This window comes from Nicotiana tomentosiformis, chromosome 5 (assembly GCF_000390325.3).
Source record: "Nicotiana tomentosiformis chromosome 5, ASM39032v3, whole genome shotgun sequence".
In the NCBI taxonomy this organism is placed as follows: Eukaryota; Viridiplantae; Streptophyta; class Magnoliopsida; order Solanales; family Solanaceae; genus Nicotiana; species Nicotiana tomentosiformis.
In genome coordinates this window covers 113,465,780-113,537,868 of record NC_090816.1, presented here as the reverse complement: position 1 = coordinate 113,537,868, position 72,089 = coordinate 113,465,780, and the positions used below count along the sequence as shown (strand labels likewise).

Sequence of the window (72,089 nt, the reverse complement as noted above, 5' to 3'; positions counted from 1 at the left end):
CTATAACTTTCCAATCTTAAGGTGTACATATAAGTCCCTTTGCACCTTAAGTTGGCCTCTTCGTGGGTTTTTCTTAAAAGGAAACTATAACTTTTCAATCTTAAGGTAGACATATAAGTCCCTTTGCACCTTAAGTTGGCCTCTTCGTGGGGTTGTCCTTCAAAGGAAACTATATTTTCCAATCTTACAGTGACATGTAAGTCTCTTGAGAGTAATCTCTCCGATAGTCGAGACACATTGAGAGTAATCTCTCCGATAGTCGAGGTGCATTGAGAGTAATCTCTTCGATAGTCGGGGTACACTGAGAGTAATCTCTCCGATAGTTGGGGCACATTGAGAGTAATCTCTCCGATAGTCGGGGTACACTGAGAGTAATCTCTCCGATAGCTGGGGCACATTGAGAGTAATCTCTCCGATAGTCGAGCTACATTGAGAGTAATCTCTCCGATAGTCGAGCCACATTGAGAGTAATCTCTCCAATAATTGGGCCATGAGAGTAATCTCTCCAATATTCGGGTCGTGATGAGTACCCTAAAATTATTTTCTTCATGCATGGATTATCTCGTTAAACAAGAACATATACTTCTTGTTTGACCTAAAAAAAATAGGAAAAAAAAAAAGGCAACAAAGGAAGAAAAGCACAAGAAAAGAACAAGAAATTACTTCCCGTCAATGCTTCCGAGTCTACAGAACTAGACTCAATATGGCTTGCAAATACTACGAATTGATGCTCAACAAATACGAGCATAGGGGTTTATATAGATTTTTGGGAGGAGACGTTAATAATACGTGATTCGGTGTGGGGAAGCTTTTGCCGCCGCCTAATTGTCACGATTAGTCTCCTACTAGGAGTTGGCTTATTGGTAGGCGGTGGAACTCTTTTCCAAAGGCAAAGAGTTTGCCTTAAGTGAAATGGAAATCCTACATGGCATATGGATGGGAGCTTCTTCATCAATTAAATAAGAGTAAATTTGTGGCAATGCTAGAACTAAAATCAAAATATGTGCAATAACAAGATGCATGACACATACTCAAATTTCATTATTGGAACTGGAAAGAAATAGTTTTCTAATAAAGCAAAAGGAAGAATTTTTGGCAAAGTTCAAATTCTCCTGCCAAGGGTGACGTCAATAATCCATATTTGTAATCAAATATGTTTTGATACAAAAGTATCGCAAACGAACATTTCAAGTACTAGCCATGCGTTAAAAATGGATTGCATGAGCTACGTCTTTCTGGAAGCTCAAACACAAAATTTGACGTATTTATGATACTTCAAGCATAGTCATAATGATTTTATATCCAGACGAGTCTTGAAGTAGGGGCATTTATAAGCATTTAAATTTTATTGGATTTAAATTCAATAAAAATATTTGGAATATATGTTAAATATATTAGTTCGAATAAATATTATGGGCTAATATAATTGAATTAATTATATAAATCCAATATGTATAGATTAAATAAATAGGTCTTAATCCATTGGGCTAGCCCATTTAATTGGGCTACGAATGATGAGCCAACTTCATTAGGCCCAAGAGGACAACTTCCTAGAGGCTCAGTGCCACGTGTCAAATGACGTGGCACGCCAAGTCAAACATAAGAGCCAATGGGATCATGACATGTGTCAAAATGACAAAGCATGCCAAATCACATTAAAAGGCTAATGAAATCGTGTCACGTGTGCAAGTGACATGTTCTGGCCAATCAAATGCGACCTTATCACACTTCGATTTGATTGGTCAGAAAGAGTTTGTCCTTATCATAACTTTTCTCTCCCACAACTATAAATAGGGGTCTTCATAACTCAAAAAAAAATACCAGAAGTTATAACAAGAAGCAAGAGAGAGCTCATGGATCAAACGCTGCAAATTTCTCTACAAGTTTTAAGCTTCAAGCAATCAAGTTCAAGTTCAAGAAACCAAATTCAAGCTCAAGAACGAAGAACAAGTCAAGATTCAAGGAGTACGAGCTCAAATCAAAGTCCGTGCTAGTTGAATTCAAGATCATCATTCGTGAAAACAAATATAGATTCAAGATCAAGCTCAAAGGCCCTTGAATTTATTTACTATTGGAAAGAAGAATCAGAGAATTCATAGAGATTGTACACTCAAATTATTTGAAATCAAATACTACGATTTTTGCGATATTTTTTTGTATCGATTTTATTTTCTTGACACAAATTTTATTGTCTACAATTAGCATAAGTAACGAAAAAATTTAAGTAGGATTTTTGCCATACATGCAAACATAATAAATAAGATCAAACAAGGCCTATCAATGGGCTAGCTCTGCATTGATCCCAGGGCTATGCTAATTTACTAGGCCCAAGCTCTGGCCTATGGACCATTATAAAATGAACAAAGCTGTGACCATGATAATCTTAATAGTATAAATTTTTCTTTTCATACCAGTAAATTAATAAACCATAGTAAAAATCTCAAGCTTAAACTGAATATCTAATAATAAAAGTTTCATATTTGAAAAAGCACCACAAATATAAAAATAATATATGTTATGCCTGCACTCTAAACTCAATCATATGATATGATTCAACAAATCAAACAAGAAAGAATTGTTATAAAATAAAAGTAACTTAGTAAAACATGAACAAGACATGATGTTATATGAAATAAAAGCAATTTAGTAAAATATGAACAAGAAATGGAGATAGAGAGAAGGAAGAGATTTTCTTCTTCAATTGTGTGTATTTTCTTATATATTACAAGGCCTTTATATAGGCATGAAAAGTGAAGAAAAACATGTCATTAAGTATAGAAATATGTCATTGAATATGTCATTAAGCATTTGAGAAGATCATGGAGGAAGAGTAGACATCCACCATAATTTGATTTTTATTAGAACACTTCCCCTTGGATGTCCATAGATAATGTGACTCGTTAAAACCTTATTAGGAAAAAACCCTATGGGAAAAACAATTCTAGTGAAGGAAAGAGAATACACATGTTTAGAAATCCGCCTTTTGGTTGCCTCGTTAAAAACCTTGCAAGAAAAATCAAGTGGGACAAAACCTTGTAAGGGAAAAAGAGTACAACGCGTATTAACTCCCCCTGATGAGAGCATCAATTCACATCCTTGAGTCTTCGCATCCCAATCTTGTACACTAGTTTCTTGAAGGTTGACGTCAGTAGAGATTTGGTGAACATATTAGCCATATTATCACTTGAACGGATCTGTTGCACATTAATATCACCATTCTTTTGAAGATCATGTGTGAAAAATAACTTTGGTGAAATTTGCTTTGTCCTATCCCCTTTATAAATCCTCCCTTCAATTGGGTTGTGCATGTTGCATTGTCTTCATATAAAATTGTGGGTAGTTTGTCACACTTCAAACCACATTTGTCTCGAATAAGGTGTATTATAGACCTCAACCATACACATTCTCGACTTGCTTCATAAATAGTAATTATCTCTGCATGATTAGATGAAGTAGCCACGATTGATTGCTTAGTCGATCACCAAGATATGGCAGTGCCTCCATATGTAAACGCATAGCATGTTTGAGATCGAGCCTTGTGTGGGTCATATAAATACCCAGCATCGGCATAACCAACAAGATCGGGACTACAATCATTGCCATAAAATAATCTCATATCGGTAGTCCCTTTTAGATACCGCAATATGTGTTTGATTCCATTCCAATGTCTCCTTGTAGGAGCAGAGCTATATCTTGTTAAGACATTAACTGAAAAAGTTATGTTAGACCTTGTAATGTTAGAAAGATATATTAATGCACCAATTGAACTAAGATATGGTACTTCGGTACCAATAAGCTCTTCATTATTTTCATGAGGTCGGAATGGATATGCTTTATCCATATATAATCGCTTTAAAATTATTTTAGTGTATGCTAATTGATGGACAAAAACTCCATCTTTCATATACTCAATTTGTAGACCAAGACAAAATTCTGTCTTTCCAAGATCTTTCATTTAAAATTCTTTCTTTGAATAGTCTACTACTTTAGGAAGCTCCCTAGGAGTTCCAATGATATTTAAATCATCAACATACATGGTGATTATAAAAAATTTAGATCCAGATCTTTTTATAAAGATACAAAGACAAATTGAATCCTTCTTGTACCCTTCTTTCAACCGGTACTCACTGAGGCGACTATACCACATGCGCCCTGGTTGTTTCAATCCGTATAAGGATTTTTGAAGCTTTATTTAATAAATTTCTTGGAAACCTTAATATGCTTCAGAACAATTTAAATCCTTCAATAATTTCTATTATACGCATATCACGTTTTTCTTGTATTGTCAGATTAAAACCTGAAATGACGACATCCACCACAGGAGAACATGTCTCTATATAATCAATGCCAGGATATTTATAAATTTTCTTGTGACACAAGTCGTCTTTATGTTTATCGACTTGTCTTTTTTTTTCCGCACAAGAACGCATTTATACCTCCACTGGCTTTATACTTTCAGATGTTGGAACTATCCGTCCAACTTCATATTTTTCAGGTAAAATCAATTTTTATTGCGTATTTTTCGTTTGGCCAATCATTTATCTGTCCAAATTTCATGATAGATTTGAGCTCAAGATCCCCGTCAATATTAATAATATTGAGCGCTACATTATATTAACAATATCGTCGACGATCATTTTATATCGGTTCTACTATTACCCAATAAAGACATAACTTATTGAGATCTCTTTATCTTATTATTTTTAGGTACCTGAGCCTTTTCCACGAGGTCTTATGAAGTGTTATATCATGGTGCTCTTCTAGAGTACTTGCCTCCTTATTATGACCATCTTGAACATTTGCTCCTCTCCTTTTTCAAGGAGTTTTATCTTTGGAACCGATTAGTCTATTATGCTTCATGCATGCCATAGACTCTATTCATTATGAACTTTATTTTATTTGGAGCATTAGCAGTTGAATATGATATTTAACTTTGGGTCAGCAAATACGTCTGGCAATATTTTACAAATGAATTATCCCTTGAACTTCAAGTTCACATTTTCTCATACGAGGATTTAGATGTACTCATAATAATTTACATGCATTACTTTTTCAGCTGCCTATTTTCTCCTCCTATTGTTGGGATCACCGACACATATCCCTAGCCTTATTTGGGGATCCATCTTTATACATTGTGGTGGAACAATTAAATCATATAGCACATTCATATTTCTAGATGAAAATTATTTGGTTCCTGACCTTGAACCGAGTGTGATAGGGAGAACTTATTTTAATTTAGCTAGATGCGTACAAGTGTTGTTGTATATTAAATAATACATCACATACCAAATTTTATTTTGGCAATTTTGTTCTCATAACTAATGGTTTAGCTATAATTGGAGGCATACAATTTCTGCTAAACCAACTTGGATTTAAATCAGTATTATCAAGAAAAATAATCATAATTTATATTTTGAAACTGTGCTCTAATAATTTGAGCAATCAATCTTGCAAAAGCCAAACTGCAAGTTGATAACAAATGCACATGTGACCAAAGAATATATGCATCTATTAAAATCATATAATAGTAAACGGTCGACATGGCAGGTGATTGGGCCCATATATTTATCACCTTTTATTAGTTCCAGAAATCAAAGGATTCAATCCCAACTTTAACTGATATATCATGAGAATAAGCAGCACAAGAGAATTCTTGAAGAATCTTATATTTCTTCAATATATGTCAATATAATTCTCAATTAATTTTTCGCATTGTAATTGAACCGAGATGGTCAACCGGTTATGCCAACTAATATTTGTTTTAGTAAACCTCTAGTTTACTTGTGACATATGATTCCATCATCATGCTTATATTTGTGTAGTACAAATAAAAAAAAATCGGGTAATCTTTCATATTTATCCGTTATGATTATAGAAATATAAAAATATTCAATATTCCTTTCATTTATAGTCTCAATATGCCAACCACTTTGACTTATACATTTGAAACTCAAAAAGTTTCTTTTGAGACTTTACAATATCAATGTCGTGAATATTTTTATTCATCCGGGTAGTAACAAATTAATTTTTCCGGAGCTCTTAACAACTTTTGTACTATAAGATCTTTTGTCACACCATTCATATAGTAAATGTCTCCTTCATGGAGAAGGCACAACAAAATAATTTTTGGCGTATCACATATACGCGACCAATGACATATTCATGTAACCACACAATAATATTTATTCTCTTTATTTCACTCAAACCTCCCTCAGAGGTGAGTTGTGTGGTGTTCATCCAATCATGCATTTCATGTCTTTATTCATTACTTTTATCACATATTACAACATTCACCTTTAGGAATGGGTCTGCATTCTCAATGCTTATCACAAGTCACATTCTCTTCAATGAATGTATCATAATCGGCGGTGTGCTTTATTATTTTGCATACCAATTTGATGGTAAACATTGCCTTCACATTTTGAATAACTATTATTATTATTGTGAAGGCAATGTTTACCTCTTGAGTTAAATTATTCATAATGTCATTTGGATATAATTCTCAATAATAGACTTTCATTTACTCAAATCAGCTAAGTAATTAGTGTCAAATAGATATATGAAAATATAAAATAATATTAAAAATTCACATGTGGTCTTTACTGCAATAAGCTTACTTCAATATGAAAGTGATATGACTAGAACATTAATGAAAAATAATGTATCAAATAGAATAATATAGTACTACTAGTTACCATGCACTTTTATGGAAACTAAGTATTATGCTCTCTAGAAAAACAAAGCGATATAGCAGAACCTTTAATTGAAAAAATTATTAACAATATTTTTAACATTAATAAAAAAGTCAATACTGGAATGACTCTACCATCTTGTTGCCTCCCACATCAGTTATAAAATAGGAGCAGTTATGTATTTTAAGTCACAAGAAACTAAACCATTTTTTTTATTTAATGGAGTGTACTAAGATTATCATGTACAAATAATGAAAAATTGGGTTGCAGAGATACAAACTCACTCAATTTTTCAATATACGAGAATTAAAAGTTTTGATCGGCCAATGCTAATTCAAAATATTTGTCCATTTGGATCGTATATTTATTTATCAATAACGTATGCTAGTTGTGCTATTAAGATTACCCGAGAGAAACTTACCTCACATTACCTTTTCAAAAGTCAGAATGGCGCATAATGGTCAATCATATATTTTATAGGAAAACGTTCAGTTAAGGGAAACTTTACATAAGGTTCTTGTTTTTTTTTTAACTAAGGAACCAAAGTTCCTCAAATGACTTTGCAAAAGCTGTAGTAGCTCTCCAATTTTTTGTACTTCTTTTGGTCTTTGGTTTAGTACGTAACTCTTGGCTGCATCATTATATACTTTCGATTCTTATAATAAGATCTATATAACTAGGATACGAGATGAAAAAGATCAGACCAAACTTACAACAAATATTAGAAACTCGTTCATTGAAATGGATATTGATAATGCAACAAAATAAAATAAGTAAAACATGGAGTAGTAATTAGTTTACATTTAAGTATTTTCGTTTATAAATTAAAACACTTAAGAATATGAATGAATTTGTAAGAAGAAAATACTTAGCATTGGAAACTTTCATAACAAATAAAGAACCTATGAGAAAAACGAATAAGAAAATGAATTAATTAAAAAGGATTAGAAAACGTATCTTAGCATTAGTATTATATGCCTTATCACAGTGTACTCGTCTCCTCAACCTTATTGTTACTTCAGTTATGTTTGATATCATTCTTTGAAATTACTAAATGATAAAGAAAAGCTTATCTCTTCAAGATGAATAGCAGGAACATGCTTTTTATGATGTAGGACAATTTTGTAGATGTAAGTAACTCAATTGATTAGGGCATCGTGTTGATAACGTGTTATAAAATAAAAGCAACTTAGTAAAACATGAACAAGACATGTTGTTATATGAAATAAAAGCAATTTAGTAAAAGATGAATAAGAAATGGAGATAGAGAGAAGGAATAGATTTTTTTCTTCAATTGTGTGTATTTTCTTATCTATTAAGAGACCTTTATATAGACATGAAAAGTGAAGAAAAATATGTCATTGAATATGTCATTAAGCAAAGAAATATGTCATTGAATATGTCATTAAGCATTTGAGAAGATCATGAAGGAAGAGTAGACATCCACCATAATTTGATTTTTCTTATAACAAGAATAACAAAACGATGAATATTCAAGAACCGCAATTAGATAAAGAAAATGAATGCCGTCACTATGCGAGAATTGACTTTGAACTAATGGTCTATAATCTATATCAAAATTTAAAATAGGAAAATGACTTTGAAAGTACTGTACTCATTACTTTCAATTTCCGATCAAACACTAACGGTAATTGATCTTAGACCCCGTATTGGCCATAAGAATGGGTGAAATTAAACGATAGCCACAGTTTCAAAAATAATCAAAATTTAGTTATTTTTCATGTTAAGATAAATTTGAACAAAAATACTATTCAAAATTCGGAGCATAATATGCTGAAGTTCTAATTTTTTATATGTGAACTTTTTCATAATGTGTGGAGTTCCAACATAATATGCTGGAAGTTCATGCACAAGTACTCCAATCTCCAGTATATTATGCTGGAACTTTTCGTGCGCTGGAGTTCCATCATAATATGCTAGAAGTTCATACATAGGTGCTCTAATCTCCGGTATATTATGCTGGAACTTTCCGTGTGCTGGAGTTCAAGCATAATATGCTAGATGTTCATACATAAGTGCTCCAATCTCCAGTATATTATGTTGTAACTTTCTGTGTGCTGGAGTTCCAGCATAATATGCTGGAAGTTCATACACAGGTGCTTCAATCTCCAATCTGTTATGCTGAAACTTTTCGTGTCGCAGCAAAATAGTGGCTATTTTTCAATGATTTTGAAAACGCTAACTATTTTACAATTACCAGTCCGAAAACTAGTTAGCCCGTGCTATTTTACCATAAGAATGTCTCAATACTGAAGTTTAGTATTATTAAATACGAAGCTTTAGTATTTGCAAATTTTAATTTAGCTTTTAGTATTTATAAATGCTGAATTTCAATATTAAAAATAGTGGCGAAATATTAAAATACTGATCTGAGGAGCATTTAAGTGCACATTAATTTTCACTCACAAATCTTAACTCTTTTTCCAAATGAAATTCCATTTCCAAATATAATTTCACTTTCAAATATTCTTTATCATCTTCAACATTTATAGTCTTAATTATAGTTTCAAGCAAATATTGTCTAATGTATACGAAGAGATAATAAGTAGTACTAGAAGATTTCAAATGAAGCTTGACTAGACTATCACATTCAAGAATTAATAGTGCGGTGCGAATTCAATAATTGGAAAGCCAATCATGTGGGCTGCTATGAGAATTAACAAGTTGAATTTCTATTATGAAACTTGTATTACTATGGTATACCATATAAAGTTTTTTGCTTTGAATTAGCTCTTTTGGGGAGAAAAAAGATCTAGAGACGGAAATGGGAGGAAGGGAAAGAATATGGTACCGTAGATGTGCTTTTTGTTAAATTTTCTTTTTAATAATAAAAATTCATGGCAACCAAAAAAATTAGAGTGAATGACATAGTTACCCACAAAAATAAAACTAATTACCCTTACCTATCAATTTATTTTTTTATCCATCAAACTAATTACATTTCCTACCCATAGTAGTTTTTTTGGGAATTTTTCTCTTTTTTCTCCAATTCTTTTTTATTTCTATGCTTCTTTTCTTTTTTCCTTTTTTTCTTTCTTTTCTCCTTTTCTTTTTTCTCGTTTACTTTTTTTTTCTTTCTTTTTTTTCTTTTTCTATTCATTTATTTTTGCCCAAATCGTATTATTGTTATTTTTACCATAACTTATTTCATACTCAATTTTGATTCCTTCTTTTTATTTTTTTCTTTATTTCTTGTTCCTTTTCTAATTCCATTTAACTCTTTTTTTCTTTTATTTTCTTTATTTTTTGTTCCTTTTCTAATTTCATTTAACTTCTTTTTTATATATTCTCTTTCTCTTCATAATCTAATTTCATCTAATGTTTTCACTATTTTCTATTATTATTGTTTTTATACAATAAGGAAAAATAAATAATATAGTAAATATTTATTCACTTTTTTTTTAAATATAACTAGTACAATATACCTTTTGTCTTTTTTCTTATTTTTTAAATTCAATTATTAAACTGAAATAATATCAGTTGTCACTTGATCTAATTCACTGAATATCACACTGACTGCTGTTGAGCACCATAAATTACATAATCAGATTCTAAGAATCACACGTGATTGTCATGCAAACCTTGATCTCCTTCCCTACAAATATCAGTACACACTCTACCATTAGCAGTAACACAACCAGTTATGGAGTAAAAAAACATAATTTGCGGCCACCAAATCTCTATATATACTAGTTAGAATAAAAATGATAATAAAATATTGAAAAATACAATAAAAGTATAAATAGCAGAAAAGACTTGTAGTACCATATGATACCAATATAGTATACATGTATACCAAAATAGTATATGATTGCTCTAGAATATTGCTACAACTATATGCGACTATACTACTGTACCAAATCATTAAAGGATGCAATAAAAGTATGAGAACATTACATGCTCGCATTGCAAGCTGAATATTCGCAAAGCAACTTGCTCATTCTGTATACTAATAGGGTATATAGTTATATGGGGTCGTTCCAACAATTACCTATAACTATAAAAACTATTACATAATACACATAATTTGTGTCCATCAACACAAAAAAATTCAGCACTGTAAATCATGTTCATATAAATAATTTCAGAATAGAATTCACTTAAAAATATAGCTAAAACAACCAAAACAATATTCAAACTACCATATGATACCAATATGGCATATAACTATACCAACATGGTATATAATTTTACTTGTTAATTCCCGACAATTATACGACTATACTACTATTACATAACACACATGCATAAAGAGAAAAATAAAAAAATAGTGTACCACATATTAATATAATAAAGTATTTCAAGATAATGTGCTATATTACAATTATTAAAAGAAAATTAAATAGTGTACCAATTAAATGTTACCAATACAACCCAAAAATGATTCAACTAGCATGTGATACCAATATAGTATATAGCTATACTAATAGGGTATATAGTCATACGGAGTCGCTCCAACAACTACATATAACTATAAAAACTCTTACATAATACACAAAATCTATGTCCATAGGTACAAGAAAATCCAACACAACAAAACATGATCATATAAATAATTTCAGAATAGAATTCACTTAAAATGCAGCTAAAACAATTAAAAACTATTCCAACTACCATATGATACCAATATGACATATAATTATACAAATAGGGTATACAGTTCTACTAATTAATTTCAGGCAATTATATATGACTATACTATAATTACATAATACACATGCATAAAGAGAAAATAAAAAAATAGTTTATCATATATTAACATAATAATACATTTCAAAATATTGTACTATAATACTATTATATAAAACAAACGCATAAATAAAAAATTAAAATGATTACATAATACACATGCATAAAGGAACATTAAAAACAATTCAAGATACTATACTATTCTACTATCACTAAAGAAAAATCAAATAGTATACCAATTAAATGTAGCTAATACATCCAAAAAATATTCCAACTAACATATGATACCAGTATAGTATATAGTTATACCAACATGGTATACAATTGTACGCAAAGAGTTTAAAAAAGATTTTTTTTAATTTAATTATTAAACTGAAATAATATCAGTTGTCAATAAAAATTTCAAAAAATTCCAAAAGAACCTAATTGTAAGAGTATACCGTTACATTATATAGTATACTATAATAGTATATCATTGGAATGAATTGTATACCAAAATGGTATATAGTATATCATTTTGGTATACAATATAAATTCTTCTTCGCTAGTTCAATGCAATAAATTATACACTATTGAATTAACCAAAATGGTTTATAATATGTTATTTTGGTATATAGAGGATTGGTTCATTCCTTCAAAAAAAAATTAGTAGTATACTATTGTAGTTAATTATATAATCTATAATTAATTATTGTTTACCAATATAGTATACAATATACCATTTTGGTATACAATACAAATATGTCTTCTTTGCTAGTTCAACTTAATTTCAACCCAAAGTTTAAAAATTTACTCTAAAATCTGCACCAAATTGACTCGGAATATAGCCACATCCTCTAATTAACATTTCGAACATACCCGGTCATAATCGGATCAAAATAACCACAAACTCAACAAACCCAATTTATGAGTTTCAAACTTCAAGGTCCTCCAATGGCAGATTAATGTTTTGCAGAAGTCAGAAGTCTTGGAATTCAAGTCATAGAATAAAACAGAACGAAAAAAAGATTTGCATTTTCAATTTGCCCCTCACGTTGGGTAAAGGCGTAAAGCAAATAAAATGGAAAAGGCAAGTAAATTTACGGGCAATAAGTTTAGATTGCCTAGGTAGGAGTTATAATTAATTTCCAAATGAAAAAATTCAGGTAAATATTTTGGGAGTGATAGGCATTTAGTGTTATTTCCTCAAAAAATTATTGGGATAAAAAATAACAAGGCGGCATGTGAAAGCAAACAAAGCAAACCTTGGTGACAATAAATCAGACGATACTAAAAGTGTATTAAAAGAGGCATAATATTATAATATGGTTTGGTCAATTGACATATATATGATTTACTAATATAAAAAGGAAAAAATAATTATGCGATAATAAATTCTCCCCATAAACAAAACTCTCGTAAGGACTACACTGTGGATGCTGTTTTTTGTTGTGTTTTTCTGTGAATGAGGAATCCTTAATTTATAGGGGTCCACAACCTTTTCCTACAAGAAAGGGATCCGTCAAATATGGAAGATAATATATATTTTACTTTTAGAAAAATAAAACAATTATGGTTAATATTCTACCATTCCTTCAAGTAAAAAAATCAATCCAAATAAGGTAAGAAACTAAGGACAAATTTCTAACAATTCTTCCATTTGGCTTGAATTTTCTTGACAAAGTTTGATCCTCCATCTTCACATAATCTTCATCACTGCTGCTTGCCATGATTAAAAATATGTATGGGTTGAAAATTGGAGTCCCATGCATTAAAAGTGAGCATGGGTTAAAAATATTGGAACCCCACATTAAAAGTGAGCAGGATTAAAAGTGGAGCCCTACGTTAAAAATGAGTAGGGTTAAAATTAGAAGCCCATGCATTAAAAAGAAACATGCGTTAAAAATTGGAGCTCATGCGTTAAAAGTAAGTAATGGTTGAAAGTTGAGCTCATGCATTAAAAGTAAGCATGAGGTAAAAATTGAAGCTCATAAGCATTGGTTAAAAATAGTTTTTGTTTTTGTACATGTAGAAGTAGGATTTTTAAAAATATGGTTGAACATTTTCTCCACATATAGTATTCCGAGTATTTTTTTTGGGATAAAAATCTCCAATATCCTCAAATCGGGCTGGTTAATCTGAATCCGCCTTGAACCTGTCTTCAACCGTGCTTTGAACTATAGCTTTGATGCCACTTGTTGGTATAAAAAATAACAAGACGTCACGAGAAAGCAAACAAAGCAAACCTTGGTGACAATAAATCAGACGATACAGAAAGTATATTAAAAGAGGCATAATTTTATAATATAGTTTGGTCAATTGGCCTACATATGATTTACTAATATAAAAGAGAAATAAAAAACTTATGCGAGAATAAATTCTCCCCCTAAACAAAACTCTCGTAAGGACTACAGTGTGGATGCTATTTTTTGTTTTGTTTTTCTCTGAATGAGGGATCCTCAATTTATAGAGGTCCACAACCTTTTCCTACAAGAAAGGGTTCTGTCAAATATGAAAGAGAATCTATACTTTTCTTTTAGGAAAAGTAAAACAATTATGGTTAATATTCTACTATTCCTTCAAGTAAAAGAATTAATCCACATAAGGTAAGAAAATCATGACAAATTTCTAACAAAAATAACTACTCAAAGTTATTTTCCCCAAAGAGAAGGGATTATTACAATTTGTGAACTTAAAAAGTTTTTCTCTATGATTTTTGTTAAGAAGAATTATCCCAAATAGCCGCACATCTAACCGCTTAAACTAAAAATAGCCGATGAAGGTATAATATATGCATAATTTATGTATTATATATATATAATTATGTATAATCAATATATAAATTATGTATATGACTAGAAAAGATAAATAATGAATATGTACTACTATTTGCGTAAAGATCCCCTTTTTAAACTATATTTCACTATAAAGGATTTGATTATAGGATATTTACATACGCTAGTAGTAACTTTTAAGCATAGATACTATATTTCAAAAGTGTTGAGAAAGCAAAATTGAAATGCACAGCAACAACAACCCCAACATATTCTTACAAACAAAATTGAAATACACATCAAAAGCGAAAAATATTAGTATTCTTGTACTGGACTAGCAAGCAGTGATAGAGACAATTTTCTAAATTAGTTTACTTTGTTATGGGTGCTCACTTAATACTTATTTAATTTTTTTGATAAATGTCCATAAAAATCTACTAAATTTGGTCAAAAGCAATGGGTGCTTAAGCACTCATAATGTTCCATGTAAATCCGCCAATTTGCTTGCGTGTGTGTATATATATAGGTTGACAGTTTTTTAAAACATAACTACCTCTACAATATTATATATCAACTAAGATAAGAAAAAAAGTTTTAAAATTAAAATAGTCCTAAATTCAAACTCATTAAAATAAGTATTTAGGTAAAATTTTGCATATGCAGTGGTGAGTCAAAAAGCTGCTGCCTTTGAATTTGGCTTATTCGATACAAGTCGTCTGTCCATTTAAGAGTTATTCAATGTGACGAATCGTACGAAGCCGTTCATCTCACAGTGGCAAAGACTAATCAGCACACTCATGAGTCTTAGTGGCGTTTGGAGGTAAAATTTCAAAATAGGGGAAATTTTTTTTCGTGAAAATAATATTTGAAATTTAAAGTTATGTTTGAACATGAATTTAATTTTGAAATTTAGAGTTATGTCAATAATGCAAATATTTGGAGCATCAACTTCAGCCACAACCTTAATGCTAAGAGTTTACAATGGGGACCTCACTTACTGTAGAACAACAATTGAACCAAACATTTACAACAGATGGTTTAGGCTAAATGTAATTCATGATGTTGGTGCAAGTAAATTGAAGGTTTATATGAATGGAAATCTCAAGTATGAAGCTTCTGGAAGAGGTGGAGACCATCATTATTTTAAGTTTGGAGTTTATGGACAAGGTAATGAGTCTGATCGTATGGAGTCTCGTTGGAGAGGGATGTATACGGTTGAAATAGATTTCAGCCCTGATATGTCTGGTATGATTCGAAGGGTGGTGTATCGAAGTAAGATCTCGAAGGGGGCACGAACTAACCTAGAATCCGGGGAGGCCGGTCCGTGATGAGATCAATATCATAATCAAACTCGAACAAGAATCGAACTATGACGCGAGTAAATCTATCGTGCTGATAATCCAAAAACCAACCTACACCGACCTGGAATCAATTCAAGGGCTCGAACCGGGGTCGGGCTCGAACCAAGATCACAAATTCGAGCCGAAATCAAGCTCGAACCAAAATTAAGGATTCTAAGCAAGATCGAGCTCGCAGACAAAAGACGTTGTAATCTAACTAGAGGGAATCTTGGCAGAAATTATGAAAAAGCTGATTTATCATGGGTCTCCCCCTAAATATTTATTTTATTATGTTTGGAGCCAATTCTATCAATTATAAAAGGGTTTGGTTATCATTTATGTAAAGACATCTTTTTTCCTGAGATTTACACTATAACAAAAGTATTATTTCCTCTACAAGAAAGAGTGATCATTACAGTTTCTTAGATTGATTCTATTTTTGTTAAATCCTAAGGTTCACTGTTCGTGATTGCTTTGTCTAGATTACTTTTTCTCCAATCTATATTCACATTTTTATTTATCCTTACATTTTGTGTTAAGTTGTACCATATATATTCGGAACTGCGTATAAATTCAACTCTATCCATTTTTCGGGTAAACAGTTTGGCGCCCACCGTGGGGCCGAGGATAACAGTGGTCACTTATTTCCGAAAACATCTTCAATTTAGGCTCGGCTACGAATAGCCACCGACCGAATGACTTCACCGACCGATTACGAAGCTGGCCTTCAAGATGAAACCAATAACTTTTTCGTCGAGTGCGGCACCGAAGCCAATCCCCAAAAAATTTTGTATGCCCAAAATTCCCAAATATAACGGTACGACCGATCCTAACGAACATGGCACCTCTTACACATGTGCCATAAAAGGCAACGATTTGGAAGACGATGAGATCGAGTCTGTGCTGTTGAAAAAGTTCGGGGAGACCTTCTCGAAAGGAGTTATGATTTGGTATCACAATTTACCACTAAATTCTATCGATTCTTTTGCCGTGTTGGCAGATTCGTTCGTAAAAGCGCATGCTGGTGCCATAAAGGTTGCAACGAAAAAATCAGACCTCTTCAAAGTAAAGCAAAGGCAGGGAGAAATGCTGAGGGAATTCGTATCCCGATTTCAAATGGAACGCATGAAATTACCCCCGGTCACCGACGACTAGGCCGTACAAGCTTTCACCCAAGGGTTGAACAAGCTAAGTTTGACAACATCACATCAGCTGAAACAAAGTTTGATTGAGTATCCAACGGTAACTTGGGCAGATGTGCACAACCAATATCAACCAAAAATTTGGGTCGAGGATGACCAGTCGGGGGGTTTGTACGGACCTGTTCACCAGAACAAGACAATTATTAATCAAATGCAGATCGACAGAGAGCAAAGGTCGAACAGATATCAACTGTATGTCGTCGATCGAGTGAATAATGGTTCAACACGCAACGCAGTTTGGAACAGTCAAAGAATTGATCGGGGACAAAATTCCCGGGGGCTTATGAGTAAAAGCGGCTTCGATAAATATGCCGAGCCTATAGAAGCACCTCGATCATCAGAATATAACTTCAGCGTTGGTGCATCCGCTCTCGTGTCGTCCATCGGACGCATCGAAGACACTAAATGGACTCGACCAATGCAGACCGATCCTGCTCGAAGAAATCCCAATCAAACGTGCGAATATCATGGTACCCATGGCCACATAACGGAAGATTGCAAGCAACTAAGAGAGGAAATAGCTCGCCTATTTAACAAAGGGCATCTTCAGGTTTCTGAGTGATAGGGCAAAGAGCCATTTTAGAAGTAGGGATTTAAGCAAGGAGAACGAGCAATAATAACCACAACACATTATCCACACGATCATCGGCGGCATCGATACCCCCGGGGACCGATGCTTAAACGCACTAAAACATCGATGGTGAGGGAAAAGCGATCTTGGACTCAAGATTACGCACCCATGGGGACTCTGTCCTTTGGTGATGAAGATGCATAGGGGGTCATCCAACCTCACAACGATGCGTTGGTAATATCCGTACTCGTAAATAAAACTAAATTTAAGCGTGTGTTGATTGATCCAGGTAGCTCGGCCAATATCATCCGATTGAAGGTAGTGGAGCAGCTCGGCCTGCAGGATCAGATCGTACCTGCAACTCTGGTCCTAAACGGGTTCAATATGGCATGCGAAACCACCAAAGGGGAGATAGTCTTACCAATAAACGTGGCCGAAACTGTCCAGGAAATAAAATTTCACATGATCGAAGGTGATATGAGGTATAACCCCCTTTTCGGAAGGCCATGGATCCACAACATGAGAGCCGTGCCTTCGACCCTATACCAGGTCCTCAAATTTCTGATGCCGGGAACGGTGTACGGAGAGCAACCAGTCGCGAAAGAAATGTTCGCCGCCGACGAAGCCAAACCAATGTCCTCACTTTCGCCGATAAAAGGATCGGGCCCGGAAGGAGAACGGGACACCAAATAGCAATCACAAACAGCGACTTCAACCCAGCCAAACAACCAGAAAATTGAAGAGGATGGAGACCAAAGGTCCCTCGATCTTTCGTAATTCCCGATGACTCCGATGCCACAAAATCGACGATCGAGGATCTAGAGAAAGTCATATTAATGGAGCGCCGGCTCGAGCAAAAGGTATACTTGGGAATGGGGTTGATCCCTGAACTTAGGAAGAAACTTGTTCAATTTCTTATCAATAACATCGATTGTTTTGCCTGGTCCCATTTAGATATAACAGGGATCTCGCCGGACATAACGACGCATCAGCTAAGTTTGGACCGTAGGTTCATACCGATGAAGCAAAAAAGAAGACCCCAGTCCGATAGAAAGAACACCTTCATAAAGGACGAGGTAACCAAACTTCTCAAAATAGGGTCCATTCAGGAGGTAAAATATCTCGAATGGTTAGCCAACGTAGTTGTAGTCCCTAAAAAAGGGGACAAACTTAGAATGTGCGTGGACTATAAGGATTGGAACAAAGCATGCCCCAAAGATTCTTTTCCGTTGCCCAACATCGATTGCATGATCGATGCCACGGCCGGCCACGAGATCCTCACTTTTCCCGATGCCTATTCTGGGTATAATCAAATACAGATGAACCCGGAGCACCAGGAAAAAACCTCATTTGTCACAAAATATGGAACGTATTGTTATAATGTGATGCCCCTCGGGCTAAAAAACGCAGGGGCTACTTACCAATGCCTAGTGAATAAAATGTTCGAAGAACAAATAGGAAAATCAATGGAGGTTTATATTAATGACATGTTAGTCAAATCCCTACGCGCAGAGGACCATTTAATTCATTTGCAGGAAACCTTCGAGATTCTGAGGAAATACAAAATGAAGCTCAACCCTGAAAAATGTGCCTTCGGGGTCGGTTCGGGCAAGTTCCTAGGCTTCATGGTATCACATTGGGGAATAGAGATTAACCCCGATAAAATCAAGGCTGTCGAAGACATCACCATCATAGACAGCATGAAGGGCGTACAAAGACTAACGGGTCGGATCGCCACCTTAAGCCGGTTCATATCGAGATCATCCGATCGAAGTCATAATTTTTTTTCTCTACTGAAAAAGAAGAACGATTTTTCTTGGGCCCCGGAGTGCCAACAAGCATTAGAGGGACTAAAGAGATATCTATCAAGCGCACAACTTCTTCACACTCCAAAAACGGATGAGAAACTTTGTTTGTACTTGGCAGTATCGGAAGTCGCCGTAAGCGGTGTTCTAGTTCGAGAAGAAAATCAAGGTACGCAATTCCCAGTTTATTATACGATTCGATCCTTAGGAGAGGCGGAAACTAGATATCCGCTCCTAGAAAGGTTGGCGTTGGCGCTGATAAACGCCTCAAGGAAGTTAAGGCTATACTTCCAATGTCATCCCATATGCATATTGTCCACTTACCCAGTTCGTAATATTTTGCACAAACCTGAGTTATCAGGCCGACTAGCCAAATGGGCCGTCGAACTCAGTGGGTACGATATCGAATATCAACCCCGCACGGCCATCAAGTCTCAAGTCCTAGCAGACTTCGTGGCCGATTTCACACCAGCCCTCGTACCCGAAGTCGAAAAAGACCTATTGAAATCAGGTACATCATCAGGGGTATAGATCCTTTTTACGGATGGGGCTTCGAATGTAAAGGGACCCGGGCTGGGCATAGTTTTGAAACCGCCCACGGGTGGCATTATTAGACAATCTATTAAAACTATTAGGTTGGCTAACAACGTGGCCGAGTATGAAGCCATGATTGCAGGTTTCGAGCTAGCTAGAAAATTGGGAGCAGAAATCATTGAAGCCAACTACGATTCCTTGCTGGTGGTGAGTCAAGTAAACAAAAACTTCGAAGTTCGAGAAGGTAGAGTGCAGAGGTATTTAGATAAACTGCTTATCACTTTGCGCCATTTCAAACAATGGACTTTACGACATGTGCCACGGGAACCGAATAATGAGGCCGACGCACTGGCGAATTTGGGGTCGTCGGTCGAGGTAGATGATACAGGCTCGGGAAATGTTGTTCAACTTTTGAGATCGGTAATCGAAGAAGGACACGCTGAAATAAATTCTACAATCTTAACCTAGGATTGGAGAAACAAGTATATCGAATATTTGAAAAAACGGAAAACTCCCAGTGGACCCTAAAGATTCCAGAACCCTACGGACCAAGGCTGCTCGATTCACTATGGCTTCAGATGGAACACTGTACCGAAGAACGATTGATGGACCATTGGCGGTATGCTTGGGTCCGGGGGATGTCGATTATGTCCTACGGTAAGTGCATGAGGGTACTTGCGGGAATCACTTTGGAGTCGACACATTAGTCCAAAAAATAATCAGAGCAGGGTATTATTGGATCGATATGGGCAAAGATACGAAGGAATTTGTTCGTAAATGTGATAAATGTCAAAGGTTCGCACCAATGATCCACCAGCCCAGAGAACAAATCCACTCGGTCCTATCCCCGTGGCTTTTTCATGAAATGGGGAATGGATATCGTCGGCCCTCTGCCATCGACCCCAGGTAAAGCCAAATTCATTTTGTTTATGACTGACTATTTTTCTAAATGGGTTAAAGCGCAAGCGTTCGAGAAAGTAAGAGAGAAAGAAGTTATAGACTTTATTTGGGATCATATCATATGCCGGTTCGGGATACCCGCCGAAATAGTATGTGACAATGGAAAGCAATTCATTGGCGGTAAAGTAACAAGATTCCTCGAAGACCACAAGATAAAAAGGATACTGTCGACGCCATACCACCCCAGTGGGAATGGACAGGCCGAATCAACAAATAAAACTGTCATTCAAAACTTAAAGAAGAGGTTGAACAATGCTAAAAGGAGATGGAGAGAAATCCTATCCGAAGTCCTTTGGTCATATCAGATAACATCAAAATCCAGTACGGGGGCGACCCCATTCTCCTTAGTATATGGATCCGAAGCATTGATACCATTCGAGGTTGGTGAACCTAGTGCCAGATTTCGATTCTCGATGGAAGAATCAAATAACGAGGCTATGAACACAAGCCTCGAACTATCGGACGAAAGACGAGAAGCTGCCCTCGTCCGAATAGCCGCCCAAAAGTAGCGAATCGAAAGGTATTATAATCGAAGAACCAAGCTCCGCGATTTTAAGCCTGGGGACTTAGTGTTGAGAAAAATTACCATCAATACCCGAAATCCAAATGAAGGGAAGCTAGGACCGAATTGGTAATGACCATATCAGGTCTCGAGGACATCGGAAAGTGGTCGTACAGGATTGGCGTTATTAACGGCAAACAATTATCAAGCAACTGGAATGTATCACATCTAAAACGGTACTACTGTTAAGGTACAACCTTTCCATATTCGTTTATATCTCGAAACTGACCCCTGCAGAAGTCCGAACAAGGGACAAATCTCTCACCAGAAAGCACGCGTTGCACTCTTTTTCCCTTAGACCGGTTTTATCCCAAATGGGTTTTTCGGTAAGGTTTTTAATGAGGCAACCACTGGTCGTGCAGCATTTATAATAATATCCGAGGCCCCATAAGAGAGCTACTTCACAGTAACAGGGTCCCGATAGGAAAACTGTAAAGAGCCAAATGGTCGAAGCGAGCCATGCTCGTATAGGTTGGCCCGAACCCAGGCGTGTAATAACATGCGAAGAATTAAGATATAATGCGACCATTAAGCATACAAGCTATTTTTTATTTCGAGTTCGAGCAAACATTCATTCGACCATTAAGCCTACGGGCTACATTAACTCAGGTTCGAATCATTCACTCGATCAAGCCTACGAGCTATTTTTTATTTCAAGTTCGAGCAAACATTCACTCGACCATTAAGCCTACGGGCTGCATTAACTCGAGTTCAAATCATTCACTCGATCAAGCCTACGGGCTATTTTTTATTTTGAGTTCGAGCAAACACTCACTCGACCAAATTCGAGTTCGAATCATTCACTCGATCAAGCCTACGAGCTATTTTTTATTTCGAGTTCGAGCAAACACTCACTCGACCAAATTCGAGTTCGAATCATTCACTCGATCAAGACTACGAGCTATTTTTTATTTCGAGTTCGAGCAAACACTCACTCGACCAAATAGCCTATGGGCTACATTAATTCGAGTTCGAATCATTCACTCGACCAAGCCTATAGGCTATTTTTTATTTTGAGTTCGAGCAAACACTCGCTCGGATATTAAACCTACGGGCTACATTAATTTTGAGTTCGAATCATTCACTCGACCAAGCCTACGGGCTACATTAATTCGAGTACAAGCAAACACTCGCTCAACCGTCATGCCCACGGGCTATATTTTCTTCAAGATCGAATCATTGGCAACTAATAAGTGTAAAGGGCTACATTGCCCCAAGTTTGAATAAACGCTCGCTCGGTTGTAGAGACTACGAGGTCCAAGTTTGATTAAGTGGTTTAAAACATTATGAAAATATTCATAAGGCAAATAAAATTCTCGCAACACAGGAAACAGAAACAAAAGCGAGTCGGCGAAAGAAGAGATATGCCAATACACAAAATTTATCTACATGGGTGGTTATAGCGTAAAAACTAAGAACTCGAAAAAAATTTCAAACGGGAGCGGTCTCTTCTTTATCAGGTTCCCCCATTCTCGGATCCGCTCTTGCTCCCATCGTCGTCGTCATCATTATCGGAAACCAGAGCTTCAGCATCAGCTTCGAGTTCTTTGGCCCTTTTTATCTCTTCCGTGAGATCGAAGCCGCGAGCATGAATCTCCTCGAGAGTTTCTCTTCTGGATCGGCACTTAGCAAGTTCGGCGACCCAATACGCCCGACCATCGGCGGGTTCGGCTGCCTCTCTTGCCTGGACTTGGGCAGCTTCAGCATCAGCCCGATAGATGGCCACGAGCGCATCCGCATAAGCCTTTGCCGTTTCAGCATCGGATTCGGCCTTGGCGAGTACTGAGGCCAACCGAGCCTCAAGCTCCTCAATTCTTCTTGCTTGAACCAGGCCTTTTTCCTTTATTTTTTGAAGTTGGGTTTCAGACGACGATAACTGGGCTCGAGCAGTCTCTTTTTCTGCAGCAAAGCGGTCCATACCTTCTTTCCACCGCAAGGATTCCATCCTTATCACATCGACCTCCTCACGAAGCCTCCCTATCATCTCGATTTTTTGCTGCAGCTGTGAGACCGAAATGTTAGCTATCGTTCTGGTATCGAACCCATAGGTTTTCAAAAGCATCATTACCTACTCAAACAAATCATTATGGTCTCGATAAGCCTTGGCCAGCTCGGCTCGGAGATCTTTTATTTCCTCCTCTCTCTGTCCTAAGGAAAGTTTGAGAGAGTTCCTCTCGTCGGTAGCGCGGTTTAGGTTGGCCGCGTATCGATGCAGCTCATTCTGGGAACGAGAACATTGTTCTCGATGGACTGCCGCAGCCTACGAAGAAACAAGAAGCGAAGTTAACAAAAAACGAACATAAAGGCAGTACCAACAAAAAGATTTTTAAAGACTCACCTGGTTCAAAGCCTGCCGCAAACCGTGAAAAAGATCTGATTCATCACCGGCACCGGCAACGTCCTCGATACCAGTAAACAGGTCATGAAACGGATCCTCTTCATCGTAAGGCCTGTCTAGATCAAGGTCCCCAGAGCTTGAGCTTCCCGAATCACCCCTGCAAAAAAAGCGGGAAAAGTAGGCGAATCCTCGATCGCTGCTACCCCAAGTGACTCGCTCGGAGCATTCCCCTCGGCTCGGAGGGGTTCGAGGGGATCTTCGATTGTGAACCCTGCCGGTTGACTCTGATGAGAGGCGTCTTCGACATCCGATAGTTCGGGGATTCTACCTGAACCTCTCTCCGGTATATTTTCAGTTCGAGACGGAGCCCCATAGGGCATCATCGATCCAACCGGCAATGAAGCATCGGTGGCTCTCTTCGTCCGGACCGCCAGCGTGGACTCATTGTCCTCTTCTTCTTCTTCTTCTTCTTCTTCTTCATCCCTTAGGCGCAAAACGGATTCAACGGTCAAAGGAATAACATTCTTGTTCGGCTTACGAGCCGTCCTCTTCTTCGGTTTTGGATATTCGGGCAATAAAGCTCTCTTCCTTTTATTTTCCTTCACCGGCTTTGGGACGGAGGTCGAAACATCCTCCTCATTAGACAGAGGTCTCAAGACCGCGTCTTTACCCAAACCTGCATATAGGAAAACCTTATAAAAAATATTTTGAGAAATGCCTCGTCGGAGTCCGAGAAATGAGCTTACCGTAATATTTGGCCTCCCACCGACCCTTAGACAAGTCACGCCATGAGCGCTCGACATATGTGAAGGTCGAAACAAGATCCCGTACCCAATTCTTGAGGTCGGGAACCGCTCCGGGCATCCAGGGAACCGCTACATCATGAAAAGAGGAGTGTCAATAAGAGAATAAAATGAAAGAACAAAATAGAAGCAACATCAAGATCACACTTACGTTTCATATTCCACTCCTCGGGAAAGGGCATCTTTTCAGTCAGGATCAGGTCCGAAGTCCTTACTCGAACGAACCTGCTCATCCAATCCCGGTCCATGTCCTCGTCAATACTCGAGAACAAAGCCTTGGTAGCACGACGCTGGAGTTTTATTAACCTTCCCCGAAAAAGTCGGGGACGGTACAACCTGATAAGATGATCGAGAGTGAACGACATTCCCTCGATTTTGCTCACGAAATATCGGATCAGGATAACAATCCGCCACAAAAGAAGGATGGACCTAGCCTAAGGTTACCTGATACTGTCGACAGAAGTCGATAACGACGGAATCGAGGGGACCCAAAGTGAAAGGGTAAGTATATACGTTCAAAAACCCTTTCACGTAAGAAGTGATATCTTTGTCAGGGGTAGGTATTATCACTTCTTTTTCGCCCCAATTGCAGTCCTTCTTTAACAGATCGAGGTGCTTCTCAGTAATCAAACACATGTACCTCGATACCGGATCACACCGGCCAAGGACCGATGAACCTTTATCAACTTTAAAATCTGAAGTAAGGATGCACGCCCCAGGGACACACTCCTCTGGCCGTGGTTCCGTCGGTGTCTAATCGGCGATACACTGTGAAGAGGAAGCTTTCTCTTTCTGAGGAACGGTTTGCGATGTTTTCGCCATTTTTGAATTCAAAAGTAAGGAGTAGAAGAAATTGATAGAGATTTGGTAGAATTGAGAGGTCCTTTCGGAAAGAAATCACAGCTTTTCTAGTAAGTTGGAGAGTATAAAGAAGAAATTGAGAGATTTTAGAAGATAGAAGGTGTAAAAATGGTAAAAGATAAAAGTGAGAGTTATTTATAGGTTCAAGCGACGACGGTTCATTATCAACAGTGGCCGACCACCGCCTAACATGCATTAAATGCCTTGAAAGACTAAACCGACGGGACAACTACCATATGCATCGTGGCCGAACCTGATAGAAACGACAAGATATAATCCGATCGAGCTGTTAAAAATTACATCATTTCTAGCCATATTTCTTTCTGAGAAACGAGGGGACTATGTGTATACGGTCGAAATAGATTTCAGCCTTGGCATGTCTGGTACGGTTCGAAAAGTGGTGTATCGAAGTAAGATCCCGAAGGGGGCACGAACTAACCTAGAACCCGGAGAGGCCGGTCCGCGATGAGATCGATATCATAATCAAACTCGAACAAGAATAGAACTATGACGCGGGTAGATCTATCGTGCTGATAATTCAAAAACCAACCTACATCGACCTGGAATCAATTCAAGGGCTCAAACCAAGATCACAAATTCGAGTCGAAATCAAGCTCGAACTAAAATCGAGGATTCTAAGCAAGATCGAGCTCCGTTGTAATCCCACTAGAGGGAATCTTGGCAGAAATTATGGAAAAACTGATTTATCATGTGTCTCACACTGAATGTTTATTTTATTATACTTGGAGCCAAATCTCTCCACTATAAAAGGGCTTGGTTATCATTTCTGTAAAGACATCTTTTTTCTGAGATTTACACTATAACAAAAGTATTATTTCCTCTAAAAGAAAGAGTGATCATTACAGTTTCTTAGATTGATTCTATTTTTGTTAAATCCTAAGGTTCACTGTTCGTGATTGCCTTGTCTAGATTACTTTTTCTCTAATCTATATTCACATTTTTATTTATCCTTGCATTTTGTGTTAAGTTGTACCACATATCTTCGAAACTACGTATAAATTCAACTCTATCCATTTTTTGGGTAAACAAGGGATTAAACTTTTCAGAAAATAGCACAAACTTGTTTCTTAAGCTTTTATGTTCAACTATAATATGATGTATTAAGCAAATAAATCATCTTCCTAGCTTTATGATGAGGTTGACTTGAATAAGTTAAAAAAGATATAGACTTTGATTTTGCATGTTTTCTTTCACCTTTAATTAATGCAGTAATAGAAAATGGATTTAAGCTAATTATATGTACAGAGGTTGTGTAAAGATATTTTACTTATATTGCCGGTATAGCTTAACATGTGATAACAAATTAATTATTTTATTAATTAATGTTTATAATAGAAATTAACTTGTAATACCTTATTTTAATTTGAAGTTAGAATAAATAACACTGACTCATGACGCACCACTTCGAAACTTTGAATTCTTATTGATTACATACGTACATATAGCATTAATCAACAGAGGGAGGATGTGGATATATAGTTCACAGCTTCATGTACCAATGGAACCTTCTCTTACATTGTTAAGAGTTCAGATCTCATTAATTTTTTGAGTACTACTGCTTAATTGAATTTTCATTATTCTTATGTTAACTATCTGAGATAAACAAAAGTACCTGCATACATTGCTGAAATCTGTTTAATTTGAGTATTTTTCATTTGTATTCTTTGAACTGTGAATCTAGTCAATGAATGAGGCACATGGAATTTGGGCTATGGACTTGAGAATTGAATTTCAGTACCAAATCCATTTCCAATTGGACCCCTCTAATATCAGGTGGCCAGTTGTGTAAACTATTTTATTTTTCTTCCTTTTTTACACTCAGTGGTATATAATCCTGATATGGCAGTAGATCTAATAGACTTTGCGATATAGTTTAGAAATATGAATGGTAGATTTTATGATATTAGCTTTTTTTACTATTAAATTGCGACAGATTTGAATGAAAAATATAAATAAAGAAGATTCATATAATTGAGTAATTGAGCTGTTGTTATTATAGTAGAGTTTCAATCTGCTTCATATTTTGCTTAGTTGGATAATTTATAACTTTGATTATAAATAATACGTTTTTCAAAAACTTCTATTTTATTTTCAACATAATTAAAATTTTGAATTTACGAAAGAAAAAGAAAATCAATACTTCCACACTGTTACACTGATCCAACGGCCACGATCCACCGAAGAAATTGTGTACATATATACGCTCCACACCTTACAATTCCCCTCATTCCAATTTCAACTCGAAAACAGAAAAAACCGCCAAACCAAAAACCGTTCTCTCATGGCTAACTCATCGCTCCTCATGACTCTGTTCCTCATCCTCTCCATCATCTCCACCACCAACGCCGCCGTCAACTTCACTAGCCCCACCACCAAAGTCACTGCCACTGCCACCGCCATTAACTCCACAATACCCGCCACTAACACTAACACTGCCGCCACCGCTACCGCCGCCAACTCCTCAATATCCACCACCAACGCTAACACCTCCACCACTGGCGTTAACTCCAAGATACCCACTACAAATACCACTGCCACCGCCGGTAACTCCAGAATACCCATCACCAACACCACTGCCACTGCCGTCAACTCTACAAAATCCACCACCAAAACCACCGTCACCGCCGTCAACTCCACAAGGACCACCTACAAAAACAATACCATTACCCCACAAGAACTAGACACCCTCCTCGCAGCCATAAGGTACCGCGGCTACCCTCTCTTCAGCAACGCCATAGACACCTCCGAAGTCCAATTCCAAATGCTCTCCACAGTCGCCGACACTTCATCGGCGTTCACTATCTTCGCTCCAAAAGACCATTTTCTCTACACCCTCGATATGGCCTCGGACGCCGATGCTTACGTCGCCGCACTCCTTTGCCACGTCATCCCTTCTCGTCGACTCACCATCACCCAACTCCGGAACCTTACTTCTCCGTACCTCGAGACCCTTTTGCCCCATTACAGTATCCTGGTCGGGAAGAGCAATAGCGACGATGTTTTCGTCACCGTTGATGGAGTTCGGGTATCGGACCCGGATCTTTATCTCGGGTCAAAATTTGTTGTTCATGGGTTAGATGGAATTCTTCTGACTGGGTTTAATATGTATGAAGACACTCTTAGCCATATGGGTAAAGGATTTTTTGCTCCGGAGATGGGAGAATTCGTTGGTTCTCAAAATGGACGGAATTCTGCGGTGGCGACGCCTAAGAAAGCGTCAGTGCCGGCGGCGAAAATTGGAGGGTTTTCGAGAATTATGAGAAAACAACGGAAATTGCAATATCGCCGGATTTGGAGGAGTAATTACAGTGCCCGGCGTAGCATTGACGGCGGTCGTGGAGATGATGATTTTTAAGGGCACTACTGTAAGTTTCGGCTTTCTTCTGGGGCAAATGTGTCTTCTCAAATTTTGTACAGAAGTGAAAATTAGTGAAATTGTAATTCTCGAATGTGAATTCCCGATTGAATATCAAAAAATCGAAGGTAATTGTTGGGTAAATTCTCATTTTTGTTTTCGGAGATATCAGAAATTACTCCATTCTTTCACTTTTTTTTTTTGTAATCTTCTAGTCGTTTGGGAATTCTGTACAAAATGAAAATGAAGAAAGATCCACTTAATCCTCTTTGCAGAAAGAAGAACGTCATTTTTCTTTAAACTAATTAATGGAAGTTTATATTCTTTTTTCAAATTAATCTTTTACTACATTTCTTTTCTTCTCATTATCGTCAAAAATAATGAAGAAAGCAAAACTTGTTAAGTATACGGTGAGCCACTTATTTTCCTTTCCTTAATCCCATTCTATTTTGGTTATATATTTATCAAATTTATTAATGAGCGATCTTACTGAAACTCACTGTAATTTCCACCATTTTGCTTGCTTCAATTATACAAGCAGGAAAAATCATATGTGCATGGAATATATATTTTACAACCTTTATTTTCTTTCATTCTCAATTGTTAATACTAAAATTATTACGAATAAATTATTCTAATTAATTTTTTTACTATACTCATTATTTTGTTATTCGAGCATTATATATGCTTAAATACTTTTTATTTTTTTAATTTATAAATAAAATTTATTTATTATACAGGTAAGTCCATAATATAAATTAAAAAGGGAAAATCGTAATATTAAAAAGTAAAAATAAAATAAAAAGAAGATAAATATTTATAATTTAGAGGGTAAAATAGCTATTTGACAATTCAAAATTTGGTAAATCTAGTTGAGTGACCTTCTGAGTGTTATATGCATAGTAAGTAATTTTGTTGTTACAAAAGAAAGAAAAGTGACTTTAGCCGATAATTTGGATAATTGAGTGACCATGTGAGTAATGGACTCTATCATTAGCTTTAGTAATTAAACAAAGTTACATGACAAAAACAAAAAAGAATATGTGGAATAAACTCAAGCATCAAGCATGTCAAAGCTTTATATATTCGTGCATAATACTCTTGATAGATAAAAACACTTCAAAAACCCTTAATTTTTTGTCATGATTAAAATTAATAGGCTATGGAGCCAAAGGAGATGGTATCTCTGGGGTTGAACAAGACTCACTAGCATCACAATATCCATGCAAAATATCCCCTTCTTCGGAAGTGAAACCAATTGAGCCAAGCATGGACGGCCAACAATGGCGTTCAATAGTTCGAATGGCACCACAACAATCTGGACCAAGGTAAGTTTCACCATTAATGAAGAAAAGCACGATCTCCCCGCTGCATGTTTGGAGCTCCAACAATGAATCCCAACACTGCGACGAACCTTCTTCATCTTCTAACTTTAGACGTGCCAAAAGCGTACTAGTACTAGATTTTGTGGTTAAAGGTCGAGCTTGAAGAATATTGATCCATGAAAATAGGGTAAGTAGTAGCACAACTTTAAAGATCGTGAGACTCTTCATGTAGTTGTTATAATACGTTACAGTATATAACTAAGGAGTGGGATATATATATTCGTGTGATGATCGATCGTAGAAGAAAGGAATTGTGGAGCTGTTATATATATACTGTATATGAAGAAGAGCTAGCGGAATATTTATGGGGGATAGGAAAGTGAAGAGTTATGAATTTAATGTGGAGAAGAAACAAATACATTACAGTTTTTTGTATAACTGATCTGATTAATGCTTATAATGAATGAAGTAAATAGAATAGATATGATGAATTGTCCAATTATTAAATAATGGCATCTGAAGGGTTTTTCGTTAGTTCTGAAAATAACTATTGAAGCTCTACTTATTCTTAGTTAATTAACCAATGACATTATATTAGGATGGTTTGCTTGATTTAATTACAAATTCTAGTAATTAATGGCTATTTCATCAAATAATAATATTTCGTGGTTCATGCATTATGGCGTACTGTTTAATCAAATTAGACTTTAATTTTCAGTATCAAATGTTTAAAACGTACTCCCAGTACAATGCATGAGCTAAGCTTACTTGGAGTCACCCATATAATTGAAGGTGAAATTGTGCATGTTTTTTCCTTTTTTCTTTTTTGTGAATATTATTTAAAAAGATGGATATATAAATGAAGTAAAGCATCCCTCCACCTCGTTGTTAAATTAAAAGAGTGCTCTCTTTATGCGTGGGATTTAGAGAAGGTCGGGCCGAATCCAAGGGCGGATAGAGTCTCATATGCCACCTCTGAGCCCAGTATTTTTAAGTGGAGCATAATTTTATGTTTGTAAGATATACTAATATTGTAATAAATAGTAGGCGGGATTCCATACTTTTAAAAATATAATACGTTCAATGCTAGAGTCTTAACTATTAAATTCATAGAGCTTAAATCCTATATTCGCTCTCGCCAGATTACATTGGATATGATGTACACAATTTTATCATGCATTTCTACAAGAAATCGTGGTCGCGCCTTAAACTCATGACCTTCTAATCGCAATAACTTTTAGCATAGCACCAAGATTCCCTTGTTAGTTCAAGATTCCCTTGTTAGTTCTCTTAAGCTGTATATGGTGAATGTTCTTAGATAAAAATCATGATAGGTTTTCTTAACTTTTCCTTTTGTTTTGTTTCTCCGCCTTAGTACGCCCAGATAGACTGATTGAGTGAACGAAAGATTAAACTGAAAAGCTCTTACCGGAAACTAAAAAGAGGAAAAGGATGCAGATCACAAGTTTTTATGCGTAAACTTCACACAATTTTCTTAATTTCGAGGTACCATATGGTAAAATTTCAATAATTGAACCTTACACTAACAACAATATATTCACCACCAATCTGAAATTTCTTAAATTTTTCTTTTAGTCCATATATTCACAAGGTGATTTCATCTCATTGATATGTTAAATAAGCTTTACGGCTTTCATAAGCCCCTACAAAGAAATTATCTACTTGGTTTTGAGGTCGGTGAAACTAGACAACGAGGAGGAGAAAATAAAAAGGCATCCTTATAAAAGCAGATTTTATAAGTCTGTCCTCCCCTTCTCTATTCACTTCAATCCCGACTTAATTGTATTACCACCTTAAGACTTTATATTCCAATTTATACAGTCATTTTTTGTTGTTCTTCAATTGTATTTCATCATCTTTTGTTTCCAATTGTTGGGGAAAATTGGTGCATATTGGAATTATGTTCACCTGCCGGCCTCAAATGATTTTGGACCGTGGTTGGTCTTGATTCCATTTTACTCTAAGAGGGTGTAATTAGCAGTAAAACTAACACTTGTTTTACCTGCTAAATATTGAGTGTGCAAAAAGTTATAACTCTTAAGTCATTCAAAAAGTAATTATAAGTAACTTTATATTCATAATAAATAAAATTACTAACCCGAAAAATTAAGACAAATAATATTTTATGTCTGGTTAGATTATGGTAATTTTTAATTACACCATCAGTGGGTGTAAATTAAATTCTAAGTAATATTGGACTATTTGAAGTGACAAATTCAAAGATTGATAAGAAAGCCACGAGGCCAGACATGCGTATCAAATTTTATCAGTTACTATCTTTATATCACCGAAATATTAAACCTAATTTATTGAGAAAAAAGAGACAAAACAATAATTTCACAAAATTAATTAACAGCCATAATAATATATTGGAGCTAGGGAAAAATACAATATTTTCCCAACGTACTAATCTTCTCAATAAAACTACAGAAAACTCAGTGGCACTCTAACCATGCATGGTAATTAAGAAACTTGGCCTATAATTTGAGACTCCCTAATCATTCTTTATGTCCAAAGGCAGCACCAATGGAGAAGGAGCAGGACTAGAACTAGATGAAACATTACTAGTTGCAGAATTAGAAGCATCACAATAACCCCTCAAAATATTAGTTTGTTCAGGAGTGAAGCCAAGGGTAGTTAGCATAGTAGGCCAACAATGATGTGTAATGACATAAATGGCTTGGCAACAAGGTAAGTCAATATCAATTGTGCCAATTGTGAAATAAGCAACTATCTCATTTGTGCAAGATTTTATCTCCCCAAGTGCATTCCAACAATCTAGTATACTTCCTTCATCTGCTTGGTCAAGTCTTGCTAGTATTGGTATTTCTCTAGCTGAATTAACAAGGCTTAAATCTGTGATTGAACAAACAAGAATGATTAAGAAGACAGTGCAATATTTCAAAGCCATGGTTGAAAAAGAGAAATATGGATGTGTAATTTTTCAGAAGGAAAAGGTGAGGAATATAATGTTGGATGTAAAATAGGGGATTTTATAGGGGTTTAGAGGGAGAGGAGAGGACTCTTTGAGTAAATGACATTTTGAAACTTATGTTTTTGGTGTAATTGCGTGGCATCCAAAAAGACATGGACGAAGATAATGGGATGCTATAGTTAAGTAAACATTGAATGAGAAGTCCTGTAATTATAATTTGGAAATACGATGAATATGTCAGCTCAGGTAGAGTTGGTTTTCACTATTTATTACACTCAATAAAGACAATGCGAGCAAAAAGCTTCTAGCCTCTTTTATGTTTTTTGAAAATCTACTATTGAGACCCTGAAATAAAAAAACTCGGTTAACGAATTTAAGATGTACGTACAAATTTAAAAGTATCACATTTACCAACAAATTTTATTTAGTGCAAGTAGAAAGAAATTAAAGCTATAACTAGCATAAGCAAAAAAGAAATGACCTAAGACATATCCTATTTTGCCTTAAGCGCTTGTGTTTTGTGTTAAACCATACAAGTGCCGTGTTAAAGGAGTTGTGGGACTAAATATGTTAGGAAGTATACAAAAAAAAAATACTTGATAAAATTTTGGAATCTTTACATAAAAAGCGGACCGTATGCAATACTAATTATTTTAGTCGGTATATATATATATATATATATATATATATATGAACTGGGACGGTCGTTCCATAAAGCAAGTAAAACAACTGTTTTAGGGCCCACATTTGTGTGTGTGTGTGTGGGGGGGGGGGGTGTCATTTTCTGTTACGCCTAATATGCTATGTATAAGTTTAAAAAATGGTTCTGTGAAGTGAAAAAAATTGATTTCTTTCTTTAACAGGTATAGAAAAGAAGGATTTGCAACTGCTATGATTTCTGCCACGAAAATTGCACTTGAAATGAATATTGAACCCGAATTTTGTAAGAAACGTATGATATAGGAAGTAACAATTTGATGAGAATATTGATAATAAAATCTCAAAATCTTTCGAAGAGTCCTTTGGAGTTGATTACCTTATACATATTAGACACAACTATTTTTTTAAATTTCAAAATAGATTTGAACAATTCGAAGCATATGAAATTATTTTTGGTTTTCTATTTAGCGATAAAAATTAAGATCACTAGATGATGGAAATTTGAAAAAATATTGCCTTAATCTTGAATGTTCGTTAAAATATAATAATCAATTCGATATTGGTGGTTTAGATTTATTTTCGAAAATAAAAATATTAAGAAAAATAGTACAATTAGAAGATAAAAGATCAATTGATACACTCGGTCAAATAAAAAGATTTGATTCTTTTTTCAATGCCTATATTACTTATGGAATAATGTTAAATACTCTTGTTACCGTCGCTTCAGCGGAAAGAAATTTTTAAAATTAAAATTGATAAAATTCTACCTAATATCAACAATGTCTCAAAAAAAGTTAAATAGATTAGGTATATTGTCAATTAAGAAAGACTTATTAGGAGTTATTGATTATAAGAAAATTATTAATAACTTTGTATCTAAGAAACGATAGAAAATAGACTTCAAATAAATAAATTATTTTAAAAAAAGTTAAGGCCCCTCATAAAATTTGGCTTTAGGCCACGGAACTGGTCGGGCCGCCCCTGTATATGAATTATATATTACTCCCTTTATCCACAATAAGTGACCAATTTGCTTTTTTATTTTGGTCCCAAAAAAGTGTCAATTTATATAATCAAGAAAAAAATTAATTTATTTTTCCAAAATTACCCTTATGTACGTATCCCTAAAAAGTCTTTTACTCCTCACATTAACTATGATGCAATATTTAATTAAGGATAGTTTAGTCACACTAACTATTTTTGTTTAGAATTTTGTATTTCCTTAATGGGTGTGCCCAAGTAAAATTGGTCACTTATTCTGGACCGTAGGGAGTAGTTATATACGATTACATATATTGTCCATCCACCGATTATTTTTAGTTTAAGCGATTGTGCGGACGACTATTTGAGTTAATTCTTCTAGAATTATTGTTGGATCTATATAATTATGTGGGCTTTCATCAAGCTAGCCCCAAAGTCTTATTGGGCTTATAGCCCATTATTGAACAACAGACAAATTTCTCAATATTTGGGTTCCTATAGAGCAAATTGAGCTCCTGCGCGAAACTGAAAAACTCCATTGTCGTTACCGGCAAAGATGACCGCTGTACAATTGCCGAAGCAAAAGGTACACGTACTGGAAGGGCACGCCGGAGCAGTATTAGCGGCAAGGTTCAACAGCAATGGTGAGTACATCTTGAGCTGCGGCAAGGACCGTACCATACGGCTATGGAATCCTCACCGTGGAATTCACATCAAAACTTACAAAGCTCACGGCCGTGAAGTCCGCGATGTCAACGTCACTCAGTAGCATTCTTCTCTTTTTCTATTTCTTCTTCTCTCTTAATTTTATTTCAATATCTGTATGTGGTGATTAAGCTGGGAATTACTATAATATATGAACTTTCTTTTGAATTGCTTATTTTGTTGAATATATACTTGATCAAGGTCAGTTTAACCGTTCAAAAAACCAAAAAAGAAGAAGAAATAATAGAGAGAAAAGGATCATACTTTGTTCAGCTGGAGAATGTGAATAATCACATTTTTGGGGTTCTGTAGTACAAAGTAGAGAAAAATAAATCTGGACGATTATTAAAGGGTTTTCCTTGGAAAACCTTTTAAGATTATATTACATGTGATTATGTGAATACTTTATTCTAGCAAAAGTGGACATAATTCTGACACGAACTAAAAGATGAAATGTTGACATTGAAATACTGTTTCCATCTTCCTGGGAAAAGAAATTGACATTGTATTTGGATCGAGGAAGTATATACTTCTTCCCTCACATCCACCTTTGGAGGTTTGAAAAAAGCTGAATATAGAAAGGTATCCAATCCATCACATGTTCACTTACCCTCCTCTTTTACCTATAGAAGCAATATACCAAAAAGAAAGAACCTACACCCAGTGGCGGAGCCACCTTACATGAATGACACCCCTTCGCGGGGAAAATACACTGTGTAGGTAGGTAAAAAAAATAAATATGTATATATACTATGTATCGACTCCCCTTAATTTCCCGATATGTTTACTTTTATATATTTTGATACCCCTTAACGAAAATTCTGGTTCCGCCACTGCCTACACCAATATATGGTTCTTACAAAAGCCACCCAATAATCTATACAAGTAGTCGGCGCACCAAAAAGAAATAGCTCTCCTTCCACCCTTCCTCATTTACTCCAATCAAGCTCAGTGTTAATGCATAAGAAGATCCATGGATGTTTTACAAGAGCTGGTGAGGAAAACCTGAGACTTAGTTTATTCCTGTTTAGATTAATATTTAGGTGAAACCTGTGAGTAAATATCTTAGACGGAGTGTGGCAGGTTCAGCACCTGAAGATAGAATATGAGTTGCTGTTTCATCTTGCTTCCAAACTTGGTGAAAAGATAAACTTTTTTGTATCAGTAACAAAAGTGAAGCACAGCACTAAGCTAGTGTGTCGAAACATAGTTACAAATTGTTAAAATCTCCATCTTTATCTTTTATGAAGATCAGATAGTACCAAAAAAACAAGCAAAGAAAAATTTCTCAACTTAAGGCTAAGTGTATTTGTTGATCTGCCTTCAAAAATTCTGTAGTTTCTTCTTTCACAAAAAAAAAAAAGTTCTGTAGTTTTGCCGTCCAAATCGTCCACTAAATAGCAATGGGAATCGTGTTCTAGTTTTTTTTTTTTATTGAATGCTTAGCCTCTATCTGTTCTAACTCTTCAAAAACTCCACAGTAGAGTTTTGCATAGGCCAAGCTACTCCCAAAATACCAAAGAACATGATCCACAGCATCTGAGTGACCTTACAATGCAAGAACAGATTACCGACATCTTCAGGATGTTCTTCGCAAAGGGGGGCATCTGCTTCAAAGTTGGAGACCACATAAGGTTTATTTGAGTGAGACAGGCTTCTCTAACCACTAACCAAGTGAAACAAGATACCTTCAGGGGCACTGTGTTGTGCCAAATCTTCTTCCATGGCCAAAATCTCTATTGTCAAAAGAGGGTAGCCACTTGTAGCATGATTTAATCGAATAAATACCTTTTTTTAACCCTCCAGGTAATGGAATCAGTCTTTGATTGGTTCAGAGAGGTGTTGGTGTTACCAAGCAAATGTAGAAGTTGACATGTACTTTGTACTTCCCAATCATTCAAGTTTCTTCTGAGAAGAGATCCCGCCCTTGAGCAGTAGATAACTCAGCTATCACAGAACTATGTAGAGAGGATATGCTGTAAGTCTCATGAAATAAGTCTTTTAAAGGGGAGTGCCCCAACCAAGCATCCTCCCAAATTCTAATTTTCCTAACATTTCCAGGTGAGAAACCAGAACTTCATTAAAGTTGCTCCGAATGAGTGCATGTGCTTCCAGATTCCTACTCCAAAAGAAGCACTTGAACCTTTTGTTACCCAGGACTTTCAACTTTTCAACTAGAACCTGGTATAAAGCTTAAATTTCTAAGTGCTATACGTTTCTGTCTTTGTCAACTGGTGATCTGATAATGAATAAAAGAGAAAAGACAATCTACTGATAAAAAAGGGAGAAGTCAAGGCAAAGAACAAAATTTTGAGTTAAGAGTAGTAAATAGTAATATATCATGCACACTTGTAGAGAAATAACAACAGATCATGAATGCATGTATATGTTTATGTTGGATATTATGTCCTTTTGTATAATCAAGTATTCAAGTCCCTAGATTTTAGCTTTTATGGTTTATTTTTATCATTCGTTTGGCCTGATTCCAAAGATGTTTTGGTGATGCAAATTTTTGATGGCTCGCATGCTTCTACTGTTTTAATATTGTAGGGATAATTCAAAACTTTGTTCATGTGGTGGCGATCGACAAGTATTTTATTGGGACGTATCAACAGGTCGTGTAATTCGCAAATTTCGTGGCCATGACAGTGAGGTTGATTCTTATTCCTAATTTAGAATGCAAAGAAAGCTTTGTTGGAAATTTTAATGAGTATAATACTCGAAGGTCTGTTCAAATCAGTATACTATATGGAGGCCGATCTTTTTCATAAACATTTTCTGAGAAAGTATCAGGTATGACCATTGAAACAATTTATAGGAAACTCCCTTAAGAAGGAATCTGTTAAAAAAGAAGGGGGTGCAGGGTGGGATTGTATTGCAGCGGTTTCAGGAAATATAGGTTGGCATTAAGCTATACTAGGCGGTGATGGAGTGGTGACGGTGAATTGATGATGATAGGATTAGCTGTCGAAGATTGTGTTAATTTGTAGCTGATAATTCTGATGGTCCATGGCAATGCTTAGTGGTGGTAGTGGTGTGTAGTGAAGACTAGTCTTAGTATGAATTCTATTAAGAGCAAGCACGCAATGACTACCACTGGAAATGTGAATCACTATCCTTGTCGTGGTGTAATAGTTTCTTCACTCAACTTATCGAAATGATAATTATAAAAATAATATTCATAAAAAAAAGTTTCTTCATTCAAAGAGATTGTCCAAATAAGGCAACTAAGTTGTAGAAAGTACTTGGAAGGGGTAAAACACATCTGAAAACATTTACGCCATCATAAATGAAGCCGATGTCAAATATAGGGTCAGTTCTTGATAATCTGTGTATTCTAAGTTATTCAATGTAAACAGGTGGTAAAATGTCAAAGGTTCATGGCCCAGGAGTATATTTATCTTACTGTTTTAAGATTCCACTCTTTTGTGTGTGCTTTGATATGTTTGTTATTATGTTTGTGATCAAATTTCAATTTCATTTCACTGTGGAGACTTCCGCAACTGGATCACATTTAATGTGGTCCTTTCTTGATTACTTTTAGTATTGAAGTCTTAATCATGCTTGGTCTTATTCAGAACTGCTTCTTGCTTTGCTTAGCATGAGCTTTAAATAAGAATCTGAAATCCGAATCTGGCCTAGTACATAGACAGCAAAAAATAGTCAAGAAGACAATGCATCTACAAATTTATGCTGCGCTTTTTGACGGTCTTAAGCTTCCTACATATCAATGTAGAATATGTACATGAATAGAAAGAAACCCAGCATTTTGTTAAAATGGCTGACTAGAAATTCTTTTAGGTGTTCAGGTATATATTTGGCTATTAATTTGAATGTGTTGAAGCTATAGCTGTTCTATCATCATGTATCTCACCAATAAAAGAATTTGATGATTACCTCTTTTGTTTGATTCGTGTTTGCTAACTTTATTAAAAAAACAGAAATTGTATATCTTGTTTGCCTTGAAGTGTCAAGTTGTTACTAGTATCCTCTATTTGGAATTCTTTTACTTTATAACTATTACTTTTTCGAGAGTTTGTAGTTCATATTTATGTTTTTGTAAAGCTCTATTTTACTTTTATGGATGCTTCAAAGCCTCAACTTTGGGTTAATCCTGGTGAATGGGTTCTTTGTGCTTTTCAAGTTCTAGGGTTAATCCCGGTGAATGGGTTCTTTTGTGCTTTTCAAGTTTTAGCAACAACAGCAAATCTGGCCCGTATTTGTTTCAATTATACTCATACCTTTTCCTATTGGCATTTCCTTCGTGATTGGGGCCTTGGAGGTCATTTTTCTGTAACCTTTTCTGAAACTTTCAGCGGCAGTTCTGATAAGTGTTTGTTTCACTATCTTAATGTATGATCTTATAATGCACAATTCTAAATCAAACTAATGTGATTGTGTATCAGCACCTTAATTTAGCTCAGAGTACTTGTAAGAAAAAGAGCCGTTCAGGTTTTTAAGGAGAGGCTATTTTTGGTAGGTTTTGCTAGAAGCCAGTATCTTGATTTTAAAGCATAATCCCTAATTGTTCTACCTTGCATCTAAATGATTCAGCAGTGCATCCACTGGTTGGGTAACAGTTTTGTCTTCTTCCATCTCTGCCAGGTGAATGCTGTGAAGTTTAATGAGTATGCTTCTGTTGTAGTATCAGCAGGATATGATAAATCATTGCGTGTTTGGGATTGCAGATCTCATAGCACTGAACCAATCCAGGTGAATAAATTCCTCTTTGATTTGCAAGATCTATCTAGGTAAACATTCTCAGTAGAACTAGAAAGTTAGGATTAAACTTCAGCTAAACCAAATAAGATTAGATCTGAGGAAATAAATTGAGTGGACAATGAAGTGTAAAATCTTTTCTTGTTAAATACCATGTCTAGGCCGATGTGATTTGAGGATGGTTGTTGAGTTGTAAACGGTGCTTTGATCTCTTACAGTGTTTCAGATGGAAGGAAGGACTTGTTCCACAATTGAACCTCAAAAACATCCATCCATTGCTGCCCTTGGAAGATTATTGTCTCTTCTACTTCAGTTCCCTGTAACACTGCAGGGACCAGCACAGGAAGTCGGAAAAAAAAGAACACATCTTCAAATTGGATTATGTTAATACTCTGTTCCTTATCTAATCTACTTTTTAACTTGATTTAGAAGTAAAACATACAGGAAGAAACAAAAACTACTTGATCTTTAACTGGTAGGACGGTACACGGAAAAAAACTCAATGCAGAATGTAGTATAAGATACAGTCCATGGACTATTTTCAGTTTCAACACTCCACACTCAATGCAGAATGTAGTATAGGATCCAGTCCATGGACTATTTTCAGTTTCAATACTCCACAGGTAATCAAATGGGAACAAGGAAAACTGAGCGAGTGAGGGAGGAATGGAGGCAGGGGCGTATCTAGCTTAAGAGATGTGGGTTCACGTGAACTCATGCTCCTCTTCTAAACTATGTATAACAATGTTATATCTATTTAAACTTACTTAGATATATGTGTGCGCACCCAAGCTCAAAGACTCCTATGGTACAATAATTATTGGGTGAACATCTACATGTGAAATTGGCGGTTCAAATCTCGCTCCAGACGATCTTGTTTTCAACTCGGATTATAGATATATATGGGAAAATCCTTATCAATTTAAAAAGAATATAATTTTGATACTATATTTTCAAAAGTGTAATGGGTTCATGCTAAGAACCTAAAGTTAAACCGGTCAAATGTAAATTCTATATCCACCTCTTTACAATAGTGCACTCATCCTCTTGAAATCTTGGATCCGCCTCTGGATGGATGGATTTGGCCAAGATATGTCAGATTCCACGAAATGTACAAAAGGAACATAGTGACGAAAATTTGTCGCCATGAGAAGTTGAACAAAGGACCGTTGAATTAGCCTACTTTTTGGGTGTCGAACAAATATTCCTCCTTTATTACAAGGCTCTTGGTGGCCATCTTCTATTTGCTGGATAAGATTTGAGCTTTTTTTCTTTGGTCTTTTAACGAAACACATATTTGAGCTTCTGTTTTGTTAAATTCGCAGATCATTGATACCTTTCTAGATAGTGTCATGTCTATTTGTCTCACCAAAACTGAGATAATTGCTGGAAGTGTTGACGGAACTGTTCGAACATTTGACATCAGAGTTGGTAGGTATGTACTGCCTGTATGTTAAAATCGCAAATTTCCTTTCACATTTCTGCTCCGGGATGTTATATTCAAAAAGGATTGTTAGTTAATGTAATGTATATTTTTACTGTAGAGGGATATCTGATAATTTTGGGCAGCCTGTCAACTGTATCTCTCTTTCAAATGATGGCAACTGTATATTAGCAAGTTGCTTAGATTCAACCCTTCGACTTCTGGATAGGTAATTTCTTTTGCAAGTCTGTCATCTTGTTCCTTTGCCTTTTGGTAACCCTTGTTATTCATACCATCTTGTTTTTAATTGCTTTCAACAGGTCTAGTGGCGAACTATTGCAAGAATATAAGGGTCATATTTGCAAGGTTAGGACGGAAACCTGGTTCTGAGTGGTGGTCTATTGTTCTTATAGCAATCATTTCTTCTATCTGTTACAAAAAGTAAAATAAATAAATAAATAAATAAATAGGAACTGTTTTCTTAAAGATCCATTCCCGGCTTTGGCACTTTGGTGGTTCTCCTTTTGCTTTTCTTGATTTTGTCTACTTTCCAGGTAAAGTGGTGTAATAGCCCCTAGCTTATTCTGTTGTACTGTTTTCTCCTTGCAGTCTTTTAAAACAGATTGCTGCCTCACAAACAGTGATGCACATGTGGCTGGCGGCTCGGAAGATGGCTATATTTACTTCTGGGATCTGGTCGACGCGTCAGTTGTGTCCAGCTTCCGAGCTCATGATTTAGTGGTAAAGTATTATTGTAGATGCATCTAGCTACGCAACATATTCTATTTCCTGTAGGATCCCGCACCTGATTAATTAGGAAATAGCAATTTAATCCTAAACGTGACTAGTTAGGAAAAATCAATTTAATCTCCTCATTGGGCCTTATTCTATTCTTTGCGCTATTTACTTCTGTTACACCAGATAGAGGGTCTACCAGAAACAGCCTTTCTACTTTCTCAAGGTAGGGGAAAGGTCTGCGTACACACTACCCTCACCAGACCCCACCTGTTGAATTACATTGAGTTTTTTGTTGTTGTTGTTGTTGTAGTACACCAGATAGCCTTGTATGCCTTCATCTTAATCATTCACTTCTAGTAAAATTTGTTAGAGCCCTTTAGAAGAATAATTTTTCTCTTTGATAATTCATATCACAGTATAAAATTGGCCTGATATGAGCTTAAATGGAAAGACATGATAAGTAAGGATTCATATAGCCGACCCAAACTTGAGTTTGGGGTTGAGGCTTGGTTGTTTGTTGCTGTAATTGTTTAAATCACAAAAGCACCTTCCAACAACATCCCAGCTATTCCAAAAATATATACTTTGTTTATAGCAAAGGAGAAAAGGAAGTCATTTGTAGCTTTTTTTTCTTTCTCTTTTGTTAATGGATTTAGGAATTCAAAAGCTTAAAACATTAATTGAGTAGGCAATTGTTAAATTTTTTGAAAAGAGCCTATTTGGTCTACTTCATTAAGGATATGTTGACGTTTTAGATATTCTTACTCAAGCTATTCTTATCAAAAGAGGTGAAAGAGTTGGTCCAGCATCGTAAGGTAGACCACCCACTACAAAAGAATAGAGAGGGGTAAAATACTATGGCAGCATGCTGTGTATTATGTACTGTATTTGGCCCTCAGTTAGCTCCATCCATTTCAATGGCAGCATGCTGTGTATTATGTACTGTATTTGGCATAAAATACTATATACTTGGTTATCCTTCGATCTTCATAAATTCTTGGTCACCTTCTTACTTTTCGTTGAAGTTGTTTTCTGGTCGACAAGTAAATAAGTTTTTAAATGGGACAGGCCCACATACTGAAAGTAGAAAGAAAGTCCCTTCTGGCTAATATATGAAATATAATCATGCATTACTGCTTTCTTAACCTTCTTCCTGATCAGTATATTCAAAGCTCAGTCTGATGATTTCTCGATCCCATGGTAGAAGCTTTCTGACCTGAAGAAACATGATTAAATGGTTACATTGTGCATAAGATTTTCAGGTGTTACATGTTCACACTCATCTCAAGTGGTCCAACGTGCTATAGGAATGATAGAAAAGCTTAAATAATTTGGAGTAATTCTAATGCATGAAGAGATCAAATAGTTGCTTCTCTCTTGCAGGTAACTAGCGTAAGTTATCACCCAAAAGAAAGCTGCATGATAACTTCTTCTGTTGATAGCACAGTCCGAGTTTGGAAAGCATGAGATATGGAACCAGATCTTTTCCTGATAACCGTACATGAAGAAAGTTGTGTACTCGAATCAAACCAACAGTCTATGAATGAATACCACTCACATAGTCGGACATGAGAATCGTGGCAAAGCTTACACCTCAATGCAATCTCAAAGGTGCCAATCTGGACTTTGAACTTACAAGTTGGTGAGCTTGATTCTTTCCAGTTCAAGTCTGTAATTACTATTTATGTGGTTGTAATGTGATTCTTCATGATATAGTTTGTTGTTTGTGATATAGAACTTACTGCAGAATTTTTTTGAACCTGTCATTTCACCCCTTTTCTTCTCCGACATGTGATCGGGGAGGGTGGTGGTTTGGGTAGGATATGTAGCTTTTCTATGATTGTGAAACATAGAAAGTGGCTCTCTGACCAATGACAAATATAAAGGAAAACAAAGATTTATTAGACTACCTAAATATTTCATGCTATTGTGTATTAGTTCTGCTATTTTTGGGTCTATTCATTACCTCATTTTCGATTATACCTCTAGGATTAACAAGTTATGACCCTATTAGAAAGCATAGCTGTTGAATTGTCCAAGAAATTGTGGTCTTATAGTGATGGTAATACCGTAATAAGCTGGAAAACTATTGCTTCATCCATACCATCCTTTTGGGCCTTTGGGTTCCTTTTCTGGGCCTTTTTGTAGAACAAAGGTAAATTAAAAATGAAATGAATAAAGAAAAGAAAGTTCTAGTAGCATTCGTTTTAACCTTTTAAACTGTGTCTTACTAGCTAATAAATTATTGAGGTACCAGTTTCTTGTTTGTTATAGAATTTTCTCACGTGCCCTCAACTATTATAGAGTGAATCACCTGGTGTGTTTATTCTTCGTTGGGATTTGAACATGAGTTTTTATAACTCACTACTGATTTACCTCACTCTTTGTTTTTTCTAATTATAATTTTTAAACCTCGTACTCCTGACGTATTGCTTTGTAGAAATGACATCAGGTAGCCACTTTGAAAGGTCGCTATTTAGGACTTAGCGAGTGTGTCCTGAATTTTAGATTTTCAGTTTAATTTTTTTAGGCAAAACTATCATGAATTGTCTTGAAGTTAAGATTTTTAGTTTAAATTTCAGACAAACTAAGTACTCGGCTAATTCAGTATTGATGATATTTTTGCTCTTTCTGCCTGACACATGTAAGTCAGGTACTTTTGTAGAACCCATATTAATATTGTGTGCCAATTTAAATACTCCTAAAAATGGTCTATTTTGAGTTCGACTCCAAGGGAAATCTCACTCAGAATTTGGTCAAGTTAGTGTAGTTGCCTAGTGACTTCTCCAAGTCTATGGCATCAAAGTCTCAGATTTTTGCTTCTATGAAAACTATATAAGGGAATGGAAATAGAAAAAGTTATAAAGATGAAGAAAGATAGCGAAATAAAATACAGCTCCTTTCCCTTGTTTTGTTCTATGAGAAAAATCACAAAGAACGCAAGTATTTAAAACTAATCAAGAAAGGAGAAAGTTTACTGCCACACCAGGTAAAAAGGATTTTATCATATAAAGAACTCCTAAAATATATTGTGACCAACATTTTTTTAAGTAATATCTATATTTTAAGTATTTGTGACCAAATATCAACACTATATCTAATTTCAAATGTCTAATGTAGTAATATGTATCTTAAAGCATCTAAATTGAAGTGGCAAAATAATTAATTTAGAAGATTATAATATTAAATTCTAAATCCCGAAAAAGACAACTTCTTTGTGACATAAATGTGATATATATATCACTTACAAACGTCATATAAGTTTTAAAAGATACTCTTATTAAATCGAACAGGTGGGGTTTGGAATTTAGGATTGTTTAAGATATTACTTAACGGTCTGAAAGACTTAAATTGGGGACTTTTGTCAACAACATTCTCCTGTTTGTTTTTGTCTTTTTTAATCTTTGACAAATAGAAGCAAAAGACTTTTAAAAAAATCATTGACTAATGTAACGTACTTTGCAATAATTGGCGGAAATCATTCAGCTTAGCACATGGAAAACGATCGGTCAATTTGTTACATTCCCACTTATCAAAATTGGCTGGAAATTGGACCGTTACAGCTGTTTTCTTTTTTGGCAAATTGAATGGTGGCTGAATTAGCTGACCTTACACTTTCTTTTCTTTTGGCTTTATAACATTCCTGTTAGTCAATTACAAGAAGGAACTTTTAACCAAAAAAGAATATTATCATAATTCTCTCTGCATTAAATTATAGTGCAAATGTGTAATATTCCAGGCAAATTCTTCATCGAAAAATACGAAAGAGACGTTGAATACACTGGGAAGTATACCTTAAATTCTAGTGATGCATTTTAAATACGTGTAGACTTAGACCCAAAGCGAACAATAACATTACCGGGTTGAGTTGTTATAAATGGTACCATCGCCACTTCACGTACAACTTTGGACGTTGGTGGGACAAACCTCGACGTTCAACTAAGTTTAGGCAAATCCATGAAGGTGAGACAAATCTCCGCGAGGACGTTGCGTTCTTACGGAGGTGTATATAATACACAAGTGAATCCCACATCTACAAAACACGGGAGATACTGAATATATAAGGAAGCATGTTTTAGACCTTAGTAACGTATTTTAAACTCGTGCAGGCCTGCACCCAAAGCAGACAATATCACTAGTAGACTGAGATATTACAAAATGGACCATCAAGCAGTACGGTGGTGGGTGGAAGGAGTTAGAATATAAAGTTTATGGGTTCTAAATTTGCTATCAAACATATAGCTTGTCTTAGTTAGCATATGAAATGAAAGAGTTAGGATATGAAGTTTATAGGTTCTAAATTTGCTATCGAACCTATAACTTGTTTTAGTTATTGAGTTTACAATTAAAAATTTATATATATTTAGTAGATTTGCTAATATTTATACGATCTAAGCAAAACTTCTAAATACATCCAAAACCATACCAATATTGTAGCCTTGCCCCTAATAAAGTCTCTCCACTGTTAACCAATGGTCTCATATTCGAACATATGAAATGGAAAAACTCCTTTAATAAGCTCTATGCTACGTGAATTTGAGTTAATCGCGTGGATCAGTGGCGGAGCCACCTTATAGATTCCTTCGCGGAAAAAATACATTGTGTAGGTAGGTAAAAAAAGATTATAGGTATATATACTATATATTGATTCTCCTTAATTTCCTAATTTGTTTACTTTTATATATTTTGACAACCCTTAACCAAAATTTTGGCTCCGCTACTTACGTGGGTCATTGAGTTTCAGATGGCAAATGCATTAATTTAAAAAGGAACTATTTATGGTTACGCCTGTTTGGACTGGAATTGAAAATGCCAAATTAGCTTTCATATGCAGTGGCGGACCCAAGTGGTGGCTAGCGGGTTCAACTGAACCCGCTTCACAAAAAAATAATACTGTGTATATATATAAATTAGGATTAAATCTGTTTAAATTTTGCATAAATATTTTATTTGAACCCACTTGACAACTACTATTTTACGACTAAATTTATATACTTCTAAGATTGAACCCCCTTACACAAAATCTTGGGTCCGCCACTGTTCATATGATCGGTGTAGACTATTAGCAAGTCACACGTTATTTCAGTCATGTCAAACTAAAAATTTATTATGTAGAAAGTATTTACTCAATCAGCTTAATTAAAAGATTATTATAAGAAAGCGTCTTCACTAAATACGGATTGCTAATCAAATTAAACCGAGCATATAAATTTAAACAGCTTGAGTTAATAGAACTATACTTCTACCGAAATTGGTGTAGCAATATCAATGCCTATTTGAATCTTCCCTTCGTTGACGTTTTTTAATCCGAGAAACACTTGAGACCCCTATTTTTTATTTTTAGATTATATTTTTAAGGTACTCTATTGACGTATTTGTAGAAGGATTTAAGTGCAAGTGACGTATTTGTAGAAGGATTTGAGTTATGTGCATTGATAATATAAAGATCGTTTTTACATTATTAGTGAATTTTTTACAAATAGTAACATGTTAGTCATCATTTTTAAAAAAAATTATGATTAATGGTTATCAAAGGATTTACTTGAAATTATTTATATTTCTACATCGTGCAATTAAATAAGCTCTTTATAGAATGCTAAGTTGTAGTTGTGACCGGAATTATGGTGTTAAATTTCCATAAACTTCATGTGTTTTCTTTATTTCAATTTTCAACTAATGCTTTTACAAATTAATCATAGCTCCTCATATAAAATATTTCTTAAGAGGGAAAAGGTATTGTTGACATGTTGTTTCTTCTTACACTAATTAAGTTGATGTTGACATAGAGAAAAAACAACTAATTAAGGAAAGTATTATTTTTAAATTTCGAACCGACAATAACAGTATATATCTTAGTGAATTTATACTTTAAAATATGAACTATCAACCACCAAAGGATGTGGTTCAGTGGATCTAACTATTCTTTCTTTAACCAGAGATCTGAGTTCGAGTCTTGGGTATGGAAAAATCCTTTGTAGGGAGCGCTTCCCTCGAATGGAGCCTTACGTAACGCGAATCCGGATATAGTCGGGCTCTAATACGGATACCGAACATCGGGTGGGAAACCAAAAAAAGAACCATCTCGTTGTAAAGTATTTATTTTACTATATTTAGCGGAGAGCACAAATTTACTTTTTATTTTTATTTTAACGCAAGATTAATGCAAGAAAATTAAAGTGTACTTTTCTTTTTCTTTTTCTTAGTAATCTAATAATTCAAATGCTTATTATATGCATTTAAGTAAGCTGTGCGGCAACAAATTAATCAGAAGCAGGCCCTTCTTCAGACGGATTCCTCAATTGCTCCTCCGCTTAGTAGCCGTTTTCAGCTTTATTCTCCTCTCAAAAATAAGTTCTTGCGCATTACTCACTCGTCCCACCACTGAAAACACTACTTCCATGTCTAACTTTATTTAAATCTCAACTTCAATTCAAGACATACTGGCCTTTCCAATTATGGACGTACTCTAATCTTGTTTATCCGTAAAACGGTACAGTTGAATTTATATGTGATTTATAGACAAACGAATTGATTTGATCCCAAAATAATAAATAATACAAGACTTAGCATTGAAACCGAGATAAGATATCGGATAACTTGATTCCGGGAGCAGAGCTTCCGAAGGCAATAATAAGAATATCAATAGACAAGAAATAAAGTGTTGAGCTTAGGATAATATGTAGCATAAGTTTGTCAGAAAATTTGTGTCGTTACAATGGTTGTTGAAATCACTATTTATAGTTGCACATAGGGAGCAAGGTCCTAGGATCAAGTTCCTCTTAAATGACGATTATGGGGTTCATTAAAGAATGTGTAACGGCAGGCTATGAATGCCAAAATTCTCTATAACGGGATGTGTATTTAATACTGCAGAATATTCTTCATTAAATATTATCGGGTGGCAGACATTCGTTTGTCTTCATTAGCAATATTACTTTCGGGGGCTTAACCGAAGCTGGTGCTCCCCCGATCTTGGTTTCCACCTATCTCACTTTCCGTTTGTCTCCAATTCCACGTGTCACTCTATTATACGAGTATTTAATATGAGACGATTTTACTCTATACACATAGTCCCCCTGCTTTCCGGTGGCATATCTTTGTGTCATCGGAAAGTTGGTGAAGATACCTTTCTTAGCGGAAATTTTTTTGACCTCCTCTGAAAAGTTTCTAACGCTTGATTAGGCGCACGTCTCTCCGCATTTAATGCCCAGAACATGCGTCACTCCACGATTTAGCAATACTTTCATCAGTTTTTAAGGTAATCATGGCCACGATTTTAGTCGCCTATTCCTTTACTTCTACGCCTCATTTTTCTTCTTTTACACTTCACAGTTTTTCGAACCCTCTCAACTTTTCTTACTCAACTCTCTTTTCCTTTCACTTTTCCTTAACCTTTTTCTTCATAGAATTCTTACGTCCTTCTGATAACCATGGCCTCCTCCTCCAAGAACTCCAGCTATTCAAAAAATAAAGAATGTTCTGATGATGTTGCTCCTCCTATGGTGAGCAGTATTATTCTCGGAAGGCTCAATACAACTAAGGATTTTGAAGAGAGTTTCCTTCTACTAACTCCCGCACATGGGTTGTTGGTGAGTACCCTTCTTCCATCTGTCCTTATGGCATCCCTATTGTGAATGAGAGGACTGTGGTTGCCATGATTTGAATATCATCGCTCCTGATCTGGCGAAGCGAGTAACCTTCCCTAAGAGGAGTTTTATGTACGTTTACACGTACCCCTTCACTTTGGACCCATTCTCGTTGAGCAGGGGAATTGACCACGTAATCTTGAAGTTATGCTTTCGTTATCAAGTCTGTTTGGCGCAAGTGAGTCCTTCTGTGTGGCGGACGGTAGCATATCTTCGGCGGTGATGCCATGAGACGGGGGAAGATCTCTCCCTAGCTCTAATGATGAACCTTTACTCCTCCAAGATTTTTCGTGGGGGAGTGATAAACTTTAGCAAACGTGGGCACCATGTTTTGCTCACCAGCATGGATGATGACAACGGTCGTGGATGGATGCAGTGGTTTGTTGTAGTTGCCACTAGTGATCTCATTCCGGCCACAACTCCATCCTTCCCTGAGTCATGTACTCGTACTCATAAGTTCAATATCTGTCTTTTCTCTGATTAAGGTTGTTTCATGTTGTTACTGATCCTTCTTTTTTCATTATTTCAGCAACTCAGTGGACACCGCCAAGGGTTGAAGGCTTGAACCAGTGGGTCCAAAAGATTTTGGATATTACCACACTTGAGACCCGCTGGTGGAAAGAACAAGCCCTCAATTCGGGTGGAAGGCCAAAAATCACGGTAAGTTGATTCTCTAACTAATCTTGTTTTTACCTCACGTATAAGAAAATTGGCTAACTTCTCTTTTTGTTGAACTCATGTCTTTCGCAGGATCTGTTACCGCCCCTGAGGAGGATGTTTTGGCTGATCCCACAGATATGGCGAGGTTACCGTATGAGGCTTTTACCTGAACGGGTGCCATCGGACATGCTTCAGGTGCAAGTGCTTCTTGTTGGAGTCCCTCACCGGAGAACAAGCAACAAAATGCGAAGTTCCTTTATGGCCAAGGGTAAAAATAAAAGGGTGAAGAATGTCGCACCCGAGCCAACCGCAACCATTGTGGTGATTGATGATGATGGGGGGAGCCAATGATTAAGGGGCTTCCCTATAGAGGAGACGACGACCTTCATCAGCTCAACAGAATGCTCATTCTGAAGAGCTAATAACACCAACCGATGATGACGTCTAAGTGATATGGGGAGAGTGTGATATAGTGGAAGATGCCAATTCTCGCTTTCGAACCCCAATCGCTGCTCCCGGTACTGTGAGGTTGGGTACCGGGCCTCTTCCGTCTTCGGTTGATGAGCAACCAATAACTAGCACTACTTTTACCGCACTTGCTTCTCAACCCACAACACTATAAACTTCATATGCCAGCCATGCCTTTACCACTAACAACTGCTACATCATCCCCACCAGCTACAGACACCCGAAAGAAGGATGTCCCCCTCCCCAGTCCCCAGACCATGGGAATTTGGGGTATAACTATTCGCCCCCCTCTGTAGATCCCAAAAAGAATGAGCGTCTCCATCTCGGTCTCTACTAAGTGCCATATGATGTCCCGGCCGGTGGAACTTGCTAATTACCTGAAGCCATTGGCTTTAGAGAAAGATAAGAAGAAAATACACTCTCTTTCGGGGGGTGTATCGTAAACAATGTCGTGCACAAAGCAGCAACGATATGATATTTGTTCCTTTTATTGATTTTTCTTGTCTATTTATGACAATATTTGTGATTTAAGATTTTGTTTAGGAGGCTAACTTCCTTGCTTCCGAGGTCCTTTAGAAGTTCATCCTCTATAAAGAAAAACTCACTCCCGAGCAGGATCAAATGTTGGCCGAGCGGGATCAAATTGTTGCTCGCCTCCTAGCACTGGAAGCACAAGCTGCCAAAGCCATTGAGTTGGAGGCTCGGTTGCAGCAGAGTAAGCAGGAGGTGGTGACCCTCAGCAAGAGGCCGCCTTGTTAAAGGAACAATTTCAAGAGGCCAAGGTCAAATGGTCTAAGGTGCAAAATGTTGTTCTTGCTGTTGCCGAGCGCGAGCCTGCCTCTACTAAGAGGTTGAATAGTTTGGAGGCAGCCTTGAACTCCAAAGCTAAAGAAGTTGTTTCTACAGAGGAGAAGTGTTCCCAGATGGGAGAGAAGTATAAGAGGGTCATAGAGCAAAATAAAGTTTATAACTCCACTATCTATGACCTTGATCTTAGCCTTCCGGCCACAAGATCCGAGCAGAATAGACTTTCGACCTAGGTTGATCAGCTAAAGACAGAACTTCAGCACCGAGCGGATTCCCTCATTGTTGAAAAAACATATTCTATGTATAGCATGAGGAGAAAAATATTGGAAGAGGCCAAAACGAGCGTCATTGATTTTGATGCCGAGATCGCCAAGGCCCGTGAGCTGGAGTCAACTGCCTGAAGGGGTTTCTTAGTTCAACCTGATGCAACTGACTCTTCTTGTTCAGGTTCCGAGTTCTCGTGAATTGAGGAATAACTTGAAGGGGATGATGATGAAGGTCAAGATCCCGAGCCGACGACACATCCACCTACTTTTCCTTGGGGGCGCAGATTGCTTATCTTCCCCCGGGGTCTAGGGACGTAGTAGTTTAGTTTTTTACTTTCTTTCCCCTTTGTTTTTCATTTCATACTTTTGTACCTGTGCTTTTTGTCACGTTTGTTATATAAAAATGCTATTTCATTTAAGCATTGCACAATTTTTTCTTTTTGCGTCGAGTTATGCAAGGCTACCGGTGTGTGTTTTCTCGATAGTACTTAGATTCCAGGCATAAATTCTTCTGTAACCAACCCTTTACTGTGAGGGTTTCATAAGAGGGTCATCTTATGTTTACGGTACTCTTAAAGAGGACGTCTCTTATTTTTTCCGGCACTAGCATTTGAAGTACTTGATTAACTTTCAAATTATAAAATTAATTCATCATTTGGACAAGTAACAAGATAAAAATAAAAGGACTTTACTTTATTCCTTCTATTTTCAAAAGTACATAAGTACTCGTTGTGCTGAAAAGAATTTGCCATTACTTGTGGCTAATTTGTACAACTTGTTTCTAGGGGGTTGGCCGCGCAGTCCCCGGTCCCGATGATACATCTTCTTCCCCATTTTTTGCAGTCCCAGTTTATGTGGCAGTCATGTGGCCGTATTTTCATATCATTCTCCCCAGTGTTCGAATGCGAAGAATGCGAATTGGAACACTAGAAGCCTCGCTCCTTTGAATATCCCACTAGTAAATGGTTGGATAATCTTTGGTCTGATAGCAAGCTTCACTTCCCGTTAGGAACTTTGCTATAGAGCCAAATATTATCTAACCCCCTACACTCGTGAACGGTCGGGTAACTTTTGGCCCGATAGCAAGCTTTATTTCCCGGTAGAAACTTTGCTACCGAGGAAAATATTATCTAACCGTCTCGTAGTGGTTTATTATTTCCATGCCTTGTCCTTTAAAGGTATTATTTATGCTGACAGTGCTTCCTTCGTAGTTTGCTTTCCGTTGCTGCTTCATTAAAAACCTTGCGAGAAAAATTCAATGGGACAAAAACTAGACGAAGAAAAAAAGAGTACACTACATACTTTCAATATAGGCGGTACTTATTAGCAATAGTATCTTTTGAGGTGTGCTACATTCTAGTTCTAAGAAATTTTACTTTGTCTTGATTTTCCAGTTCATATGATCATTTCCCGATGATATCTGAAATCTGGTAGAGGCCTTCCCACATTGGACCCATCTTTCCTGCGTTGAGCTCTCATGTATTTTGAGTCACTTTCCTTAAAACCAAGTCTCCCACTTTGAAATAATGGAGATTGGCTCTTAGATTATAATATCTTTCCATTCTTTGTTTCTAGGTCGCCATCCTTATATGCGCCAAGTCCCTACATTCGTCGAGCAGCTCCAATGTGACCAACAATGCTTTATTGTTTGTTTCTTCGTCCGCCCGGAAGTATCTCATGGTAGGTTCTCCCACTTCCACCAAGATCAGGGCTTCTGCTCCATATACAAGAGAAAAGGCATCTCTCCCGTGCTTGATTTGACCATTGTTCGGTACGCCCATAACACTCCCGGTAACTCTTTGGACATATGCCTTTGGCTGCTTCCAATCTCTTTTTTAGATTTTGAATAATTACTTTGTTTGTCGATTCCTCTTGGCCGTTTGCGCTCGGATGGTATGGTGAGGATGTGATTCTTTTGATTTTCAGGTCTTCAAGGAATTTGGTAACATTTGCGCCTATAAATTGTGGCCCGTTGTCACATGCTATTTTCTTTAGTATTCCGAACCTGCAAATTATATTCTCCCACAGGAAATCAACCACTTCTCTCTCGCCGATTTTCTGGTAAGGACCCTACTTCAACCCATTTTCTAGGGCCCGATGGCAGCGGACCGACTATGTCCATCCCCCATTTCATAAATGGCCAAGGTAACAATACCGAATACAATAGTTCTACTAGTTGATGCACCAACGACACGTGGCATTGACATGTGTCACATTTCTAAACAAATTCCTTAGCGTCTTGTTCCATCCGGGGCCACTAGTATCTTGCCCTAACTAACTTTAATACTAACGAGTCTGCACCAGAGTGATTGCCATAGATTCCTTCGTGGACTTCCCTCATGATGTAATTAGCCTCGGAAGCTCCTAAACATCGGGCCAACGGGCCTTGGAAAAACTTTCTATATAATTGGCCTCCCCTAAAGTAGCAACGAGCTGCTTTAGTGCGTAGCGCCCCAGATGCCTTGGGATCTTCGGGTAGTTTGTTGTGCTCAAGATAGTCGATGATCTTATTTATCCAGTCCTAGACCAAATTGGTCGCTTGTACTTCATAATAATCGTCCACATCTAATACCGAATGTATAAGCTGCACGACCGTACCAGAGTCTAACCCCTTCATTTCCGTGGACAAGCCTAGATTGGCCAGTGCGTCTACTTCTTTGTTTTCTTCTCTCGGGATGTGGGTGATTGACCATTCACTGAACCATACGAGCAGAGCATGGACTTTCACTATATATTGTTGCATGCGTTCCTCTTTGGTGTCGAAGATCCCGTATACCTGATTTACTACCAATTGGGAATCATATTTGATTTATATGACCTCGGTGACCAGTCCTTGGGCCAACTCAAGTTCTGCAATCAAAGCCTCATACTCGGCTTTATTGTTAGTCAAGGGAACAGTTCTTATGGCATACCTTAGAGTTTCTCCCAAGGGCGTGACTAGTACTACCCTGAGCTCGGACCCTTTGGTGGCCAAAGGCAGCTGTCCAGGACTGAAATAAGCCACAAAGTCTGCCAAAACTTGTGACTTGATCGCTATCCTAGTTTATACTCTATGTCAAATTCACTTATTTCGACTGCCCATTTAGCCAGGCATCCTGAAAGTTTAGGTTTGTGAAGGATATTCTGGAGGGAAAAGGGTATCACCACGGCTATCGAGTGGCATTGAAAATAAGGCCTAAGTTTTCGAGCGACGACTACAAGAGCTAAGGCCAATTTTTCTAGGCGTGGGTAGCGAGTTTTCGCTCTTAAAATTTTACTAACATAATAGATAGGAGATTGCATACCTTCGTCTTCATGGACTAAAATGACACTTACCTCTACCTCCGAGACTGCTAAGTAAATAAACAATTGTTCGCCTTCTCCGGTTTTGATAGTAACAGAGGGTTCGATAAATACCTTTTCAAATTTTTCAATGATTGCTGGCATTCCGTAGTCCATTCAAAATTGTTCTTATTTTTTAGAAGTAAGAAGAAGTGATGACATTTTTATAAAGACTCGGAAATGAACCTGCTTAAAGCAGTCAGTCTTCCTGTTAACCTTTGAACCTCTTTCACATTTGATAGCGGATCGGGAATATCCTCGATGGCTTTAATCTTATCAGGATTGGCTTCAATCCCTCTTTGTGACACCAGGAGACCCAAGAACTTACCGAAGCTGACTTTGAATGTAGATTATTTGGGGTTAAGCTTCATCTGTGCTTCCTCAGGATGTCAAAGGTTTCTTGGAGGTGTTTAATATGATTACCTGCGTTCAAAGACTTAACCAGCATATCATCTATGTAAGCTTCCGGTGTTTCCCTATTTTTTTTCGAACATTTTGTTCACAAGCATCTGGTAAGTGGATCCGCCATTCTTATGCCCAAAAGGCATCACATTATAGTAATATATGCCACAGTTCGTTATGAACTAAGTTTTTTCCTAATCATCCGGATTCATTTTGATTTGGTTGTACCCGGAATAGGCATCGACGAAACTCATCAGCACGTGCATGGTCTTCGCATCAATCATTCGATTAATGTTTGGCAATGGAAACGAGTCTTTTGGGCACACCTTATTCAGATCCTTATAATCTACGCACACATTATTATTGTTCGGAACTACTACTACGTTAGTTTACCAGTCGAGATACTTTACCTTCCGGATTGAACCGATATCAAGCAATCGAGTTACCTCTTCTTTGACAAACCCGTTTCTGACCTAGGGAATAGGGAGTTTCTTCTGCTTTACCGGAGGGATGTTAGGATCCAAGTTTAACTTGTGCACGGCCACCTCTAGCGGAATACATGTCATATCCGCATTCAACTACACAAAATAGTCAACGTTAAATTTAAGAAAGTCCATAAATGCTGACCCCGAGCTCGAGATTTAATCCTGTCCCCAAGTGGAACTTCCTCTCAAAGATATTTTCGAACAACACGACTTGTTCGAGATGCTCTGTTTTGGATTTGGTTGCATCCGTTTCCTATGGTACCTGGAAATATCTTGGCACCTAATAGGACTCCGATGACTCATCTCCCTTATCGACTTCGTTCGGCTGAGGAGCAGGCGACAACATCTATAATTGTTATGTTGCATGTTCCTTCTCTTTAGTACTAGAAACCGAGATTGCGTTCAGCTCCCTTGCTGCCAGTTGATCTCCCCTTATTTGTTTAATTCCCTCGGGAGTTGGGAATTTCAAAAGATGATGGTATGTTGATGGCACAACCTTCATCTCGTGCATCCATGGCCTTTCAGGAATGATGTTATAGCCCATGTCGCCGTCTAATACTTCAAACGGGGTCGTCTTCATGACCCCTTTGTCGTTCGTGTGCAGCAAGATCTCTCTTCGAGTTGTCACGCTTGCTAAGTTAAACCCGACGAGGAGCTTAGTGGCCAGAATGATGCTTCTGGTTAGCTTGGCTTGTTCCAGCACTCTCCCTTGAATAATATTGCTTGAACTCCCTAGGTCCACCAAAACACGTTTAATTTTAAATTCTAATACATTAAGAGAAATTACCAGGACATCGTTGTGCGTTGGTAGGAGTCCATCGACGTCCTCTTCCGTGAAGGTGATATCGTCCTCGAAGACTTCGCAGAGTCTTTTGTTATGGGTCACTGATACCTTTGTCTTTTTCGTTGCCGAAAAGTTTACACCATTAATTTTGTTCCACCCGAAAATTATGTTGATCGTCATACGAGGAGGATCTTCTCCTGCTTTCGAGGGTTCCGTGTTATCTCGGTTGCGGATGTAGTTATTCTTAGCCAGGTCCCTTAAGAACTCTATGAGATGGTCATTTTTCAATAATGTCGCCACTTTCTCACGCAGATGTCGGCAGTCCCCAGTCCGGCGGCCGTTTGTCCCATGATACTCACACCATAGATTAGGATCCATCTCATCGGCCTTGGTAGCCGTGCTTCCTTAATGTTCCTCATCGGCGGTACTAGTTCCACTATGCTGACATTGATGTTATACTCGAACAATCTGGGGTAGGTGGAATCCTGGGAGCCCGATACCTCTTTGTTTTGCAACGATATGTTATTCCGTCCACGATCCGCTCTCCTATTAGTAGTGAACCTAACCGCTGACTCGAAACTTGGGTAGGGTCATTTGTCCCTTTTGTAGGGTAAAAACCGACCTCTAAAAGACCGCATATCTGCGTCGAAATCATCCTTTAACCTTTTCTTATTCTTCTCTCGGTCCCGACCCTTGATTGATGCCGGGAAACTGAGTTGGTCATCCTCTAATCTTATCTTTGATTCGTAGCAGTTATGGATATCTGCCCCATGTTGTCGCTTGAAACTCGTACAGACTTTCTTTCAGTTTCCGAAAAGCATCAGAGCTCAGTGGATTCAGCCATTTAGTAAATTCCTCAGCTGCCCAATCGTCTGGCACGACCGGTAGCATCATCATTTCCTTCTAAAATATGGTCACGAACTCTCGTAGCAATTCAGCCTCTCATTGCACAATTCTGAATATGCCGGTCTTTTGGGTGTGTACCTTCCTCGACCCGGCATGGTCCTTGATAAAAGAATCCATGAGCATCTCGAAGGAAACTATTGGGTGCTCGAGTAGAAGTGAATACCATGTCGGGGCCGCCTTCGTGAGGGTCTCCTCGAACTTCTTCAGCAAGACTAACTCAATCTCGTGCGGAGCCAAATCATTTCCTTTCACTGCCATTGTGTAGGTGGTAATGTGCTCATGAGGATCCGAAGTCCCATCATATTCTGGAACGTCTGGAATTTGGAACCACTTCGGGATTAACTCTGGTGTCGCGCTCGGTTTGAACGACAACTGTTATACTTCTTTAAGTCCGATCATTTCCGCACTGGCGGTGCGTCCGAGATTTGATCCATTCGGGCATTTATTTCCCTCATAAACCGCATGAGTTCGGTTTTCAAAGAATTGTTCCCGTTATTGTTAACAGATCCTCCGTCATCCCCCTATCTCCCCCGTCCCCGTCGAAATCGACCTCACCCCTCGGGGTGCTGTTGTCAACCCTTTTGTGTTGTTTGGTTTGCGAGAGCACCGAGAGGAACTGGACCTCTTCCATCCGCGTTGTTGGAAGAACCCGACAACACTTGTTTCAACTCTATCATAACATGATCTTGCCGTGAGAGATGGCCCATAATAGCCTTTGTTGCTCCCTTAGGATTCTTATTGTTTCCACTGTGTGCTCGTCTTCAGCATCATCGGGAGTTACTTATCGAATGTATCGTGGATATTGCCCGCCATGGACCGGCGTAGCTACGTCTTTCTCGTTGTAGGTATCACCGATCGAATCTTCGCGTCGAGGCATATTTCCTTATGCCCCAACATTGTGTGTAATATTGACATCGTTATCTCCCATTTTATTACTATTTTTTGCTAAAAACAAAGAATTAAACAAGTTAGTAATAGATGCAAGGATCAACTCAATTACACATTTGTCTAAACCCCAAGGTGGGTGCCAAAATATTTACTCGTAAACCGTATAGTTGAATTTGTGTGTGGTTTATAGACAAACGAATTGATTTGATTCCAAAATGATAAATAATATAAATAAAAATACAAGACTAAGCATTGAAATCTAAATAAGACATCACATAGCTTGGTTCCGGGAGAAGAGCTTCCGAAGACAATAATAAGAATATCAATAGACAAGAAATAAAGTATTATTGAGCTTAGAATAAAATGTAGCATAAGCTTGTTAGAAAATTCGTGTCCTTACAATGGTCGTTGAAATCATTATTTATAGTTGCACCTAGGAAACAAAGCCTTTGGTTCAAGCCCATCTTAAATGACAATTATGGAGGCCATTAAAGAATGTGCAACGGTAGGCTATGAATACCAAAATTCTCTATAATGGGTTGTGTATTTAATATTGTAGAATATTGTTCATTGAATGCTATCGGGTGGCATGCATTCGGTTGTCCTCATTAGTAATATTCCTTTCGGGGGCTTCCCGGTGCCAACGGAAATCGCTGCCCCCAGTCTTGGTTTTGTCACGATCTAATTTTTTCCTCCGTGGGTATCGTGATGGCACTTAATCTTAGGGACTAGGTAAGTCTAACATTTACTAAATAACAACAATCTTACAATTTTTGAAATGGAAATCTTTATAAAATTTTCAATTTTCAAAACCGGTAGTACAAGTCATAAGCTTTATCGAGTTAATAGAAAGCCTATAAATACAAATGTTTTGAAATAGAGGTAAAACAGTGCAAGTACAATATCAGAAGGTGACTTCGAAGCATGCGAACGTAGCAACAAGTTTACCTTGAATCTCCACAGCAAGATCCGTATTATTAGCGATAGTTCAACTGAATCCACATTCACCTAGCTCTGCACAAAAATGTGCAGAAGTGTATTATGAGTACACCACAGTTGGTACCCAGTAAGTATCAAGACTAACCTCAGTGGAGTAGTGACGAGGTACAATCAAGACACTCACTAGTCAAATAATTTGTGCCATACTAAAATAATCGAAAATAAATAGAAGTGATAGCAAGAATAATCCACTAGTGCAATAAACAGTAAGGCAGTAAGAACACCATAACTAATACTCAGACGAATAAGAAATACAAGAACAATCAATTAAACAAGTCTTTCACATATAATCTCTTCAAATAAATACCTTCCAAATATATTTCTTCAAATAAGTATCCTTCGAATATAAAACTCTTCCAAATAAATAGCTCATACCATAATCATAAAATACGGTTCTCGACCCCCTTTCATATTCTCACGACACCTCGTGCCCATATCTCTAATCACAACCGCACGAACAACTCTTGTGCCAAATATTTCAATACATAAGATCTGCACGATTAATTTATTTTCAATAAAGTAATGTTACAATTTTTTTTAAACCAAGTAAGAATTCAACAAAGAAATCTGCTTATTTTAGAAATAGTTTGAGTAAAGAAAAATGACATTTCAATTTAAATAAAATATCATTTAATCTATTGCTTCGGATGTAAAACGTATTAGTTTAAAACATAATAGTAACTTATTTTATTTAAAACAACTCAGTCATCATAAACCGGTAAAAAACAGGAATACAATATTCAGAGTCTCGCACTAAAAAGCCCAAGCCAACACAATACAACAAAGAATATAAACACATAGTAAAATCAAATAATACATCACGACAGATCACAAGGATTGACCTATCACGGAAATACAAAATAACCAAAGACAAGTGCAATCATAGAGAGATGTCAACAAAAGGGCACTCCTGAGATACCGTCTCGTAGTCCCAAAAGTAAATATGCAAGACAGGGGGATCTCCCGAGGTACCGCCTCGTAGTCCCAAAGTAAATATGTAACAACAACAATGCCCCCAGGCTATCACAATTCAATTCCCGACATAGCCCACTTTGTCTCACCACGTGCGCAATAATAAAATAAATGCCCGCCTTGTCTCGCCACACGCGCATAATAATATTCTCACCTTGTCTCGCCACATGCGCAAACCCTCCCCCCCATATATATATATATATATATATATATATATATATATATATATATATATATATATATAGCCCGCCTTATCACGCTGCATGTGCATAAACCAATAGTAATAATAGCACGGCAGAAACCTCGTGCAAACACCGAACAAAACTTTGCAACAATATAACGTGCCAATATCACACCTCAAGTGCTCAAATATTATAACATATCACAGATTTGCACATCAAGTTCTCAAATATTATAATTTATCACAGATTGCACATCAAGTGCTCAAATATTATAACTCGCCACCAAATTCAACAATACATTATTTTCCACTATAAGGAGCCCATGGCTCGACCATAGTTTGTACAAAATCTTAACAAATATATCCGGGAGTGAACAACTCAACAAAATAATATTTTACATGAAAATCAAGGTGGCAATCACACCAAATCATCATATAAAAATAAATCCAACAAAACAAGGATCTAAGGATCTTAACCAATGTAATTTGCACATATAAACCAAGCACGTACTCGTCACTTCGCGTACATGGTTTAAAATTACACAAATTGCACATAAGACTTAATGCCTAAGAAGAATTTCCCTCACTCAAGGTTAGACAAGATATTTGCCTTTTTGAAGTTATGTTGATATTTTAAAATCGTCTTTTTGCTTGAATTGACCTCCGGATAGCTCAAATCTATTCAAATTAATTGTATAACTTCATTAAAATTCATCGGAAACAATTCCATATAATAAAGCGTCGACTTAAAAATCTATTCTAAAAGGTCAAAAAAAGTCAATGCGGGGCTCGCCTCTCGGAACCCGACATAATTTTTACAAAATTCGAACACCCATTCCGATACGAATTCAACCATACCAATTTTATCAAATTCCAACAACAAATCGTCTTCCAAATCTTGAATTTTCGTTTTTGAAAGATTTTTCAAAAATCTTGATTTCTTCCATTTGAAACCAAATTAAATGATGAATATAACCATAGATTCATGAAATATAATCACTTTAGGATATAGAAAACTTAACTCAGTTGAAGTCGTGAAGAAATTCTCAAAATCGCCTAAAAATCGAGCTTCAAAAATCTCAATCGGATATGAAGAAATGACAGATTTTCAATCCTTAAGTTTCTGCTTAGTTTCGCATTTGCGGACAAAAACTTCGCATTTGCGAATGAACAATACCTCCCATGAACAGTGTTCACAATTGCGAGTGAACAATGTTTTCGCAATTTCGATTAATGGTTCGCAATTGCGAATGAACCGTACCTCACGAGAAACCAGCAAACTCAAACTTCTCCGAAATGATCTGAAACCACCCTGAAACGCTTCCGGAACCTCCCAGACACAAAACAAACATGCTACGGACCTGCTCGCGCACTCAAAACACTGAAAAGAGGTCGTCTTGACCCGATATTGACTATGGTCAAACTCTCAAATTTCTTAACTTTACTAGTGTCTTAACCAATGATCCAAAAATACACCCAAGCCCCTCGGGACCCGTCAAATCATACCATCAAGTCCTAAAACAACATACGAAATTAGTTGAAACTTCAAATTACATCGAACAATGCTAGTACCCGAATCATACCCCAATTCAAGCTTAATGAAGCTAAGAAATTCCAACTTCTACATTCAATGCCGAAACCTATCAAATCACGTCCGATTGACCTCAAATTTTGGACACAAGTCATAAATGACATAACGGACATATACAAATTTTTAGAACTAGATTCTGACCCGATATAAAAAAGTCAACTCCCCGGTCGAACTTTCCAAAAATTCCATTTTCACCATTTTTAGCCAAATTCCACTACGGACTTCCAAATAATTTTCTGGACACGCTCCTACGTCTAAAATCATCATACTGAGCTATTTGAATCATCAGAATTCGAAGCTGAGATCGTTTACACATACGTCAAATCTCCGGTCAACTATTTTCATTTAAGGTTCAAAAATGAGAATTGTTCTTTTAATTAAATTCCGAATCTTGCGAAAATCAAACTCGATCATACCCGCGGGTCACAATACATATTCTGAAGCTGCTCGAAACCTTAAGTCACTGAATGGGGCGTTAATTCTTAAAACGACAAGTCAGGTCGTTACAGGTTTTCGCCTGTTTCACTTTCTGTCTGTCTTCAGTTCCACGTATCGCTCTATTATATGGGTATTTAATATTTACCCTATACAAATTTAATTTAATTTTCATATATAATAATTATCTAATATTGCTACATTCCTCTTGTGGTGTACATCGTGGGCACAAATTTTTTAATTTAATATTCTAGATCACCTTTACTTTCCTATTTGGCTAACAAAGGACAACTAACACAAAATGCTTCTCCAGTTTTATTGAAGTACAAAAGGAAACAAAAAAAAGTCAGTGCTTGTTCTAGCGCCTTCTTGGACTAAAATTATTTTTATTATCGGTATATAGTAGTTAAATCTAATTTACAAAAGAATATTCGAGTAGGAACCTACTAGAAGGACTCCATTAGATAAAACAATTATGTTGAACCTCACCTTCTCTTAGTATTATTTTGTTAAATTGGTCCAATCACGTGAAAGCATCGACAAGTCCCATTTTGCAAGGTAGGACTGCTTATTAGCGAAAAATAAAAAATAAAAAATTGGAACATCTAGTACGAAATGACTTTGAAATTTTAATTTGAGTATTAAAATTTCCTTTTCTCAAGGGCGTTTACTACTTTGTAATTGATAACATATATATAAAAAAACATCCATATCCCTTTCTTCTTTCGTCGCCCTTGGTTTTTTATGGTTATGTGATTATGTCTTTCAGAGTTTTTTTTAGAGAAAGAGTAAAAAAAATATATGAAAAGGATCTCAATAATAAGACAATTTTGACGAGTGAACTAAAATAGAGGTTATTTTAAAGAATCAAATAAACAATAGTCAATAGGGTAGAGGAGGTCAAAGGTGCTATGGACATCTCACTGCTAGAGAATAATTCCATTTCATTTTAATTAGCTCAAGTTAACAAAATCATGTAGGAAAGTTTATGAATTACTCTATTTTATTGTTTAGAGATCTTGAATAGAATTAAAAAGGTAAAAAGAAAGGGAAAAAAAAAAAGACAAATAAGTACATGATTCGGTCACTCTAATCTCTTTATTCGTTTTGATCTTGTCTCATTGTGCTTCAATATATTTACTGCCAGTACCTAGAATACCCTTAGGCTCGTTTGGTAAAATGGTGAGATATTCAGAATATTTTATAGGGCGTGATATCTCATAGGATTAGTTATCCCACTTTTTATATGGGATAATTAATCCCACAATTTTAGTATAAAAGTTTTCCCGTGATTAACTAATACCCCAAACCAAATATGGATAAAGTTAATCCCAAATTTTATCTTGGGATTATTATCATTATCTAATGTACCAAACAACTTAGTTTTAAAATTATTCTTCTATTTTTCTGCCGCGTAAATCGAGTATTTGTTGAGGACTGTATAAGCTCATTTTCAGAACTTCAATTCTCCATCTCATAAAAGATAGACGTTCCCTATCAATTTGCTTTTGGGGTGTTTGGGGGGGGGGGGGAGGAATATCATTTTCTTGACGTCGTTCTACGCAATCTTGTTTCTTTTACTTCTAATAGCGTGTATTGAGAACACGAAAAACAAAGTGGCTGTAGTTTAGTGGTGAGAATTCCACGTTGTGGCCGTGGAGACCTGGGCTCGAATCCCAGCAGCCACACTTTAATAATTTTTACCCATGTTTCACAAACTTTCCCCGATAGAATTAACATTTTATAAGAAGTATTACTTTTTTCCACATAAAATTGATTTCTTGTCAATTACTGCAAATGGGATTGAGCTGAAATAGGTAATCTTTTCACTTTTTTAAAATCCACATTTTTGGTTAAACACCCCATTAGTCCAAATTTTGAAACAGATATACATAAAAATCGTATCACATGTTATACAATAACAACAACATATAATAACGACTCAATCCTAAATAATAATAGAGGTTAGCTATATTAATCTTTATGATTATATCGCTCCAGTCAAGCTCATCTCAAACAAATATTAGGCAATATCAAAAATTATAATACTAGATATATGTTTTGTAGTTTCTATTAGTATATAAATCTCTACCGTCTATAATATATAATTATATATCATACGAGAATTAAGAATGAAGGATTTTAACAAGAAGGATGAAGAAATTTTCTCTCTGTAATGTATTAAATCTCAAAGCATGTATATATACAAGTATAGATGCTGAAAGAAATAATGTAAAATGAAAATTAAAGAATATTCCCTATACACTTGTCATGTTTTCATTCCCTACTCCTATAACAAAATAACTAATTTTACTTCTCTAATATGTATTCACATATGTGGGCACGTGTAGAGAAGCTTCCGGGCGTCTCATTCTTGTGAGCTTAATGTGCCATATCGACGGTTGAGATTAAGAGCAGTTGAGGGTCAAGATGCTTCCACGTGTCACATTATTTTAAGAGACCAAACTATACACTACATAGATAAATCTGAAATCCCTAATGAAACTCATCTCTTTCCCTTTCTTTCTTTCATCGATCAAAATGTCGATGCCTTCCTTCTTCTCTACATCCCCCTCAACTTGGAGGGGAGAGAATAGACCCCCAACTTATGTAAGATAAGATTATGTGAAGCTCCCGATAATGGTTTGGTAAAAAGGTCAACGAGTTGCTGTTGCGATGGTACAAAAGAAAGGGTTATTAAATCAGAGAAATATTGTTGGCGGACGAAGTGACAATCGAGCTCAACGTGCTTCGTTCGCTCGTGGAAGACAGGGTTACGGGCAGTGTTTATCGCGGCTTGGTTGTCGGAGTGAATTGGAACAAGAAGAGAAAGTGGAGATGACAGATCTGCAAGAAGGCGTACCAACCGGGTAATTTCTGCAGTAACTCGCCTCATAGGCCTATATTCTGCCTCTGCAGATGAAAATGATATTATTGTCTACTTTTTCGATTTCCAGGATATCATATCTCCACCAAGGATGATGAAAATCCCATTTACGGACCTCCTGTAGTCTTTGCAAGCCGCCTAGTCGGTGTCACAAAAAGCGATAAAATCAAAAGAAGGATCTGAAGATAGGAATATTCCTTGTGAAAGATCTGTAGATAAATAGCGTAAAACACACAAGCCATTTGTGAAATGAGAAAGGCATGGCCTTTGCATGAATTGACTAAGGCAAAGCACTGTAAAGGACAAGTCAGGGCGGGTGTTTGTGAGGTAATTAAGCTTGCCCACCACATGTCTGTAAAGACTGGGACCTAAAAGAAAAGGCCCATCTTGGAATAAGGATCAAGTGGTGAAGACACAACCGAGCCAGAGTGATCAAATTCCTTTAAAAGATCTAAGGTAAATTGCCTCCGACTAATAATGAAACCATATTTTTCTCAAAGAATTTCCATGCCTTGGAAATAATGAATGTCTCCTAAATGTTTGACCTTGAATTCTGTATTGAGAAAATCTGCAATTTGATTGTTTCCTTCAATGTCACTGACTGTAAGCAAAATATCATTTACATAGACTACTATGATAGAAATTAAAGCCCCGGATTGCTTGTAGAATAATGAATAGTCATTGAGAGAACTAGAATAACCTTTGTTGCCAAATGCCCTAGCACGCCTCGCTTACCACTGCCTAGAGGATTGCTTTAAACTATATAGTGCTTTTCTCAACAAACACACTTTAGTAGGATCAGGAGGGGATAAGCTAGCAAAAAATCTCATGTAGACTTCTTCTTGCAAGTCTCCATGCAAAAATGCATTGTTCGCATCAAGTTGTGAAACACGCCAACCTTTCTTGACTGCTACTTTTAAGAGACACCTAATTGTGGTCATTTTTACCACAGGTGAAAAGGTCTCTGAATAGTCAATTCCTTCTCTTTGTATGTTCCCCCTTACCACTAACCCGGCATTCAGCCTTTCTATAGTACCATCTAACTTATGCTTAACTTTGTAAACCCACTTGCATGGTAGAGCATTCTTGCCTGGTGGCAAAAACACCATATCCCAAGTATGATTCAGCTATAGACCTACAATTTCTGCCTTCATTACCCTTCTCCAACCTGCTTCCTTACAAGCTTCATGATAGCTTGTTGGTTCTAAAATATTGAACACACTATTTAGAATATTTTGATTATTCATTAGTGCTCCAAAGGATAAAGCAGTAGGTTTAGATGACTGAGTAAAATACGAGGAGTTGAGGTCAGTGAGAAATATGTTGTTGTTTGGTTTTTGACTAATCCTTTCAGATTAGTGGTGGTGGAATGGGAAAAATAGGAAGAAGAGATGATATAGGTGGATTGGGTGTGCTAGGGTCAGAGGTTAATGGTGTACTAGGTGATAAATATGGTGAGTTGGTTAGGCCAAAGCTTGGCAATGGGGAAGAGAGATCAGAATGGTTGGTAGTCTGATTTACTATCCCATGTGTCCTGCTAGGTGTAGTAAAGAAAGTGGAGTCAGCTGAATCTGTTGTAGGTGTAGGGATTCTGCTTATAGGTGGTTGAACATATGGTGGACTATCAAAAGATGTGGTAGATGGTAAAAACAAAGGCTGAGGTGTTATGGTTGTCAAAGTGAATGGAAACGTTCCTCATGGAACTTGAAATCCCTGGAAATAGACATCTTTCTTATCTCAATTTCCACAACTTTATAACCCTTTTGACCTTGTCCATAGCCCAAGAATATACAGTTCTTAGCTCTTGTCTCAAATGTACTCATGTTATGAGCCATAGTAGATGTATAACATAGAAACCCAAAAGATCTAAGTAATTCATAATTAGGTGGTCTTCCACATAGAATCTCATAAGGTGTTTTTCCTTTCAAAACTCTAGAAGGTATTCTGTTGATGATATGAGTGGTTGCCAGCACACATTCTCCCCAGTATTCAATAGGGATATTAAACTGATAAAATAGACCCCTTGCAACCTCTAAAATATGCCTATGATTTCTCTCAACCACCACATTCTGTTGGGGTGTTGCCACACAATATGTTTCATGCAATATCTCTTGTGATTCAAGGAAAGCAGTTTCCTATGATCCTTTGCCTAATTCCCATGCATTATCAGAAATTATCCTCTTCACCTTCATGTCAAATTGCCTCTCTACCATGCTCAAGAAGGATTTTAGAACTATAAAGGCATTACTCTTGCAACTTAACAGAAAAGTCCATGTAGCTCTATTGTAGTCATCTACAATAGTTAGGACGTACGTAAAACCATTGTATGTCACAATCTTGAATGGTTCCCAAGTATCAATGTGAATTAAATCAAAACTTTCCTGTGTTTTAATATGACTTAAAGGAAAAGTAAGTCTAGTTTGTTTGGCTTGAGGACAAATGCTACACACATAATCAAAATTTGAAGGCAAATTAATGAAACTAAGATTCTTCATTATGGAAAAGGGCAGATGACCCAATCTGACATGCCATTGGTTTACATTAGAATTAACATTAGCCACTAATGGTGTTTGAAAATAAATAGAACTAGAACAGTGATTGGAGTTTCTTTCTTTTGGAATTGAAACTACATCTTGACAGGGTAGAATGCCAGAAACTACACTAGTGGGCCTGAGTAGATATAAACCATCTCTTACTTCACCAAAAACTTGCCCCATCCTCATTAAAGGGATCTGCATTAGACAACCATCAGAAGTTAGATTTAAGGAGCATTTGAATTGACTATATAACTTATGAATAGATAATAAGTTATATCTGAAAGAAGGCACATAAAGAACTCTTTTAAGTATCATATATAGTTGAATAGAAATACTACCTATATGTGTAACATATAACTAGAAAGAGTTAGGTAGACTTATATGTAAAGGAATAGGTAGGGGGATCAAATATATAAATGAACTTGAATAAAAACACATGTGTTCAGAGGTTCCTGAGTCAATGATCCAAGTCTTAGTATTAAAAGTTAAAAGACAAGTTCCAATATACTTAAGAATTGTACCAGCCAATGCATTGGCATTGATTTCTGAACTTGCATGTGCTGAGTTTCCAATTTGAACCTGTTTGTTCAAGTTAACTAGCTCAGAAACTTGCTCCTTGTTGAACATTTGTGGCTGATTGTTCATGTTTCCCTCATTGTTAATAGTTGTTGTACCCTGATCATGTCCTGTTACCATTGCATTTCCTTTCACTGTTGTCTGATAATTGTTTGGTGAGCTGAAAAAATCTTTTGAGAACCCTATTAATATGTAACAATCTACTCTCACTTTCCCTATTCTCAAACAATGAGAGCAGGTCACATTAGGATTGTATTTAAACTTCTTGCCTTTGAACTTTTGTGCACTGTTCCTAAACTTTTTTAGTGGCAGAGGGTTTCTGAGTCTGATTGTTGTTCCTCTGTTGAAACTTTGTCTGAGCTCCTACCATAAAAGATGCTCCATTAGAAGGGTATTGAGGGCTCATGTATACCTCTCTTTGACTCTCATCCTGAAGTAACAAAGAGTAGGCATGGTCTAATCTGGGTAGAGGATTCATCATGAGAATGCTGTCTCTTGGTTGGCCATACACATCATTAAGTACCATAAGAAAATGAATTACTCTCTGATCTTCTAAAACCTTAGTTACCTTCTTCTTTTCATCACACAAACCGTCACAGATACATCCTAAGTGTGTTCTCAAAGGGTCAAACTCATCCCACAGTCTCTTCAGAGTTGTGAAATAACATGCTACACTGCCATTTCCTTGAACTTGCTTAGATATCTCTTTTTGCAGGTGGTATAGTTTGGCCCCATTGGATTGGCCAAAGCTGTGCTCAAGACTGATCCACAATTCCATTGCAGACTAAGAGTAGATAACATTGTATTCTATTTCTTTATACAGAGAATTCAGTAACCATGAGGTTACCATGTCGTTGCACCTACTCCATTGAGGAAGATCATTGGAATCCAAACTTAGTTTTCCATAGCTTCTAATGATGAAACCAAGTTTATTCTTGGCAGATAGTGCAATTAAGATTGACCTCCTCCAACCTGGAAAGCCTCTCCCATTCGAATGGTGTGTTCACGAGAGTCATACCAGGTGTATCGGAGGAGTGAAGAAAATAAGGGTGATTACAGTCCTGATTGACTGTAGTAGATGAAGAACCAGGGCTGGAAACCACTGGAGTAAAGAAGACTAGAGTTTCTTCTGTTACTGCCATGGATAAATTTGAAATTTATGAAGCTTTGAGATGAAGTTTATGATGGATCAAGCTATAAGTGCTCTGATACCATGAAGGATGAAGAAATTTTCTCTCTGTAATGTATTAAATCTCAAGGCATGTATATATACAAGTATAGATGGTGAAAGAAATAATGTAAAATAAAAATTAATGAATATTCTCTATACACTTGTCATGTTTTCATTCCCTACTCCTATAACAAAATAACTAATTTTATCTCTCTAATATGTATTCACATATATGGGCACATGTAGAGAAGCTTCCAAGCGTCTCATTCTTGTGAGCTTAATGTGCCATATCGACGACTGAGATTAAGATACCAAACTATACACTACATAGATAAATCTGAAATCCATAATGAACCCCATCTCTTTCCCTTTCTTCTCTTTCCCTTTCTTTCTTTTATCGATCAAAATGTCGATGCCTTCCTTCTTTTCTACAAAGAATATGAAGAATTGAATGCAATTATATTACTCCTTTCTCAAATGATATGAATTCATGATGTGTGTTCAGGCATTAATTTTTATATTATTACATCTATAACTTTATGAACGTATTTTAGATGAAAAAAATTTCATACATAAAAGTATTTTAAATGTTTAAACTGTCATTATCAAAGGAAACATGCTTAACAATGCATAAATTTACCAAACAATTCTTATATTAGTTCAATTTGGTATGCAAATATTTCCTCCAATTCTAAGAGCCAGTAATTGATCCTTTAAACCCTTTTAAACAAAAATTAATTCATGTTTCCTTATATTTGGATACATAGTTGTAGTTAGGGGTGTCAATGGTTCGATACGGCTGGTTATTTTTAAAACAATTATACTATACTAATTTTTTGGTTACTCTAATTTGTATAGCCAAAATTCAACTTTTCGAAATCGTCTCAATCAACTCATTTTTTTCTACGGTATTAGTACGGTTCAATTTTTATTTTATTTTAAATATCATATAAGAGTCGGTAGTCGAATTAGAACGTGATAACATGTGGACTTGCATAGGACTAAAGAAAAAAACTCTAGATATTTTTACTCTTTATAAGGTGATAAATCGAGGGAATATGAAAGATTCGTAGAAGAACCATCCATTCCACTATTCTATCGCAATATACAATAAATATGAGCAGATACAAGTGAATATAAATAATACGAGCAGAAATACATTAATCAAGTTGGTACTCAAGATTAGAGTCTATTAGAAAATTAAATAGATAATTGTTATAAATAGTATTTTTCATGGTGAATGTCTATCTTTTAGAGAGATTTTAGAGTTTGTTACTTTGTGGATAAATCACGTTTTCCCTATAAATAGAGGAGTTCTATTCAATATAATTCATCACAAATCAATAAGTATTCTCTCTCTCTTTTTTATTTTCTCTGCAATACTCTTTTCTTTATTTATTGTTTTATAACACATTATCAGCACGAGACTCTAACCAATTGAGTAAAGGCACCTGCTTTTGTCACGTCCCAAACTAGGGGAGCGCAATCGGCGCTCAACCGAGTGAACCTGGCCGAGCAAGCGTGCTAGATTTTCTTCTACCCAAACTCATCAATGAATAAAGAAAAAATATACTCCATTAATCAAACATTGAAAAGATTTTATTAACAACTCACATTTCATATCCATTAACAACTTCATTCATAATTTCCAAAATTTTATAAGTTTATAAATATAATGAAAAGCATGTTTTCCAAATACCAACATTTCTAGTTTTGACTCCCAAATTCAACCACCACCTACAACCTGTCTACGGAGACTCTGAGTACAATAGAAGAGTAATATGGAGATGCCGACAACAAGGCCCCGTCTATACCTTAAACCACAATGTACAACTCAAATGACATCAGGACCGGAATAGAGTAGGGCTCACCAAAACCTGCTCAATAGAGAGTGACTGCTAACGAGGACCAAAGTTGCCTGCTGATGAACCACCTACATCCATTGAAGATGCAAAGTCCCCGGCAAAAGGGACGTTAGTACATATGGAATAGTACTAGTATATAAAGCTAACTGTCTACTTTCAAAATAGAATGCCAATATAAGAAAGGAAAAATCATAGAAATAGCAAGTCACAATCTACCATATCCAAATG

General features: G+C 36.4%; 4 protein-coding genes, 1 long non-coding RNA gene and 1 other non-coding gene across 7 annotated transcripts; 3 read left to right on the top strand and 3 right to left on the bottom strand.

The window, feature by feature from the left end:
• Positions 1 to 29,578: 29,578 nt before the first annotated feature.
• Positions 29,579 to 30,111, bottom strand: LOC104087190 (egg cell-secreted protein 1.1). Its single transcript, XM_009591597.3, has one exon. The coding sequence runs from the start codon at positions 30,058 to 30,060 to the stop codon at positions 29,668 to 29,670; it is 393 nt and encodes a 130-aa protein (XP_009589892.1). The 5' UTR covers positions 30,061 to 30,111; the 3' UTR covers positions 29,579 to 29,667.
• Positions 30,112 to 32,347: 2,236 nt separating this feature from the next.
• On the bottom strand, positions 32,348 to 32,764 carry LOC104087191 (egg cell-secreted protein 1.2-like). The gene has a single exon (XM_009591598.4). The coding sequence runs from the start codon at positions 32,762 to 32,764 to the stop codon at positions 32,348 to 32,350; it is 417 nt and encodes a 138-aa protein (XP_009589893.1).
• Positions 32,765 to 34,909: 2,145 nt separating this feature from the next.
• On the top strand, positions 34,910 to 43,929 carry LOC104087192 (uncharacterized). 2 transcript variants are annotated; one of them, XM_009591600.4, is made up of 10 exons: positions 35,073 to 35,194; positions 36,941 to 37,112; positions 37,196 to 37,318; positions 37,685 to 37,787; positions 39,740 to 39,847; positions 41,179 to 41,288; positions 41,398 to 41,505; positions 41,597 to 41,642; positions 41,886 to 42,017; positions 43,398 to 43,929. In XM_009591600.4, the coding sequence occupies exons 3-10, from the start codon at positions 37,230 to 37,232 to the stop codon at positions 43,479 to 43,481; spliced, it is 780 nt and encodes a 259-aa protein (XP_009589895.1). In that variant the 5' UTR covers positions 35,073 to 35,194; positions 36,941 to 37,112; positions 37,196 to 37,229; the 3' UTR covers positions 43,482 to 43,929. The 2 variants fall into 2 exon arrangements, with proteins under 2 accessions (XP_009589894.1, XP_009589895.1); XM_009591599.4 differs by lacking the exons at positions 36,941 to 37,112; positions 37,196 to 37,318 and having other exon boundaries at positions 34,910 to 35,194.
• A 12,495-nt stretch (positions 43,930 to 56,424) lies between these two features.
• LOC138893017 (uncharacterized) lies at positions 56,425 to 57,231 on the bottom strand. The gene has a single exon (XM_070176781.1). The coding sequence runs from the start codon at positions 57,229 to 57,231 to the stop codon at positions 56,425 to 56,427; it is 807 nt and encodes a 268-aa protein (XP_070032882.1).
• Positions 57,232 to 64,441: 7,210 nt separating this feature from the next.
• TRNAH-GUG (transfer RNA histidin (anticodon GUG)) lies at positions 64,442 to 64,513 on the top strand. The gene has a single exon. It is a non-coding gene; the product is annotated as a tRNA-His (tRNA).
• An 812-nt stretch (positions 64,514 to 65,325) lies between these two features.
• LOC104087193 (uncharacterized) lies at positions 65,326 to 70,171 on the top strand. The gene is made up of 3 exons (XR_684239.4): positions 65,326 to 65,695; positions 65,783 to 66,168; positions 69,541 to 70,171. It is a non-coding gene; the product is annotated as an uncharacterized lncRNA (long non-coding RNA).
• The last annotated feature ends 1,918 nt before the right edge of the window (positions 70,172 to 72,089 follow it).

Bases quoted from the DNA above. Each gene is read 5' to 3' on its own strand.
- LOC138893017 (XM_070176781.1), bottom strand. From the start codon at position 57,231: ATGGATCCTAATCTATGGTGTGAGTATCATGGGACAAACGGCCGCCGG.
- LOC104087190 (XM_009591597.3), bottom strand. From the start codon at position 30,060: ATGAAGAGTCTCACGATCTTTAAAGTTGTGCTACTACTTACCCTATTT.
- LOC104087192 (XM_009591599.4), top strand. From the start codon at position 34,986: ATGACCGCTGTACAATTGCCGAAGCAAAAGGTACACGTACTGGAAGGG. The intron at 39,848-41,178 runs GTGAATAAATTC...TTAAATTCGCAG, and splicing joins ATAGCACTGAACCAATCCAG to ATCATTGATACCTTTCTAGA. The intron at 41,643-41,885 runs GTTAGGACGGAA...TTCTCCTTGCAG, and splicing joins ATAAGGGTCATATTTGCAAG to TCTTTTAAAACAGATTGCTG.
- LOC104087191 (XM_009591598.4), bottom strand. From the start codon at position 32,764: ATGGCTTTGAAATATTGCACTGTCTTCTTAATCATTCTTGTTTGTTCA.